Source organism: Plecotus auritus (assembly GCF_963455305.1).
Source record: "Plecotus auritus genome assembly, chromosome: 1".
Lineage (NCBI taxonomy): Eukaryota > Metazoa > Chordata > Mammalia > Chiroptera > Vespertilionidae > Plecotus > Plecotus auritus.
The window spans coordinates 109,861,569-109,933,657 of NC_137770.1; positions in this window are offsets into that span (position 1 = coordinate 109,861,569).

Sequence of the window (72,089 nt, forward strand, 5' to 3'; positions counted from 1 at the left end):
GAATAAAGAAATTGCCTAGGACCTATTTAAATATTATTTCAAAGAGCAATTACTTACATATTAAATGGAGATAAACCCTGCACCATTCTTATTTCCCAGCACACAAATCCTTACTAGTTTATATTGTACCTAGAAAAAATGCAATTTGTCATCAAACCTAAGTAAATCAGTAGTTATTTGCTTCACTGTAAAGGTAACCTTGGATTTGGCAGTGTACATATCTTTTTTTGGGGAAAAAAATCCTTTCAATTACTTTTTATTCAGTATAAATGCATTTCTATGATTTAAGTGAAGCCCTGAAGGCTGGTTTTCATGTCCTTTCATTAAGGATTCCATTGATGTGTGAGTCTGGGGTACTTTTGCTTGAAAGTAATGTCGGTTGAGATGTTAGTGAAATATCTAGCAAGGTGAACAAAATAGCCAACTCACAAACAGTATTCTGAAGGTCTCACAAAAATAAAATAATCAAAAAGAAACTTTGAAATGTAATGTGGAACAAAATGCAGGAGGCATTTTCAAAGGCTTTGCTGCCTTTGGATTCACAAAACACCAAAAGTTTAGCAAGATTCTGATGTACAGGAACATGAGGAAGTTTCTGGGGTTTTTCATCCCTAGGAGACTAAAAAGCCAACAAAAGTTCAAACCATCCAACCATTTTATAATATTAAAAAGAATCCAATCCATGCATGTTTGTAATTTCCATAAATAAGCTTTGTAGGCCAGTATGGTGTTTCATAATTTTGTTGAGCCATGCATCATACAAATGAGACAAGAGCTGTGACCAAGAACAATTTTAAGGAAATTGTCGATCCTCTGCCCTTTCTTGCACACTGAGCTCAGATCATCTCTGTCTGACTGGAATCACAAAGAGGAAACTGAATATTTGACCACAAATATCATTGTAAATTAGTGACAGAAAGGCCCTTTCTAAGAGACAGGACTTGTGGTGGGCAAACATGGGCAGGAGGGGAAAACCAGTTTGTCTTTCAGTCTTGTCTGAGTCAGAACAGGCAGTTGCCAGGACCCAGACTTTGATGCCTTGGGCTGGATTGGCAAATCACATCTCATATGAGCAGTGAGACACAATTAGGGAGATCAATGCATGAAAACAGCACCTGGGGCCACTGGAGTGGGAATGCAGACATGTGCTGAAGATTTAGGAACTGTTCTGACATGGCTGTTAGATCCGGTGAAATGTGACTTTTTTAAAAATGCTGCCACTGCTTTACTAGAACCCTCTTGTCAAAAAGCCACCTCCTTCCCTGCTGCCTCCTTCTCTTCCTTATACTCATCCCACCTACAGGCCTTTGCAGATGCTGCTTGTCCCCCTGGATTGCCTGTTTCTGGTGCCTTTGCAAGAGGCCTGACATTTCAGTGTGTGCTGCTGTCTGTGTGCAAGCACTCCACTGGGAATTTATGGAATTCAAAGATCTGTAAGAAGCAGGCACTTCCCTCAACGGGTTGAAAATCTCCCCAGAATGAAAAACAGAAAAAACAACAAAAACAAAATAAAACAAACAAACAAAAAAACAACAACCCACCAAAACAAAAACAAATGTATAACAGATAACTAAAAACATAAAGCAGTAGGGCTGCTTCCAAATCTTGGCTATTGTAAATAACACTGCAGTACATAGGGCTGCAAATATTCTTCTGAATCAGTGTTTCAGATTTCTTCAGATATATTCCCAGAAGTGGAATTGATGGGTCAAAAGGCAGTTCCATTTTTAATTTTTTGAGATAACTCTATACTGCTTTCCAAGGTGGCTGCCTTCCCACGAACAGTGCACAAGGATTTCCTTTTATCCACATCCACACCTGCACTTGTTTTGTTGATTTATTGATGACAACCATTCTGACAGGTGTGAAGTAAGTGTCCATCAGTAGATGAGTGGATAAAAAGGCTGTGGTATATTTTCACAATGGAAAACTACTCAGCCATACAAAAGAAGAAATCTTACCTTTTGCAGTAGCATGGAGGGACCTGGAAAGTTTCATGCTAAGTAAAATAAGCCAATCAGATATAGAACAATGGAATAGAATAGAGAACCCAGAAATCGACCCAAATCACTATGCTCAATTAATATATGACAAAGAAGGCAAGAACATACAATGGACTCAACACAGTCTCTTCAATAAATGATGCTGGGAAATATTGTAAGACACATGCAAAAAAATGAAACTGGACACAAACTTACATCATACACAAAAATAACCTCAAAATGGATAAAGGATTTAAACGTAAGACAGGAAACCATAAAAATACTAGAGGAATCCACAGGCAACAAAATCTCAGATATATGCCAAAGCAATATCTTCACTGATACAGCTCCTAGGGCAATGGAAACTAAAGAGAAAATAAACAAATGGGACTACATAAAAAAAAGCTTCTGCACAGCAAAAGAAACCATCAACAAAACCCACTGCATGGGAGAACATATTTGCCAATGATATCTCCAATAAGGGTTTAATCTCCAACATTTACAGGGAACTCATACAACTTAACAAAAGGAAGACAAACAACCCAATCAAAAAATGGGCAATGGACCTAAGTAGATACTTTTCAAAAGAAGACAGAAGGAAGGCCAAGAGACATATGAAAACATGCTCAAAGTCACTAATCATCCCAGAGATGCAAATCAATATGACAATGAGGTACCATCTCACACCTGTCAGAATGATTATCATCAGCAAATCAACAAATGACAAGTGCTGGCAAGGATGTGGAGAAAAAGAAACCCTCGTGCATTGCTGGTGGGAATACAGACTGGTGCAGCCACTGTGGAGAACAGTATGGGGTTTCCTCAAAAAACTAAAAATGGAACTCCCATTTGACCCAGTGATCCCACTTCTAGGAATATATCCCAAGAAACTAGAAACACCAATCAGAAAGATATATGCACCTCTATGTTCATAGCAGCACAATTTACAATAGCTAAAATTTGGAATCAGTCTAAGTGCCCATCAGCTGATGAGTGGATTAAAAAACTTTGGGATAGGAAAAAATGGCAGCAGAATAGAAAGAAGTGTCCTGAGCTTTGTCCCTGAGCAGATAGAAAGAACAGCTGAGGGTCGCACGGAGAGTGTTTGTTGGTGAGTTGAGGGACAGCTATACTCCAGGAGATGGTGGTGGACTGCTGCATGGGGCTTCCCTGACTGGGCAGCCTCCACTGCTGCTGGGTTACCTCTCGGATGCGGAGACTGCGCCATCTTGAAGGGGAAAGTGGATGTTATTGGAAGCCTGAAAATCTATAACTGCGGCACCCACCAAACAGCTGGGAACCCCAGAGCACCGGTCCCCAATTGGCGCAAACATGCAGATTCAGAGGAGCTCTACACTCCACCACGGAAAGGTCAGATTTTGCCCAGAATAAGGTGAGGTCTGTGCTCCTGGCAGTAGAGAGAAACGTGTGCACTGTGGGAGCTGGAGGACTGGGGGAAGTCTGAGCCTAGAAAAATCCATAGCGGTTGGGGCTGGCGTGATCTGTGAATATGGAAGGAGGTCCTCAGAGCTGCTAACATAAAGGAACTCTTAAAAGCAACCCATTTTGATCTGATGCAAAAGGACAACCTAAAAATTTTAAAAGTGTGTTGGCTGCTTAGACCCAAGGGGGAAAAAAAGACTGCACAGACTTGCATGCAGCCCCAGAGTTTACACATGTACGCTGGCTCTTTTGGTTTGTTTGTTTGTTTTTTGTTTTTTCTTTTTCCTTTAAATCCTTGCTTCTGATTACTAAGCCCAATACATAGGATCACCCAATTGGGGACACCCTAAGAGACTGCAGGGGAAAGTTGTTTTTCTGGAACCTGGGGATCAGAGCGGGGAATAACCATCAGAGAACCAGCTCTGGGGCAACCCACTCCCACAAACCGGTATTGAATGCCACAGGAAAAGCAGGATCTAAGCCAGGGGTGGGCAAACTTTTTGACTCTAGGGCCACAATGGGTTCTTAAACTGGACTGGAGGGCCAGAACAAAAGCATGGATGGAGTGTTTGTGTGAACTAATATAAATTCAAAGTAAAGGAGCCGAGGGGAGAGCAAGAGAACCCTCCGCTCTTTTGGCTCCGCGGGCCAGATAGAACAGCCGAACGGGCCGGATCCGGCCCGCGGGCTGTAGTTTGCCCACGGCTGATCTAAGCACTGGCTAGAGAGGACCTATAGACCTGGAGGTCAATCCAGAAACACTGCCACCCAGGAGTTGAATCACAAATTGACTCTTGTGTAAACACAAGTAAAGGAATACAAGTAATTAAGACACACTGCCTGCTTAAAAATCAGGACTGGCTTACAACACTGAGGAGCAGTGGAACACAGGGAACTGCAATACTGTCCTGACTAGGAAACAGGCATGCCAAACAGAAGAGTAGAGGAAGTGAATGACCTTCACTACTGCACATTTTATTTTTATTCATTTTTATTTTTTTTCCTTATTTTGCTTAAGAAACTAATTTTCTTTCTTTTTTCCTCACTTGATTTTACCTTTCTAATTATTACATTTTTATTTTCAATCAGTATTATTACTTCTACTATTTTACCTTTTTTAAAAAAAGGTATTTTATTTTCTCTTTATTTTACTTTGGGATTAGTGTTCTACATTCTATTTTCATCTTCCCCTTAGCATCATTTTACTCTATCTCAACTTTATCTTTATGCCATCACTCTCTTCCTAACTTTTCCCCTTTTGTTGTCCTGTTTCTCTTACCCTTTTCCTGCTTTAGATTTTCCCTATTTTTTCATTTTACCCTCTGTTAAAATTTCACCCTACTTATATATCTAATTTCCAACTCCCTGCTCCAAGTCCATACACACCTCTCTCGTCTCTGTCTTCACTATCCAAAAAAGTTTTTCTCTCTGTCCTTTTGTTGTTGTTTGCTTGATTGTTGATTATATCGATATTTTATGCTTGTTTTGTGAGATTGTTTTGCTTATTCCTTTTTTGTGTGTGTTTTGTTTTTGTTTGTTTTTTGCTTCTGTTTTCCCTCGCCTCGCTTGATATTAGTTGTTGTTTGTAGTTTGTATTCATCTCCATGTACTTGTTGCTGGCATTTGCTGGGAATAGTGGCTGTTCTATTGGAGTTTCCCCCCATATATATATAGTTTGTTCCCCTCTTCTTTTGTATTCTCTTTCTTTTCTCTCTTACTTTTTTTTTCCTTTTCCCAATTTCATTTTTGCACTCATTTCTTTCTTTTTTTTTCTCTTCTTCTTTCTCTCCTATCCTCTAATTTGCCATTTTCTGGTGGTCACCTTTATTTGGGGTTATTAATATTGTGAATCCATTTATGTTCAGTGTCTTGTGCATTGTACCTGGTTGTGTTGTATTTTGTGCCTTTAAATCAATGCAGGAGAGAGAGAACTACATAACCAGACACCCGGAGAAGCAGAGACCAGGGGGAGACAAAGAAACAGCCTGCATATGAAAGAAAAGCAGGCATCACCAGAAAAGGGAGTAAACGAAATGGAGGCAAGCAACATGTCAGAGAAATAATTCAGAGAAATGGTCATAACATGGCTGAAAATAATGGAAGACAAATTCGACAATATGTGTAAGAACCAAGAAGAAATGAAGAAGAACCAAGAAGAAATGAAAAATGACATCGCTGCTGTAAAGAACTCAATAGAAAGTATCAAGAGTAGACTAGAAGAAGCAGAGGACTGCATCAGTGAGCAGCTGGAAGACAAGGTAGGGAAAAATACCCAAGTAGAACAGCTTCTAGAAAAAAAATTAAAAAGCAGGAGAAGAGCCTAAGGGAACTTTGGGACAACACGAAACAAAACAACATCTGCATAATAGGGGTTCCAGAAGGAGAGGAAACTGAGCAAGGAAAAGAAAACCTGTTTGAAGAAATAATGACAGAAAACTTCCCTGATAGAGGGAAGAAAAAACCCACACAAATCCAAGAAGCTCACAGAGTCACAAGCAAAATGAACTGCAAAAGACCGTCACCAAGGGACATTATAATTAAATTGGCAAACACCAACGACAAAGTAAGAATCTTAAAAGTGGCCAGAGAGAGACAGAAAGTTACCTACAAAGGAACCCCCATCAGACTAGCAACTGATTTCTCAACAGAAACTCATCAGGCCAGAAGGGAATGGAATGAAATATACAAAGTCAGGCAAAGGAAGGGTCTGAATCCAAGAATACTGTACCCAGCAAGGCTATCAATCAAAACTGAAGGTGAAATCAGGAGCTTCACAGACAAAAAAGAACTAAGGGAATTTATTACCACCAAACCAGCAATGCAAGAAATGCTAAAGGGTCTGCTGTACAAAAAAAAAAAAAAAAAAAGAAGAAAAGAAATAGGAAGCAAAGAAGGAACACAGGGGTAAAGAATAAAAATGGTGACAAATAAGCACCTATCAATAATAACTTTAAATGTAAATGGATTAAATGCCCCAATCAAAAGACATAGGGTAACGGATTGGATAAGAAAACACGACCCATATATCTGCTGTCTACAAGAAATCCACCTCAGAAAAAAAGATGCACACAGACTGAGGGTGAAGGGATGGAAAAAGGTTTTTCAGGAGAATGGAAATGAAAAAAAAAAAGCTGGGGTTGCACTACATATATCTGACAAATTAGATCTCAAAGTGAAGGACATAACAAGAGATAAGGAAGGCCACTTCATAATACTAAAGGAAGCAATCCAACAAGAAGAAATAACTCTGGTAAACATATATGCACCCAATACAGGAGCACCCAAACACATAAAAAAACTCCTGGAGAATATCAAGGGAGAGATTGATAGCAATACAATCATAGTAGGAGACTTTGATACCTCACTATCACCATTGGACAAATCCTCTAAACAAGAAATCAGCAAGGAGCCCCTCCTGCAGCAGCCGCAGAGGGAGCGAGAGCAGAGCTGCTGGCCCGCGTGGGGTGCCCTCCCAGCCATGGGGCGACCATGAGCATGGAGAGCAGTGATGATTGCAGTATCTCTTCAGAAGAAAAAGGTTGCTCTAGCCCCAACCTAGATACTTCAAAAGACTCTAAATCAGGAGAGGACAGCAGTTCCCAGGGCAGTTCTGACAGTGACTCTGATAATGAGGAGCTCAAAACAGAAGAAACAAATGGGGAACTGGGAGAGGTTCCTGCCGAGGGCGCTTCTGCTCAGGCTGAAGAATGGGGAGCCAAAGAATCACCCACAGATCGTTTTAATTCAGAATGTATTAAAATTGAACCTCACTATCAACACTGTAATGCTAAAAATAAACACAATGAACAAGTGACCCCCAGACTCCTTTCCGGGGGACAATTTTTGCTGAAGGTGGACACGGAGGGAGTGTACAAGTGCACCGAAACTGGTCTGATCTTTCAGGTTAACAGAAAAGTTGACATCAAGTATTTCATTTTGTCCTGGAGTAAATACGCAGAACTGGTTGTCAAGCCCTGGGCTGTTGGGGGACCCATGTTTGATGTCAAATGTGACCCAGCCTGTCTTCAGTTTCCACATTCCCTCTGCTTGGGTCGCCATGATGCCAATATGACATTCAGAGTCTTACATGTTAAAAATTCTAAGGCCTCGTTAGAATGTACTGTGGATCATTCTGCGACCCACGTCAAATGGCACGTGAGTTCTCTTTCTCCTGTGGGACCTGTTATTCAAAGCGAAGAAACATTATACCACCATGGGGCTGTGATTCTGTACAAAGTCATCGACCAGAATCCATCCTTATCTTTTCGGGTGTACATAGCAACCAATAACGAGTCCTTCATCAAGGATATTGCCAAGGCTGTCAAGCACTCCTCTAAGAAATTCATGAAAATCAACAAGCCTCCTGTGTGCCTGAAGTTATTGCAGAATGGGAAGAAGTACAAACTGGTCAGTGAACCGGAAGCGGACATCACCCCTGAGGAAATTGAATTTGTGGATGGTTCCCTTTTAAAACTGAAAAGTTATATTGAAGTTTATTTGGAGCAATCAATGGAGTTTAAATTACTGTTGGTTGAAATGGATTCCGACGAGACTGTATGGAAAGCAAAACTGAGAGAATGTGACTGGGTTCAACATGATCAGAGTCAGAATGTTTCAAAAAGCAGCACAAGTGGTAAAAGGCAACATAAAATAAGTAGCACTCTACCTGAAGAGGAGGTCAATGCTAAAAGAATGAAGCAGGTTGACACTTCAGATGGAGCAAAGACCCTGTTAACAGACCATTAGTTGATTACCCTTGCTGGGAAGTTGGGGAAGGAGTGGATAAAAATTGCCATTGTCAACCTGGAGTTGGACATCAGCGATATTGATGCTATCTGAGACAAGAAAGAAAATGTGATGATTTGTAAGTTTCGGATGCTGAAGAAGTGGCAGGAGAAGGAGCAAAGCAAAGCCACAGTCCAGAATTTACATAACTGCTTGAAAAACGTCTCAGCTGAAGTCCAGGATGTGCTGGAAGGTTTCTTATAGGCAACACGAGATTTGGAAGATGAATCGAAAAAGGAAGCCTCAGGAACTTTTTATCTGCAAAGCACCATTTCACCTGGTCACTGGGTATCGACTTAATGAGACCATGAACCTAGTCTCTGGAACAACTTCTCCACAGCCTGCCACTCTGTAGCTCACACTATCCAGGGGCAAAGAGAATGTACAATTTTGGAAAACTTGAGGAAGAAAACACCTTTATAATATCAAGATTTTTTTTTTCTTTTTTGGCACCTCCTGCTCACACCATCCCACCAGCTCTCCAACCCAAACAGATATTATCACAAAGGGTGCTTAAAATAACTCAACTCAAGCAGGTGAGAAATGTGCTAATATTCTTTTTTTGGAGTAGTGTGAACTCTGAAATTCTTACCAAGTGTTTGGAACATTTTTAGCAATTAAATAGTGGTGCACTTAAACTTGCACCGGTTTAGTTTAGCTTTTATCAGGTTGACATTAATAACGAAGAGAGGTTCCTGTTCTCTCAGCCTCCACACAGACACGTGTGCCACTGGGTACAATGTATCTTTCCATGTGGGATTTAATTTCTGTATCTCACATTACTAACCTCTCTGGTTAGTGGCCTGTTAAACCTTCAAACCAATCATATTGCCTGGTCCTGGAGTGATTAGAAAGGAATGTCATCCTTTCCCCATCAGAGCATTGATAAGCTCGCTCACAGGTGATCTTCTCACCTAACCAGGCAATTTCAACTGGATCCATTGTCAGAGTTGCTGTAAGTTCCATGAGCCTTCTGAAATCGCCGGGCCAAGCACTACCTTTCTTGACTGTTACCCTGGGATCATTTACTTTGGGGGTTGGGGTGGGGAACGCCACTCAGAAACAGCCTCAGCAGGACCAAGGGAAAACTATCATCTCTTCTTGAAGAAGATGCACCCTCAGGGACAATGGGTCACATTAGCTCTTGATAATTGGTGAAGTGTTCCTTTGTGTTTTGTGTGTATAGATATTGTCACTCTTCCAGAATCATGCCTGTGGTGATTAGCATATTGGATATGTTTTATTAACTTATTTGAAGACACTATAAATTGCCCTTAGTCTTCTGTCATCATTAGTCATTAGCTGGAGAGTAAAATGAATCTCAGTGAATTAAGCAGAGAGACACACTTTAACTATTGTTTTGCCTGTGAAGAACAAATTTACTTTATAGGGAATAACATATTTTTAACTGTCTGGGATCCTGTGGAATTCAAATCAGTGTCACTTTAATGAGTTTTTTTTTAATTGTACTATATTTTAGGAAACAGGTAGAGTTTTAACATTCAGAAGTGTAAACAACTTAAAGGACTTGAATTTTTTAAGTGTTTATTATTTTTTTATAAGTTGTTTTTCCAAGAAAGGCATAATTGCAGAGGTGCTTTGTATATCAGCTGGTTTCCTAGCCATTTTCAAACTATGGATGAAGGAAAGAAAAATAAACCTGCATTTATTTATACAGTGCAAAAAAAAAATCAGCAAAGAAACATCAATCATAAATGACTCACTAGGCCAGATGGAATTAATTGACATCTTCAGAACATTTCACCCCAAAAAACACAGAATATACATTCTTCTCAAGTGCACATGGGTCATTTTCAAAGATAGACCATATGTTGGGTCATAGGCAAAGTCTCTTCAAATTCAAGAACATAGAAATCATATCAAGCATCTTCTCAGATCACAGTGGCATAAAACTGGAAATCAATTACAATAAACAAAATCCAAAAAAATCAAACACATGGAGACTAAAAATCATGCTATTAATCAGTGACTGGGTTACCAGAGAGATCAAAGAAGAAATAAAAAATATCATGGCAACAAATGACAATGAAAACAAAACAATCGAAAATCTATGGGACACAGTGAAAGCCGTCTTGAGAGGGAAGTTCATAGCTCTACAAGCCTATTGCAAAAAACAAGAAACAATGGAAATAAATTACCTACTCTTACAACTCAAAGAGTTAGAAAGAGAGCAACAAGAAAAGCCCAGTGTAAGCAGAAGGAAGAAAATAATAAAGATCAGGGCGGAGATAAACAACATTGAGACCAAAAAAAACAATACAAAAGATCAACAAAACCAAGAGCTGGTTCTTTGAAAGGATAAACAAGATTGATGAAACTAACCAGGTTCACCAAGAAGCAAAGAGAGAGGACCCAAATAAACAAAATCAGAAATGAAAGAGGAGAAATAACAACAGAACCCACAGAAATACAAAGGATTGTTAAAAAATACTATGAACAACACTATTCCAAAAAACTGGACAACCTGGAGGAAATGGACATATTCCTAGAAAAATATAACCTTCATAAACACAATCAGGAAGAATCTAAACATCTCAATAGGCCAATAACTATGGAAGAAATTGAAGCAGTCATCAAAAAGCTTCCAGCACACAAAAGCCTGGGGCCAGACGGCTTCACAGGGGAGTTTTACCAAACATTCAAGGGAGAACTAAAACCTATCCTCCTTAGACTATTCCAAAAAATTCAAGAGGAAGGAACACTTCCAAGCTCCTTCTATGAAGCCAGCATCAACCTAATACCAAAACCAGATAAAGACAATACAATGAAAGAGAATTACAGGCCAATATCCCTCATGAACATAGATGCCAAAATCCTCAACAAAATTCTAGCAAATCGGATCCAGCAGTAAGTCAGAAAGATCATACACCATGACCAAGTAGGATTTATCCCAGGAATGCAAGGATGGTACAATATCAGCAAATCAATAAATGTGATATATCTCATAAACAAACTGAGAGATAAAAATCACATAGTCATATCAATTGATGCAGAAAAAGCATTTGACAAAATCCAACACCCTTTCTTGATAAAAACTCTCAACAAGGTGGAAATAGAAGGATTATATATTAACATAATAAAAGCCATATATGATAAACCCACAGCTAACATCATATTCAATGGGCAAAAACTAATACCACTTTCCCTAAGAACAGGAAAAAGACAGGGATGCCCACTCTCACCACTCCTGTTCGAAATAGTACTGGAAGTATTAGCCATTGCAATTAGACAAGAAGAAGAAATAAAAGGCATCCAAATTGGAAAAGAAGAAGTAAAGCTGTCCTTATTTGCAGATGACATGATATTGTACATAAAAAACCCGAAAGACTACATCAAAAAACTAATAGACTTAATAAATGAATTTGGCAATTTATCAGGATACAAAAGTAATGCCAACAAATCTATGGCATTTCTATGCACCAATAGTTAACTTACAGAAAGAGAGACTAAAAAAGTAATACCATTTACCATGGCACCAAAAAAAATTAAGATACCTAGGAATAAACTTAACTAAGGAGGTAAAAGACCTATACACAGAAAACTACAGGACACTGAAAAAAAAAATAGAGGAAGACATAAACAGATGGAAGAACATACCATATTCATGGATTGGTAGAATCAGCATCATCAAAATGTCCATACTACCCAAAACAATCTATACATTCAATGCACTCCCCATTAAAGTACCAATGGCATATTTCACAGACCTAGAAAGAACTCTCCAAAAATTCATCTGGAATAAAAAAAGATCCTGAATAGCCACAGCAATCCTGAGAAAGAAGAACAAAGTAGGTGGGATCTCAATACCAGATTTCAAGCTGTACTACAAAGCCACTGTTTTCTGAAGAGCCTGGTACTGGCACAAGAACAGACATATAGACCAATGGAATAGAATAGAGAATCCAGATATCGACCCAAACCACTATGATCAATATTTGACAAAGGAGGCATGAACATACAATGGAGTCAAGACAGTCTCTTCAATAAATGGTGTTGGGAAAATTGGACAGATACATGCAAAAAAATGAAACTAGACCTCCAACTTACACCATACAGAAAAATTAACTCAAAATGGATACAGGACTTAAACATAAGATGGGAAACCATAAAAATAGTATAGGAATCCACAGGCAGTGAAATCTCAGACATATGCCGAAGCAATTTCTTCACCGATACCGCTCCTAGGGCAATGGAGAAAATAAACAAATGGGACTACATCAAAATAAAAAGCTTTTTCACAGCAAAAGAAACCATCAACAAAACAACAAGAAAGCCCACTGTATGGGAGAACATATTTGCAAATGTTATCACTGATAAAAGTTTAATCTCCAACATCTACAGGGAACTTATACAACTCAATAAAAGGAAGATATATGATCCAATAAAAAAATGGGCAAGGGACCTAAATAGAATCTTTTGAAAAAAGACAGAAGGAAGGCCAAGAGACATATGAAAACATGCTCAAAGTCACTAATTATCCAAGAGATGCAAATCAAAATGACAATGTGGCACCATCTTACACCTGTCAGAATGGCAATCATCAACAAATCAACAAATGACAAGTGCTGGCTAGGATGTGGAGAAAAAGGAACCTTTGTGCACTGTTGGTGGGAATGCAGATTGGTGCAGCCACTGTGGAGAACAGTATGGAATTTCCTCAAAAAACTAAAAATGGAGGTCCCATTTGAACCAGTAATCCCACTTCTAGGATTATATCCCAAGAAACTAGAAACACCAATCATAAAGCATATATGCACCCCTATGTTCATAGCAGCACAATTCACTATAGCTAAGATTTGGAAACAGCCTAAATGCCCATCAGCAGATGAGTGGATTAGAAAACTATGGTACATCTACACAATGGAATACTACACTGCTATAAAAAAGAAGGACTTCTTACCATTTCCAGCAGCATGGATGGACCTGGCTTATTGTGTTAAGTGAAATAAGCCAGGCAATGAAAGAAAAATACCACATGATCTCACTCATTTAAGGAAAATAAAAAAATTATAACCTGATGAATAAAAAGATAGATACAGAGGCAGTAAAGCATCGAACAGACTGTCAAATTACAGTGGGAAGGCTGGGGAGTGTTGGGGAGGGAGGGAAATAGATTAACCAAAGTACTTGTATGCATGCATATAAGCATACCAATAGACACAAGAAACTTGTGGGGGGGATGAGGGCATGCGACAGGGGGTAGGGGAGGCGGTGGGAAGGTCAATGGGGAAAAGTAAAGGAGATATATGTATTAATATATGTAATATTTTAAACAATAAAAAAATAAAATGTAAACAAAAACACACAACTTTAGTACATCTACGCAATGGAATACTATGCTTCTGTAAAAAGGAAGGAACTCCTACTATTTGCAACAGCATGGATGGAGCTGGAGAGCATTATGCTAAGTGAAATTAGTCAGTCAGAGAAAGATAAATATCACATGATCTCACCCATTTGTGGAACATAATGAACAACATAAACTGATGAACAAAAACAGATCCAAAGACAGAGAAGCATCGATCAGATGCTCAATCCTCAGAGGGAAGGTAGGGGAGGGTGGTGGTAAGGGGGAGAGATCAACCAAAGGACTTGTATGCATGAATATTATCATAAGCAATAGACACAGACAACAAGGGGTGAGGGTGAGGGCAGAATTGGGGGTGGGTGGGAGGACAATGGGCAGTTAAGGACACATTTGTAATATCTTAATCAATAAAGGAAAAAAAATAAGCCAGTGAGAAAAGACAAGCACCATATGATTTCACTTATATGTTCAATCTAATGAACAAAATTAAATTAATAATGTGGAGACAGACACATGAGTACATAGAACAGATTGACAGTTGTTTGGGGGATGGGTAAGAAGGATGAAGGCATTAAGAAAAAAATCCTATATAATAAAGAGGTAATATGCAAATTGACCATCACTCCAACACACAAGATGGCCGCCCCCATGTGGTCAAAGATGGCCACCCCTATGTGGGCACAAGATGGCTGCCACAAGTTGGCCAGCAGGGGAGGGCAGTTGTGGGTGATCAGGTCAGCAGGGGAGGGCAGTTGGGGGTGACCAGGCCAGCAGGGGAGGGAAGTTAGGGGTGACCAGACCAGCAGGGGAGGGCAGTTGGGGGCAATCAATTTGGCAGGGGAGCAGTTAGGTGTTGATCAGGCTGACAGGGAAGTGGTTAGGGGTGATCAGGCTTGTAGGCAGAAGTTGTTAGGGGCAATCAGGCAGGCAGGCAGTTGAGCGGTTGGGAGCCAGCAGTCCTGGATTGTGAGAGGGATGTCCGACTGCCTGTTTAGACCCGATCCCACCAGTCCCAGATTGGAGAGGGTGCAGGCTGGACTGAGGGACACAGCCCCCCCCTTGCACGAATTTCGTGCACCAGGCCTCTAGTAAATTAATAAAGAATCATGGACAAAGACAACAGCTTGGTGATTGCCAGGGTTGGAGAGAAGTAGAAGAGGCTAAAAGGGGGATAAATGGTGATGGAAGGAGACTTGATTTTGGGTGGTAAACACACAATGCAATATATAGATGCTGTATTGTAGAATTATATACCTTTTTAAAATTTATTTCTTTATTGATTAAGGTATCACATATTTGTCCTCATCCCCCCATTCCCATCCCAAAACCCTCCCCACGCATGCCCCCACCCCCCTGTTGTCCGTGACCACTGGTTAGGCTTATATGCATGCATACAAGTCCTTTGGTTGATTTCTCCCCCTTACCCCCACCCTCCACTACCTTCCCTGAGGTTTGACAGTCTGATCAATGCTTCCCTGTCTCCGGGTCTGTTTTTGTTCATCAGTTTATGTTGTTCATTATTTCCCCTAGATGAGTGAAATCATGTGATACTAGAAATACACTTATAAGAACCGAAAGTGAGACAAGCAATAATGGTTATGCTGAGAGGCAAATGAATCAGTCTGTAGCGAGTTTCTTTCTAGGCCAACAGTTCTTTTGAGTCCCAATTTCAATGTCAAACAGGTCCTTATGTGTACATGTCAGCAATGATATTTCAGTTCTGGATGGTGGACAAATGGTGGTAATGCAGGTCCGACCCTCTCTGGTTTGGTCCTGGGCGACGTGCAGAGATGCACAGCTGCTGACTGCTGGTATGGCAAGGCGTCGTCAGCGTCTTCCATCTCTGGACTGTTTCTCTTCTATCTTCATGGCTGGAGCAGTCCTGTCAATTACTCTCTGTTGCAGGAATCCACATGGCCTTGGAGTTGTTTTCTGAAAATATACAAACATATTCTCAACCAAAAGTTAATAAAGGAATCTTTTCTATAAATTTGACTTGGGATCCTTTTTCATTTTTTGCCCAAATGATTTTCCTTTGGCTTGTTTTGACACCATGTGTGTTTTTCATGGGTGTCTTGCTGTTAGCATTACAAATGAAAGTTAATTTTCTAAAGTAAAAATTTTCTAGATGCAATTTACTTACAGGATATTTTTCCTTACATGATATTCTTCTACTATCCCCCCTTTTTTTGATTTAAATATTAGGAGGCTTTTGGAAATTTTATAATGTAGTCTTGATAACTTTTAAATTTCAATTTTTTGCACTAAAATATGACTGCTTTAGGTTCATTACATGTTACGCAATTTTACCATGAGATGAACTACCAATAAAAATTGTAGTTAACACGTTAGGAACAGCTTTTTGTCCAGTACCATTAATTTTTCTAGAATATTCGCTTATTTCACTTAGCCAATTTAAATTAGTGTGAGAACTTGACTACTATTTTACTGTCAAATTTAATACTCCAACAACAATCTTATTTTAACTTGTAAATATTAGTGGAAAGGATTATTTGCCTTCTTGAGTAGGCCCTTAGCATTCCTGGTGCTAGGTTGGATTTAGATATCAAAAACCCACTTCCCCACACCATGGGTATAAGACAACTCAAACAAATCTTGTTGCAGTGAGAGGGCAGCTGCTGTCGGCCAAGTCTCTGTCTGTTACCTGGGTCCTGATTTGAGCTGGGCATGGGAAGCGAAGCAGCCATGGGGGCAGGAGACCTCCCTCAGAAGGGGTGAGGGTTCAGGACCCTGAAAAATCGGGAGGGTGAGGGTCTGTGCCCCACCTCTGTTGACCCCCAAGTTCTCTCCTGATGGCCCCTCTGCGGCTGTGCCTGTCTTAGGTTGTTCTTTCCCTGAGGAATCTTACCCATCTCTGGCTAACCAGCTATCCTCCGGGGCCAAGCCCAGTGATGTGAAGTTCAGTTCTGTCTCCTTGGTGGCCTATGCCCCTGTGGCCTCCATGCCCAGCACCTGACTTGGGATCCCCTCGCCTGCTGGCAGGGCCCCAGCACTAATCACATATCTTGGGGAACCCAAGTTTCTTCTCCGGGGAGGGCCCATCTCACTCCACTGGGTGAGAGACAGATCTATGGTACCATCCACCATGAGGCTTCAACCTCAGGATGAACAGAAAGCTTAGGCAGCAGCTGTGGGCAATTGGATTGTGAAAAGAGGGTCCCTCTTGGCCAAAGGGGCAAGAGGGGCCAATATAGAATGCTCAGGTGCCTTCCCAGGGGCCCTCTATACAGTGGAATGGATTAAATCCCTTAGTGTCCTTTTTAAATTGCTGCCAGACATTCAAAGAATTAGTTTGTAAGTTTGTTTGGGATAATTGTACATTATGCTGTTGTAATTCTAAAATATCAAGAGATGTGTTACCTTTGTCTCCAAGCACCAAAAAGATGATTTTTTATTGATTCCCAAGGGTGCGAGGGACTATTATAGGTAATTGGGGCAATACAAATCTGGGAAAAATTATAATGAGATCGTAGAATAATATCATGTAAGGATATTCTTTGCTCTAGGCCAGTGGTTGGCAAACTGCGGCTCACGAGTCACATGCGGCTCTTTGGCCCCTTGAGTGTGACTCGTCCACAAAATACCATGGCCTGGGCGAGTCTATTTTGAAGAAGTGGCATTAGAAGAAGTTTAATTTTAAAAAATTTGGCTCTCAAAAGAAATAACAATCGTTGTACTGTTGATATTTGGCTCTGTTGACTAATGAGTTTGCCGACCACTGCTCTAGGCCATGGCAATTCCATTTCAAACTGGCTGTCAATTTCTTTATGTATAGACAAGGTCTTAGTTACATTTTCTGCACTTCTTCCAGGAGCAAGTAGTGATAGCCCCTTCCTTTGGTGTGCACACAAGCCAGAAACCTCTCTTTAATTTTACATACAAAGGAACAGTGGTTTGATTTTGTGTCATACAAAAGGGAAGTTGGGTGGCGACCCCTGTGTAATTATACTTCATTTTATTATATTACATATGTGTCCTTATTCCCCCATTACCCCCCACCTCCCACTCATGCCCCACGCCCCTGTTGTCTGCATCCATTGATTAGGCTCATATGCATGCACACAAGTCCCTTGGTTGATCTCTCCCCCTTACTCCCACCGAGCCCCTCCTTCCCTGAGGTTTGAGGTTCTGATCGATGTTTCTCAGTCTCTGGATCTGTTCCTGTTCATCAGTCTATGCCGTTCATTATATTCAACAAATGAGTGAGATCATGTGATATTTATATTTCCCTGCCTGGCTTATTTCACTTAGCATAATGCTCTCTATCTCCATCCATGTTGTTGCAAATGGTAGGAACTCCTTCTTTTTTACCATGGCGTAGTATTCCATTGTGTAGATGTACCATAGTTTTTTAATCCACTCATCTGCTGATGGGCATTCAGGCTGTTTCCAAATCTTAGTTATAGTGAATTGTGCTGCTATGAACATAGGGGTGCATATATCCTTTCTGATTCGTGTTTCTAGTTTCTTGGGATATATTCCTAGAAGTGGGATCACTGGGTCAAATGGGAGTTCCATTTTTAGTTTTTTGAGGAAACTCCATACTGTTCTCCACAGTGGCTACACCAGTCTGCATTCCCACCAGCAGTGCAAGAGGGTTCCTTTTTCTCCGCATCCTCGCCAACACTTGTCATTTGTTGATTTGTTGATGATAGCCATTCTGACAGGTGTAAGATGGTACCGCATTGTCATTTTGATTTGCATCTCTCTGATGATTAGTGACTTTGAGCATGTTTTCATATGTCTTTTGGCCTTCCTTCTGTCTTCTTTCAAAAAGTGTCTATTTAGATCAGTTGCCCATTTTTTGATTGGGTTTTTTATCTTCTTTTTGTTAAGTTGTATGAGTTCCCTGTAAATGTTGGAGATTAATCCCTTATTGTTGATATCATTGGCAAATATGTTTTCCCTGCAGTGGGCTTTCTTGTTTTATTGATGGTTTCCTTTGCTGTGCGAAAGCTTTTTATTTTGATGTAGTCCCCTTTGTTTATTTTCTCTTTAGTTTCCATTGCCCTAGGGGCAGTATCAGTGAAGAAGTTCCTTCGACATATGTCTGAAATTTTTCTGCCTGTGGATTACTCTAGTATTTTTATGGTTTCCCATCTTATGTTTAAGTCCTTTATCCATTTTGAGTTACTTTTTGTGTATGGTGAAAGTTGGTGATCTAGTTTCATTTTTTTGTATGTATCTGTCCAATTTTCCCAACACCATTTGTTGAATAGACTGTCTTGACTTCATTGTATGTTCATGCCTCCTTTGTCAAATATTAATTGGGCATAGTGGTTTGGGTCAATTTCTGGGTTCTCTATTCTATTCCATTGATCTATATGTCTGTTCTTGTGCCAGTACCAGGCTGTTTTAAGAACCGTGGCTTTGTAATACAGCCTTTTCCTTGGGAAAAGGAAAAAAAAAGTAAGAGAGAAAAGGAAGAGAATAAGAAGTATAAAGGAACAAACTGTATATATGGGGGAAAAACTCCAATAGAACAGCCACTAATCCCAGCAAATGCCAGCAAGAAGTACCTGGAGATGAATACAAACTACAAACAACAATTAATATCACGCAAGGTGAGGAAAAACAGATGCAAAAAACAAACAAAAACAAAGCATACAAGAAAACAAAACAAAAAAGAATAAGCAAAAGAATCTCACAAACAAGCATAAAAAATCAATATAATCAACATTTGAGCAAACAACAACAAAAGGACAGAGAGAAAAACAATTTTTGGATAGTGAAGACAGAGAAGAGAGAGATGTGTAGGAACTCAAAGCAGGGGATTGGAAATTAGATATATAAGTAGGGTGAAATTTTAACAAGGGGTAAAAAGAAGGAATAGGGAAAATCTACGGCAGGAAAAGGTTAAGAGAAACAGGACAACAAAAGGCAAAAGTTAGGAAGAGAGTGATGGCATAAAGATAGAGTTGAGATAGAGTAGAATGATGCTAAAGGGGAAATGAAAATAGAATGTAGAACACTAATCTCAAAGTCAAATAAAGAGAAAATAAAATGACACTTTTTTTTAAAATGGTAAAATAGTAGTAGTAATAATACTGATTGAAAATAAAAATGTAATAATTAAAAAGGTAAAATCAAGTGAGGAAAAAAGAATAAAATTAGTTTCTTAAGTAAAAGATGAAAAAGAAAAAAAATAATAAAAAATAAAAATAAAATGTGCAGTAGTGAAGGTCATTCACTGCCTCTATTGTTCTGTTTGGCACACCTGTTTCCCAGTCAGGACAGTATTGCAGTTCCCTGCGTTCCACTGCTCCTCAGTGTTGTAATCCAGTCCTGATTTTTAAGCCGGTGGTGTGTCTTACTTTCTTGTATTCCTTAATTTGTGATTACACAGGAGTCAATTTGTGATTCAGCCCCTCGGTGGCAGTATTTCTGGGTTGACTTCCGGGTCTATGGGTCCTTTCTAGCCTGTGCTTAGATCCTGCTTTCCCTATGGCACTCAATACCCGTTTGTGGGAGTGGGCTTCCCCAGAGCTGGTTCTCTGACTGTCACTCCCCGCTCTGATCCCCAGGTTCCAGAAACACAACTTTCCCCTGCAGTCTCCTAGGGTGTCCCCAACTGGGTGATCCTATGTATTGGGCTCAGTAATCAGAAACAAGGATTCAAAGAGGAGAAAGTGCGAGTGTGCGAACTCCGGGTTTGTTCCTTAGCCTGTGCAATCCCCTTTTCCCCCTTGTGTCCAAACAGCTGGCACACTCCCAGAGTTTTTAGGCTGTCCTTCTGCGTCAGATCAAAATGGATTGCTTTTTAGAGATCCCCTCTGTTAGCAGCTCTGAGGACCCCCTTCCACATTCATGGAGCATGCCAGTCCCAACAGCCACGGATTTTTCTAGGCTCAGATTTCCCCCAGTCTTCCAGCTCCCGCAGTGCTCGTGTTTCTCTGTCCTGCTGGGACCAGAGATTTCACCTTATCCCAGGCGAAATCTGACCTTTCCGTGGTAGAGTGTAGAGCTCCTCTGAATCTGTGTGTTTGTGCCAATTGGGGACCGGTGTTCTGGGGTTCGCAGCTGTTCAGTGGGTGCCGCAGTTGTAGATTTTCAGGTTTCCAATAACATCCACTTTCCCCTTCAAGATGGCACGGTCTCTGCATCCGAGCTGGTGGCTCTGGGAGGAAACCCAGCAGCAGTGGGGGCTGCCTCGTCAGGGGAACACCGTCCAGCAGTCCCCCACCTTCTCCTGGAGTATAGCTGTCCCTTAACTCTCCAACAGACACTCCTCATGCGACCCTCAGCTGTTCTTTCTATCTGCTCCGGGACAAGGCTAGGGACATGTCTTTCTATTCCGCCGCCATTTTGGTTCTCCTCAGAATTATATACCTTAAACCTATATAATTTTATTAATGAATATCATCCTAGTGAATTCCCAGAAGTGGAATTGCTGGGTCAAAAGGCAGTTCCCATTGATTTGAAAGAATATTTGCATCCCTACATGTTTTCCCATGGTCTCCCTTGCTCTCTACCTGTTATAGGTTCTTTGTTTGCTGCTTTCTATTATGCTTCTCTGGGCATAGGATGCTCTCATGGATGCAATGCTCCATGGATGCCAGGGACCCTATCCCACAACTCCTCACCGAGGACCCATCCTCCAGCTGCTGTGTTCTCCCTTTCTACAGCTGCTGGAGCCAATGTGCTTCTCCGTGGCTGGCTGTGAGGAAACTCAGCCCAGTATCTTCATTCTCACTGCACACTGACCCAACCCGTGGCAGATGGGTGACCTTATGGCATTGCTCCTGGATGTACTAGGTTTCCGGATCCGGTTAGGTGAGAGGCTCTTCTCCACCAGGTTGCTCAGTGAATTCTCTGTGGCAATGCTAGCCTAGGTCAGAGAGGCTCGCAGCATGGACCCCCCTAAGGTCCTGCAGGGCACATATGCCCAACCCTAACCTTCCTTGAGCCTGGGCACAGTCCCTGCTGGGAGTGGAGGGCACAGCAATTGCTGGACGCAAGTCAGGGGAAGTAGACCAAGTAGGCCCCATGGAGCCAGGGAGCAGGGCTTGGGAACCCATGAGGAAGACAAAAAGCTGCAGGGAAATAGGGCCCAAGTCCCAGGATACACTGGTTTCACACTGTGAGGCAAGACCTGGAGGCAGAGGCCTAGGAGAGATCAGTGCCCTAGGGCAGGTAGCAGGGGTCTGACACAGGGATAACAATAGTGTGAGAAAGAAAGATACCATGAAAGGGAGTAGAAGGGACTGTTGACTAAAGAGAAAAATAAAAAAGAGACAACTATTGATTTTAGAGTTTAGGTGATATAGAAAATAATGACACCCTGATATAAAAAGGAAAGTGAGCAGTATTCAGTTAAATTTAAATGTTCATTTTGAGGTGGGCTTAGAGGAAGGGCAAAGGTAAGACATCTTATTTCATTTTGGACATGATAAGTTTAGGCTGACAACAGAGCTACAGTAGGATGTGTCCACAGGCAGATACCAGGAGAACTCGAGAAAAAGTGAGGGCTGAGATGAAGACTCTGAGGAATGGGCCCAGAGGGGAGCTCCCAAAAGAGAGTTTTCCTTGAGGTCTTTGAGAGAGAGGACTAGATGGGGCAAGCAGATGTCAGAGAATGTTCTTGTGGGAAACCCGTCTTTAAAGGAGAGAAAGAGTCTCCCAAGGACAGAGTAGAATCAGCAGAGGAAACCACAGCAGAGGGCTAAGAGAGGGTTAATTTTTAGAAGAAGTTCAATGGGGTCAATCCAGAAAATCTTGGAGAACAAGGTCAACAAAATAGTTCTTATTTTTAATTCCCAACTGCCTAGTTTCAGTGGTATATGAGCAAGTTAGAACTAGAAGTCACGTCCTTAAAAGGAAGAAATATGCTTTCTTTGTTTGTCCTTCATTTTTTCCCCTTCTTGATGTTGGGAATCCAGATGTAATGGCTGGAACTGATGCACCTATCTTAGGGCATATGTCACAAGTTGTGGGTTGAGGATAATGTAGTAAAAAATACAGAAATTGCCTGGATTTGTTACCTTGTATGGCTTTCAATTTTTCATGAACATATTTGGACTGTGAAATAAGAGAGAAATTTTGTTATTATTTTAAAAATTTTATTAAATTATTAGGCTGATATCTTATATAATAAAGAGATAATATGCAAATTGACCATCATGCCCTCACAAGATGGCTGCCTATGACCAGGCTGGCAGGGTGGTTAGTGAGGGACGACCAAACAACTGAACAAGCAGGCTGTGTGGGACAACCAGGCTGGCAGGGGAGGGCAGTTGTGGGCCACCAGGCTGGCAGGGGAGGGCAATTAGGGGTGACCAGACCAGCAGGGGAGGGCATTTATAGGCTGGGGAGCAGTTAGGTGTTGATCAGGCTGGCAAGGGAGCTGTTAGTGGGTGATCAGGCTGGCAGGCAGGCAAGCAGTTGGGAGCCAGCCGTCCTGGATTGTGAGAGGGATGTCCGACTGCCCGATTAGGCCTCATCTCAGGCAGTCAGACATCCCTCAAGGGGTCCCAGATTGGAGAGGGTGCAGGCTGGGCTGAGGGACACCCCTCCTCCCCCCCCCCCCCTGCCATGCACAAATTTCATGCAGCAGGCCTCTAGTAGTTTATAAAACTGTGAGAACTGAGCCCTCCCTAAAGTATAACAAAGCACCGAAGCCAGTAGCTAGCATATCATATATACTCAATCAATGTTTGCTGGATCCGTGAATATTATGATCAGAGTATACTACTTATAAAGACTTGTATAATGGGAGGACGGGTAGAGGAATTTACATTATAAGCTACCTGTAAGTAGATGTTAAAGGATTTAAAACTTAATCTTCAGGTAGTGGCTCCTTATACTTAGTAACATGTAGAAATCAAGAATATTCTTATGTATTTTGATACAAATGTAAATTTTAATATTTACTGAGTCCCTACTTGATGCTGAATATTGGAAAAACAAGAATAATAAATCAATGTATTTGTTCTCAAGTTGCTTGCTCAATGCAGTCATTATCTGTATAGCTTACTGCTTAAAAGCTTGAATTCTAGTTCTAGACTGCCTGAATTTGAATCCTGGTTCCACTACTTACTAGTTGGTGACTTTGGCAAATTATTTCACTCTTTTTAAACTGAGTTTCATTCCCTGTAAAACAGAGATAGTAATAGCATCTAATTTAGGGCTGTTGGAAGGAATAAATGAGCTATTATCTGCAAAGTGCATGAACAATGCCTAACATTGAGTAAGTGCTCAATTTACATTAGCTATTGTATCAGTTAACTATTGCTACTTAATAAACCACCCCAAACTTGGTAGTTTAACAGAGCAAACAATTACATTAGGCCCTCGATATCCATGAGTTACATATGCACAAATTCAACCAACCACAGATAGAAAATACATATTTTTGATGTGGAACTAATAATGGATATGAGGACCAATTAAGGGGCTTAAGCATCAGAGATTTTGGTGTTTATAGGGTGGGGGTAGTGGGGTCAGTCCCTGAACCAGTTACTTGTGGATACCAAGGGATGACTATATTTAGCTCACAGTTCTTCAGGCTGGAAATTTAGACTGGGCTTAGCTATGTGGTTCATCTGGTCTTGGGTATGCTCCCTTATATATCTGCAGTTAGCTGCAGATTGGCCAGGTTGGTTAATATCTACAGTCATTGAGCAATCGAGTAGGCTCATCAAGCTTATTCTCATGACAGAAGCAGGATTCTAAGACAAAATGGAAGTATGAAATATTTCAAGATCTAGACCCATAGTATTACTCTCACCATAATCTACTGGTCAAAGCATTAGCAAGTTCATACAGATCCAGGGGGAATGCCTAACAAATTTCTTGATGGAAGAAGCAGCAAACTTACCTTTCAAAGAGTGTAGATACATAGTTGTCATTTATTGGGGCCATCAGTGCAATCAATTTATATACTGCCCTTCTGTCCCAATTGTTTATATCCCTCCTACATGCAAAATATAGTCATGCCCTTCAAAGACCTACAAAATCTCACACCAGCATGCATCAAACTCAATATTAGTTCTGCATGGGGCTCTTTGGGTGTGATTCCTCTCATCTGGAGGCCTATAAAATATAGAGACAAGTTACTTGCCTCCAGAGACCAACATATAATGACACTAGGGAAGGACAACTGCAATAAATACATCTATTGAAAAGAGAAAGCATTAAAGACACTAGCAGCAGCTAGTCTATAGAAATTCCAAAATCTAACTAGGTATATGTTGCTAGGTCCCCCAGCTCTGGGAGTGGGGATTTCTCCTTGATTAGACCTTGGTTCTTGTCCTTATGAATGGTTCCTTGATCCAATTTTCTAAAATGTTTTTTCTCTATCTCTATGCTCCTATTTTTGTCCTCTGAGATGTTTTGCTTTTTTGGTTTCATCACCCTTCTTGGCTACATCTGAGGAAATAGTGCATGTGGCAGATGACTGGCTTTCTTAACCTCTTTCTGCCTATAGAAAGCAGGACACCCAGGGTCGTTTGTACAGTTTGAACAATCTCAGTTTCCTTTAGTCCAGGATGGCAACCTTTTGCCTATATAGCATCCTTAAAAATGCAGTGGCCATCATATTTTATTCACCTCATTGGACAAAGCTAATAACCACAATTGTTTTATAGATATGGGTAGATTTACTTATGCTACTTTGGGATTAGTTTTTGTGAGATTATTAATTTTCTAGAAGTCCTTTAGTCTAGACAAGATGGTCTAGCTTAATTACAACCATATCCTTCATTGCATCTGTGCCCTAAGGCAGTGTTTTACCTTGAGCATCATTTGCAGTCTAAAGAGACTGAAAATGAGTAACTGGTTTGTTTTTCATCCAGCAAGTCATTCTGCTTATAAATTGGCCAGTTCTTTCTCTACCTCATCTCTTTTTTGATGTACCTTGCCATATGCAGCTAGAGGCAACCAGCTAATGCTTTCAATATTCTGCTTTGGGACTCTACTTAGCCAAATCCGAGCATTTGTTAAGAATATATATGTATTTTTAATAAAAATATTAAATATTTGTATAGTGTATATTCTTAATATATAAATATATATTATTAATATATAAATATATATTCTTAATTCATATTTTGCTATAGGTAACAGTTTTTTTAGGGACAGAATTACTGAGAAATGATTCATATATTCTAAAATTAACTCTTTTAAATGGTACAATTTAGTGGTTGTGTCACCATTAGCATAAATCTATTTTTAGAACATTTTTGTCATTCCAAAAAGAAACCCTATACTCATAAATGGTCACTCCCCATTACTCTCTTCTCTCAGCCCCAGGCAAACATTAATCTAATTTTTTATTTCTACTGATTGGCTGGTTCTGGCCATTTCACATAAATGGAATTACAAAATAATATGTGACTTTTGTGACTGGCTTTTTTCACTTAACATAATGTGTAGGGGTAACAATTTTACAAGCAGTTTTGCTACTACATAACACAGATCATTGTTTTTAAGCTCTGAAAACAATTTTCTCACAATTTCTTCAGCTTTTGCTAACATCCCTTACTCATTCATTGGTTCTAAAATCAATGTTACATATTTCAGATTTTGCTTACATCAGCATTCCATTTCCACATCATTAGTTATTACCAAAATAATGGTGTATCTGAAATAATAAAAAATGTCAGTGGTATATAATAATAACAATTTAGTTTTATTCACATATCTATAGGTCACTCTGGTCTCTACTAGTGCATTTATGTATAAGGTGTTAACTGTAGGTAATATAGAAAGTCTTGCTGCCTGTTTGGGGGTTGACTCATTCTAGGCTTGTCTGGCATGGCCTGGCTATAGCAATGAGGCTTTTCTTTATGGTCTCTTGTTCTCCAGCAGGCCAGCCTGGCTCATTCACCTGGTGGCTGAGCAGGTTTTCAAAAGAGGAGAAGAATCACATGAGGTATCTCAAGGCCTAGACTCAGAAATGGAGCACTGACACTTCTGTTATGTTCTATTTGCAAAAGCAATTACAAAACCAATTCAGAATCAAGGGGTAGGAAAATAGGAGAGTAGGGAGAATTACTGAAGAATCTGTTATAGAAAGTATAACAGAAAAATTTCTCTGCTCTCTCCACACAAACTCACAGTGGTATCCTTTTGTACAGAATTTCTCCTCAACAGAGGATATAATCCCCAAGTTATATAAGACCTTGCAATTTAATATTTAAAACATAAATAATGCACAAATATTAATTGAAAAATTAATAACAATTTTATGGACAAATAAACATATTTTTAAATGCCATCAGAAAAACACACAGAACAATACATAAGTAGCTTACAATAAATATCATATCCAGAAATCAGCTTGTGTCAAAAAGAAATGGTTGAAGAGATCTAACATGCACTGAAATATAGATTAGCCTAGAGAGTGCTTGAAGAAGGGAATCAAAGCAATAAATAAATAATCATTTATATAGTTTTTCCTTTTTTGTAAATGATTTATTGATTAATGGGGAGACAAAATTAAGTAATTCAGAGACCTGACCTCAGCTTATGAAGTGCCAACTGGTTTAGAGAGCTCAAAGGACTGTTCCAGGTTGTTTTTTCTAGGTAAATCATTTCCATTTTTGAAAGTTCTATTTGAGCATTTGATCAATGGAGAAACTATCCTGGAAGAGACCCAGACATCTTAGAGCAGGTTGGTAGTATAACATGCCATGTGGATGGATGTGTGGCAAGCCCTGTTGGTGGCATAATGACAGATAACGAGATCGAGAGAGCTTGGGTAAAGGCATACATTTAATGCCAGAGAACTCAGGAGCATTTATCTTTGTATTCAGTGGTATTCACTGAGCTTCTTCCATAGCCTACCTCTGTGCTAAGTATCTGTAATACATGAAATAAAAATATCTGTTCTCAAAATGTTGAAAAACTCATGTGGGAGAGACAAATGATCATAAAGGATATAAATTAAGTATTATGATGCAGCAAGTACATAATATTCCTCACATACAGAGGAGCTCTGATTCATGCCTGTAGCAATGATGGGGTGGAACAGGTAAAGAAGAGGTCCTGAATGAGGTGAATACTGAGACGAGTCTTGAAGGTGAAATAAAAATTTGCTCAGCAGATATAGGGAACAGGAGAAGATTGTGCCAGGCAGGTGGAAGAATGGGAGAGTGCAAGTAGCATTTTGCCCAGTGCTAGTAGTTTGCTATGGCAGGAGTATAAGGCAGTGGTCAGCAAACTGCGGCTCGCAAGCCGCGGTTTGCCGCTCTGTTGACTAATGAGTTTGCCGACCACTGAGACAGGGGCTTAATCACAAGGAACAACAACAGCCTGTAATTATTGGAATCGAGAGTCTAGGTCAATGGTCGGCAAACTCATTAGTCAACAGAGCCGCAGTTTGCTGACCACTGGTATAGGGGATGTATGTAAGGGGGCAGGGGTGGGGTGAGGAGGGAGAGTGAGAGCTGCCAAGGTAGGCAAGAGCCAAGTAAAGACAGTTTATTGAAGGGTTTAGTGTAGGCCAATGAAAATGAGAAAGGCAGTACTAGGGAAAAGGTTTTGCTACATGCTGAAACCATTGGACTGGTGTAAAGCAAGTAAAATCAGGAAGGCTACTGCATTGTATTTCATATATGTATATACTAGAGGCCTGGTGCACGAAATTTGTGCATGGGGGGTTGGTGTATGTCCCTCAGCCCAGCCTGCACCCTCCCCAATCTGGGACCCCTTGAGGGATGTCCGACTGCCCGTTTAGGCCCAATCCTGGTGGGCCGTCGGACATCCCTCTCACAATCCAGGACTGCTGGCTACCAACTGCTCACCTGCCTGCCTACCTGATTGCCCCTAATCGCTTCTGCCTGCTAGCCTGATCACCCCCTAACCACTTCCCTGCCAGCCTGATAGACACCTAACTGCTCCCCTGAAGGCCTGGTCACTCCTAACTGTCCTCCCCTGCAGGCCTGGTCCCTCCAAACTGCCCTCCCCTGCAAGCCTGCGTTCCCCCCAACTGCCCTCCCCTGCAGGCCTGGTCACCCCTAACTGCCCTCCCCTGCTGGCCTGATCGCTCACAACTGCCCTCCCCTGCCGACCATCTTGTGGTTGCCATCTTGTGGTCACATGGGGGCATCCATCTTTGACCACATAGGGGCAGCCATCTTGTGTGTTGGAGTGATGGTCAATTTGCATATTACTCTTTTATTAGATAGGATACACATACATACAGGGGAGAACAAAAGTAGATTTAGAGTTATGAGTATGTGAAACACAGAGTTTATTATTTTATTATTTATTTATTATTGCATTCTTCTTCTTCTTATAGACCTACTTTTGCCCACCCCTGTATGACTCTTGACTCTCTGTGAGGGCTTTATGGAGATCTATATTAGGCATGAAATCACTGAATTGGTGTACACATTCCAATTTATAAAACACTTTGAAATTGCTCTTCAAAATGCTGCACCAGTTTGTGTTCCAACCAGCAAATGGGCCAAGATTCTTAATTCCCATTATCCTCTATTAACACTTGATATTATCCAGCTTTTAAATTATTACCAATCTAATGCTTATTGGACAGATTTCACTGTTGCTTGAATTTATATTTCTCAACTTTATGGCAAGATTGAGTATTTTATATCCCATTTGACTTTTCATTTCTATTTTGTTCCATTCTTTATGCTTTGCTCATGTTCTCTTTTCCATTGTAGCTTTTGAAAAGTCTGATGTCACTATTCTTGCTCATTTCTAGGTAATAATATTTTTATTTTGAAAACTTAGATGTCCTGTTTGAGTTGAGTATTCTTAAATTATTCTGCATGTGTTTTAGGTATATGATTTTTTTTTCTCATTTGTCTTACATAGTACTCTATATTATCTTATTGAGGTCTGATGTTTTTCTTTAAATTTGAGAATTTTTACCCATGATTACCTTTTTAATTGATAGGCTTTGTTAATTAATTTCATTCATCATCTTTATTTCAAGAAATTTGAACTTTGTAGCTGTTTTGTATACATTGTGTGGCCTTCTTTCTTACCTCGGGGCTGTCATATGCCTCTGTCTATGATAGCTGCCCATGCTAACCTGGTTTTGTAATCTGCAAGTTGAGTTTAAAGAGTGGTTGGAACATACCCTGCTTATTTTCATTATACAAAAGTATTTTATCACTTATTTCATTGTTTGTTTATTTTACCCATCGTTAGAATATAAACTTCATAAGAGTACTCCATTCTCACTCATGTACATGGGCTGATGAAGCCCTCAGCACCAAGACTATGGTTGCACAGAGTAGAGAAAAGGGATACAGCATTAGTTTAGAAAGAAAGACAGAGGCTAGATCAAGTGACCATGATAAGCCAAGGTATAGATTTTGGATTTTATTTCCAGTGTGAGGAAATCCTATGGAGAATTTTTAAAAGAAGAGTGAGATGGTTACTCTGTCTGCTGTGTAGAAAATATATTGAAGGGGAATAGGGTAGACTCAGGGAGACCACTAAAGGAGCTCCAACAGCATTTTGGGTGAGAGATAATAACTTAGAGACAAATGTGGTAGAGGGAGATAAACAGGATTAGGTGGTTTTGGCATATGTTCTAGAAGTAGTGTTATGATGGATTGAGAATAGGGAGTGGGGGATAAAGGAAGTCTAGGATGACACCTAGATTCTTGGCTTGAGCAACTGATAGATGATAAAATGATTTGCTGGAGACGGGCAGACAGAAAATAAATTTGTGGGAAGAAATTAAGAATTTTGTTTTGGCCCAGCCAGCATGGCACAGTGATTGGGCATCAACCTATGAACCAGGAGGTCATAGTTCAATTCCTGGTCAGGGCCCATGCCTGGGTTGCATGCTCAATTCCCAGTGGGGGACATGCAGGAGGTAGCTAATCAATTATTTTCTTTCATCATTGATGTTTCTATCTCTCTCTCTATCTCCCTTTCTCTTCAAATCAATAAAAATATTTTAAAAAAAGAATTTTGTTTTGAACACCAAGTTAAGAGCATATGAGTCATTTAAATATAGAAGTCAAATAACAGAGAATTCAAGACAGAGGTAATAGATTTGGATATTCATTAGCATATAGATGATAATTATAACAATAAGATTACCCAGGGGAGAAGCAAATATATAGAAGAGAAGGAGGCTGGGATTATGATTGAGATAATGAACAGAGGAAGAGGAGATAGTGAAGGAAACTAAGAGAAATAGCATCTGTCGAAATCGGTGAAAGAGCATGGTGTTTAGGAAACCAAGAGTAGAAGCTGTTTTATGAAGTAGGGAATGTTTGAGTGTTTTTAAAAATAATAAAAAGTCAGCTAAGAAAAAGAAATGATCATTGGCAACTGGAAAGAGCAATTTCAAAGGATGGTGGGAATAGGAGCCTGACTGAAGAGGGTTGAGTGTTGAAATGAGGAGAGAAGTAGAGATCCACTATAGAAAATCCTTTCAAAAATAATGCTGTGAAGAGGAGTTGAAGAATTAGAAATGTGGAATGCACTCTGTTTTCTCTTTTTGTCACCGAAGAAATCAAGAGGTTGGCTCAAGTGAAAGAAAGGGGAAAAGAAAAAAAAATCAACAAAGTGAAATTTTACAAAATCAAATGGAAGTAAAAAAAAAAGTAATAAAATAGTTGGTTTTCTTAGAATTTTTAGATATAAAGTGCTGGTTTCTTGGGGAAAGAGTTTTTATCTTTTTTTCAAAAGTGCTGAAAAACTATGTAACCAGTCATATTTGAGAATTTGGTCATTAATTTATATTGATACTAAAATGCTTAGATAATTTTTAGTTATCTATACTAATAAAAGGATAATATGCTAATTAGACTGGGTCAACTGGCCATCTTCCAGATGTCTGATTTCCTTCTGGACAAAGCCATGGTGGTGGGGGCCGAGGCAGAGGCAGTTAGGGGCAATCAGGCTGGCAGGGGAGGGCAGTTGGGGGCAAGAACAGGCTGGCAGGGGAAGGCAGTTAGGGGCGATCAGTCAGGCAGGCAGGTGAGCGGTTAGGAGCCAGCGATCCCAGATTGCAAGAGGGATCGGGCCTAAACTGGCAGTCAGACATCCCCCCAGGGGTTCCCAATTGGAGAGGGTGCAGGCTGGGCTGAGGGAATCACCACCCCCCCACTATGCACCAGGCCACTAGTATATGTATAAAGAACTAGTGAGATGACTATATCCTTGAAATTTAAAAATTATCATGTGCCACCCTGACTGTCATGTCTCAGTGGTTAGAGCATGGGCCCACAGACTGAAGGGTCATGGGTTCAATTCCCTGTCAAGGGCACAGAACTGGATTGCAGGTTTGATCCCCAGCCCCAGTCAGGGCACATGCAGGAGGCAACCAATTTCTCTCTCTCTCTCTCTTTCTCTCTCTCTCTCTCTTTCCTAATCAATGAAAAAATATCCTCGGATGAGGACTAATAAAAAAATTATCATGCCAAAACCGGTTTGGCTCAGTGGATAGAGCGTCAGCCTGCGGACTGAAAGGTCCCAGGTTCGATTCCGGTCAAGGGCACGTAACTTGGTTGTGGGCACATCCCCAGTGGGAGGTGTGCAGGAGGCAGCTGATCGATGTTTCTCTCTCATCGATGTTTCTAACTCTCTATCCCTCTTCCTTCCTCTCTGTAAAAAATCAATAAAATATATTAAAAAAAAAATTATCATATGCAAATAAAACTATTACATTATAATTTTAGGCCTTGAAAATGAATAATTTAAAAGCTATGAGGAAAGTTTTCACTTTAATAAGTACATAAGGTGTAAAACTTTGCAATTTATTATAGATTCTTGAGCTAATTTACTATAATTAATGTGAATAAAACATATTTCCTTGTCTAAATATTCTGTTTATATATTCCTCTCTGATGATGAAACAAAAGGACTAATTTGTTAACAATGTTCTTTAATTGATTCCAGAGGGAATACTTAGAATATAATATGCTAACTGGTTTTGCACAATTCCTGATTTTTACCATTCAATGACATCCATAATTTTATAATGGCAAAATATTATAATCATATAGTAAAGTGACTCCCCAACACCAGAGTTCCCAGCTAATTTTCATTATCAATTGTGTGATTTAACATAAAGAACACTGGAATTAAGACATATGTTCTCCAGGTCTTCTTCAGCTATTAATTATTTGTACAATTTTGTTTTTTTTTAGTTTGGTTAAAAACAAAACTTTTATTTTGTAAGGTGGACATAAGAACAGTTTTTTTCTGGAAAAGTAGGACCTTTCCACCAAGAATATAGACCGAGAAATAGGTAGGCAGATAGATAGATGATAGCTCGGTAGATAGATTGATTGGTTATGGTAAGGTGTATTGCCATTTACTGCCAAATGCTTGCCCAGTTGGGAAAAAGGAAGGTCCCCTACTTCAAGGGAAAGTAGGCTTACACATCTTTTTACTCAATACTTAGAATGGTACATACTATTAGGCATTAAGGCGGGGGGTGAGGAAGGTCTGGCCTGAGTGCTGTATAAGGCCCCGAAATAATTTGGTCTGGCCCTGCCAAGGCAAGCACAGGGGGGACTTGAAATTCTATAAACCCAGGAGGTTTTTTTTCATATATACATTTATATTAAGTAAATTATATTAAGTGAATGATGTTATAAATAGCCAAATGGCCCTTGGCAAGAAAAAGGTCCCCCACCCCTGCATTAAAGGAATAGAACTCCAGCATCTATGAGGGAGGTGGTGGCTTTGTCTGGTCAGGGAAAAGACAGTAATTTTTCCAGGTGCTTTCTTTTATGGTACTACCCGAGTATTGCCGAGGCCCTTTTGGCAGTGGCTGTACTACACATGCACAAAACAACTCACCCACCCTCTCAGTCACAGCCTAATATCCAATGTAGGCACTTGGGCCTAAAGTTCAGCTACTATATTAGAACTAAATTTCATTTTATTAATGATTTAGGTCTTATATGCTCCAGAAGGATCTGACGGCAGAACATTTATTTGAAGAGGCAGGTTGCATATGGGTTTGTATAGTTTAGCTTAGATTTTAAGGAGTCCACCATTTACAATTTACTTCTGTAAAGAAATTACCATAGCTAAAGATTAGTTTGCTCAATGGCAAAACAATGATAAAATTATGAACTTCCCAAAATCTCAGGCAGAATGCTTGTAAGACCCTCTAAGATAATGCCTATGAAGTTTCTTAGGTAAGTTCATAAAACTTTACCAATAGAAGACAGCTCTAAAACTGCCTCATTTTCAGTGTTCAAACATTACAATTCTAATCACATTGGATATTTGTTACAATATATATTTGTTACCCTTTGAAGGGTACTAACTCCTAAATTCCATGACCTTGAAGAAAAGTTTAGTTATCTGTTCATAGAGCCAAACTTCTCTTAGCTTTGAAAGTCAAGATGGGTCGAACAAATGTGCGCCCGTGACATGTTTCTGACATTAGGAAGTAAACATCATGTGATGTCATGTGCATGGAATATGAAATGTGTTACTCTTTAACCTACCTATCATGTCTCAGGCCCTTTATTACCGTGCTCTGTCAAGATGGGGTCTATGCTACTAAATACACATAGAAAATTTGAACTAAATTCAGAGGAGAATACGATAATTATTAATGACTTAGTAGAAGGACCTATGAAGAAAGGTCAAAGAAACTCAGAACTTTTCATAGAAGACTTAAGTATCTTCACAATTTAAGAGTGGGTAATTAACCATTAGAAAACACAAAAATCAAGAAGAGTAGTCTGGCTGTTAAAGTTGCTAGGCAATAGAAGACAGTTTCCAAGGGACAATGTGGAATCTTATCTACAGGTTATTAAGGATTTGAGGTTCTTTTTCTTGGATGGTTTCAATCTAATGTTATCTCAAGTCATGCATTTAAACTCCTGGACCTCTTGAGGTCATTTATGAAAATGGTAGTCAAACTTATTTGAAAGGACATGTGTATCCCCCGTGTCAGACTTAGAGCTGGAACAACAGGATAGAAATTGAGACTCAACATTTTCCTTCATGTTGTCATTCCATTGATATAATTTGTTGAAATAAAAATTTACCCAGTACATACAAAAATCATTTGAATGTTCCATTTCTGTTTTCCTTCTTGGAGATTTGATGTCCCACACATAATTGCTGAACACACTTTGAATTTACTCCGTACTAACTATAGTATAAACCTTTACTTATGTTCTCTTCTCCCATAGGAATGCCTTTGTTCACCCTTTCCATCTGTTAAAATACTACTATTTTACTCCCTATTCCTTAAGGCCAATTCAATTGGCATTTCCTCCAAGTAAACTTCCTTAGTTCTCTCCTTCCACTCTGTTGGAACTAATTTCTCCCATATGTACATATGGAAGTATAGCTTCTCTAGCAATTTGTACCTTTATTTTAACTCTGCTTTTGGAAATAGATGCTCAATTATATATTTGCCTTCTCTTCTAGAGATAAAGTTCTTTGAGAATATGAGAAATTATTCATTCTCCTACTCCTCATAGTGCTGTGCATGGAACAAATAATATTTTTGGGGGAATATTTTCTGCAATAATTGATTTTATAGGCTCCTGTACATTCTTTTCTTTGTAATTTGGATAAGCTCCCTTATCCTAAGAAAAGTAATCTGTTTTTCTCCTTTAAAACTATGCATTGAACTTATATCCTCAGTGGCAATTTTAAAAACTAATTTCTCTAAGACATTATTCCAGGCTCTAGACACAAATCTGTATGAGTTACCCATTGCTGCATAATAAATTACTCCCAAAACTTAGTGGCTTATCATTTACTTTTTAAAAAAGCCTCACAGTTTCTGTGGGTCAGAAATTGGGGTGTGGCCTCTCTAGTCTTCTGCTTCATGATCTCATAGGTTGCAATCAAGGTGTCAGTGCAGAGTCTGCAGATTGATCTGGAGCATCCACTGGGGAAGGATCCCCCATGTGGTTGTTGCTGTTGGCTTGAGGTTCCTTGATGGCTATGGAGAGAAGCTGTGCCCAGTGTCTTGCTAGAGGGGACTTTTCAATATGGCAGTTTGCTTCATCAAAGCTGATGAGAGAGAGAATCTCTGGAATCTAGAGCTTTTGCCAGCCTATTCCCATTCTATTTACTGATTCTCAAGCTGCCTTAGATTACATAAGCTATTCAAGACGGAAAAAGAATCAATATTTTTCATCTGTAATTCCTGATAGTGTGCCACAGGGCACAAAGAATGTCTCCTTGACAAAAGTCAAGTAAGTTTGAGAAATGAGACAAAATAAAATAACACTTGAGAAGATTCACCAAATAAGAATATTAAAAGTTCTGTAATATATATATTTGACTTTTGAGCAAGGTTGGGTTTAAAACTGCATGGGTCTAGTTATACAAAATTTAAAAAAAATAAATACAGTATCCATGGATTTTGCACCTAAGGGTTCAACCAACCACAGATCGAAAACTGTATTTTCTCACTCCTAACTGCTTTCCTAACTGTGGCAGGAAAAATACTGTTTTCATCCATGGTTGATTAAATCTGTGGATACAAAGGGCAGATTGTAGAGTCAAATGTTATACACAGATTTTCAACTGTGGGGGAGGGTGTTTTCAACCCCCACATTGTTTAAGGATCAACTGCATCAAATTTCCATGTAAATAAAACTGTTTAACTCTTATTTTTTCAGGGTTTCACAAATTTGTTTAGAAGAGATTTCTTTAACAACTTATAAAATTAGTTCTCTGCAGAATGTACTTGTGTAAATAAGGTATTATTAACATAATGAGAAATAATCACTTCTGCGAGTGTACTCAAAACACAGAGAAACTGAAAGCATTTGAGAAGCATTTTATTTCATGTAAGCTACCTCGGCTTTGGGGGCAGAAGACTGAGTGGTACAGTGTGCAGCAGGCACCTTTATGCAAATTTCATGAAGAAGTATGATAAGCAATGACTTGGATGAGCACAGCACACAGGTGTGTAAGAGGCAGGTACAAATCTAGCCAAGAAGCCAAATTATGGGGCTTTTTTGTGAAACTTACTTGAAATAGGCAAATTATTTAACTCTTACAAACATGGGACATATCCTCACCACTCGCTTTTCCTCTTCTCCCATGTTTTTATTCTTAAGAAGGTCCATGGGTATTGTGGAAGGGGACAGAAAAGAAGTAGAAGTCAGCTCACAGTTACATTACTATTGCCTGGGCCATCAATTATAGAGAATTGAACATCAGGACTGTGTTTATCTCACGAAAACAACGCCAAGATAAAGTGGGGGTGCAGTGGGGAGAAACAACGTGGAAAGGCACTTCTAGCAGAGGACTGAAATTGTTTCAGACAACTATGAAATCTGCAGAGCCATGACCAACTGACCAATGGGCTCTGATTTTATCCGCTAGTGAGACTTCATCCCCTCTTCCTCCAAAGCACAGTATATATAAATTGTTCTGGAAAACATCAAAGTTATTTGCAAAGGTCCATTATGGCATATTATATCTTTATGCAAAATGGCTGTTTAACAAGATTACCTCCTTGAACTTTTCACATGATTAGGAAAGCCAATCTCATTTGCTAATGGAAGCTTTACAGCAGATCCTTTCGCTGCCCTTGTCTCTTTTTACCATTATTTTATAGATAATAATTTACAATTTGTGTAAGCTATGGGCAGATACCCTAGAGCATAGGGTGATATTCTCAGTGCTGCCATATGGTGTGAACATCCCAAAGGTACATTTTAAGGAACACAGTCCTTGCCTTATTGGCAGCTTGAAGGGAAATGCAGAAGGGCAGGTGATACTTGCCACTGAGATGAGACCAGGGCTAACTTCATAAGCTACCAGCCTTTGCTCAGAAGTTTTATTCATAAGACACTGTTTGCATCAGTTATCATTAAGAAGGTCATGCATTCATGAGGAAAGAATTGCAACCCTCTTACCTGTGATTGGAACATGGAGATGATGATGATAGTAATTAGGCTTCCACTGCTGCTAGTGATTATTCGAGTAAATAAGGGAATAGACAAGAGTGAACAGACCAGTAGAAATATCTTAGCAAGAAGAAAATGTACTGGACAGGAAGCTTACACAGCACTCAGATCTCTTAGTAACCACCTGCATGAGTTTGGGCTCTAGTCAAGAACTGGCTACTACTTCTTGTCATCTGTAGGAATCACTCCCTTGACATCATAAGAAGTGTTTTTATGTTCTTTATTTGGGAAATTTTTGGGCAATTTTATGTTAAGTGAATGAATCTCCTCTGAGAAGCAAGCAAAGATGGTTTCAATTATTTTTCAGAAGGAGAAAGAAAGGTGGTTACAGGGGGAAACCAAGGTTCCTTGGATAGGAGGAGGGAGAAAAAAGAGAGAACTGAATTAACTACAAAGGGTATAATAAGATGAAAAAAAAATAAAAAAAGGAAACCAAAGAGCTTTGGAATTTAATTTTTTCATAGGTGACATTATAAACATTTAAACGATATTTAGGATACCATTTTGGGGAAAGTGTATAATACAAAATTTAAGTAATTTAGGTTTTACTTTGGTTTTGGTTCTTTTAGTCACAAGTCAGAGTAACTGTAAACTTTAGGAAAGAGGGAGGGGTTGCAAAACTACTAATACATCAAGATTTTCATTAGGATAAGAAAGAATGTTTACTTCTATTGTAAAACTTACTTTTATTCATGGATGAGTAGTAACTGCCTGAAAAACAATTTTAAGCCTATTAACTCTCACTTTGCCCATATTGGGACAATTGCTATTCAACCTCTCTGGTTGCCAGTTTCTTTGACTATACATGAAATATAGAGTCCTTGTCAACAAAAGTCATCTTAATAATGTTAGGAATCGCAGGACTTCTGAGACTTGAACCTTGAGAAAAAGCCAAAGAGAAGGGAGATGTTTCCTTGCTGCAATTTATTTTGGAAAACTTGATATTTTTTTTCAAATTAGCATGATGCAAGAATACCAAATCAAAAAATCTGAAAGTAAAATATGCCTTTTCTCCTTCAATGAACCTTCATCATGTGTTGAAGCACTTGAATTAAGAGTTAAAATTGAAAATGGGCAGACTTGAGAAACTTTTGGTGTGTGTGTGTGTTTGTGTGTCTGTTAGCGTGTGTTAGCGTGTGTTAGCTGAAAAGCCCTTTCTTGCAGACAGGAAAAATGGGGTTAGGAAATATACCCTTTGAGGACTAGAGATAAAGAAGGCCCAGTACCTAATAATGGTGATGCCAAAACCCATCACAGTGCCTATAGATAGCAGGTACCAACAAGTGGATAATCAGGATGAGTGTATATCTGCAAAAACCCTACCCATGATGTGATTAATCAGGTAGATAACTACTTACTGTGATTTACCCAGGAAAACAATAAAATTACCAGGCCATCATATGACTTTTTGCCTGTATTTATCTGCTATTATAATAAAATAGTACCAATCACCCATCACATCAGTAAATATGATAGTCCAAGTTAATTCAGATATTCATTGAATACCTTCTATGTGCAAGGCTTTGTACTAACCACTGTGGAAAATACAAAAAAAGGAAATTAGATATAAATCCCACTTCTATTTACTTAAAATATCTGGATGCTTCTATCAGATGAGAACATCAAAGTATTATCCCCATGGTAGGAGTACCCTGAGTTAAGTTATACCGTAACCCTAAATGTTTGGATGTCGATGGTCACAAAAGGATTACATTTTTAAAATATATATATATATATATATATATATATATATATATATATCTTTATTGGTTTCAGAGAGGAAAGGAGAGGGAGAGAGAGATAGAAACATCAATGATAAGAGAGAATCATTGATTGGCTGCCTCCTGCATACCCCTTACTGAAGATTGAGTCCACAACCCAGGCATGTGCCCTTGATCAGAATCAAACCCCCAAACCTTCAGTCTGCAGGCTGCCTCTCTATCCACTGAGCAAAACCGGCTAGGGCTAGGATTACATTTTAAATACTTAAGGAAAGTTTACTCATTTAAGAAAATTATAAGTTGTCTAAAATAAGGCAAATAAAAGGGATCCAGGGGGAAAAAAGAAAGCAAAAAGAAAGACTTTTGTGAATTCTGATAGTCTATAATACTTATAATGTCTTAATCTTTTGTTGTTGTTGTTGTTTTTTGTTTTTTTTTTTAAATAAATCTTTATTGTTCAGATTATTACAGGTGTTCCTCTTTTTTCCCCCCATAGCTCCCTTTCACCTGATTCCCCACCCCACCCCATGCCCTTACCCCCCACCACTGTCTTCATCCATAGGTGTAAGATTTTTGTCCAATCTCTTCTCGCACCCCTCACACCCCCTTCCCCCTGAGAATTGTCAGTCCACTCCCTTTCTATGTTCCTGATTCTATTATATTCACCAGTCCATTCTGTTCTTCAGATTTTTTATTCACTTGATTTTTAGATTCACTTGTTGGTAGGTATGTATTTGATGTCATTTTGTTGTTCATAATTTTTATCTTTATCTTTTTCTTCTTCTTTCTCTTCTTAAATAATACCCTTCAGCATTTCATGTAATCCTGGTTTGGTGGTGATGAACTCCTTTAGCTTTTTCTTGTCTGTGAAGCTCTTTATCTGACCTTCAACTCTGAATGATAGCTTTGCTGGGTAGAGTAATCTTGGTTGTAGGTTCTTGCTGTTCATCACTTTGAATATTTCTTGCCACTCCCTTCTGGCCTGCATAGTTTCTGCCAAGAAATCAGCTGACAGTCGTATGGGTGCTCCCTTGTAGGTAACTAACAGTTTTTCTCTTGCTGCTTTCAAGATTCTCTCTTTGTCTTTTGCCCTTGGCATTTTAATTATGATATGTCTTGGTGTGGTCCTCTTTGGATTCCTCTTGTATGGGGTTCTGTGTGCTTCCTGAACTTGTAAGTCTATTTCTTTCACCAGGTAGGGAAAGTTTTCTGTCATTATTTCTTCTAATAGGTTTTCAATATTTTGCTCTCTGTCTTCTTCTGGCACCCCAAAAATTCAGATGTTGGTACGCTTAAAGTTGTCCCAGAGGCTCCTTACACTATCTTCATATTTTTGGATTCTTTTTTCTTTTTGTTTTTCTGGTTGGGTGTTTTTTGTTTTCTCACATTTCAGATCTTTGGTTTGATTCTTGGGGTACGTTGATCTACAGTTGAGTTTCTGTATATTCTTTATTTCAGACAGTGTATGCTTAATTTCTGACTGGTCCTTTTTCATTTTTTTGGCATTCTCATTAAGATCCTTAAAGGTCTCACTAAGTTCCTCAACGGTTTTTAGAAGATTCTTGAGTAACATTATAAATGTGGTTCTGAACTCTATGTTGTCCAGTAGTTTGCTTTCCTCCATTTCTTTCATTCGTGACATGTTTCTTTGTCTCCGCATTTTGTTGCTTCCCTGTGTTGATGGAATGGCTTTGTGTGGTAGGTGACCTATAGGGGCTAGTAGCTTAGCCTCCCCAATCACCTGAGGTGGATGCTCTTGGTACACCCCTTTGTGGGCTGAGTGCAAAGTCTTGGTGTAGTTAAGCCTTGATTGCTGTTGGTACACTGGGAGGAATTGACCTCCAGGCCAATTGGCTGTGAGGACCCGCTGTGTCTATAATTGAAGAACTGCTGCGCTGGAGACACGCTTATGGTGCAGGACTTGTTTCAGTGGGGCTTAGGTGCTCACTGAGTCTGCCTCTTGAATGTGTCACTTATGGATGTGAGGAGTTGAAATCTGGTGTCTCACACTGACCACTAGGTACACTGGCTCCTGGATCCCCAATGGGGTGCAGGTCAGCTACTGTCTGAGGCCACCCAGCAGGAGCTACAGCGAGAACTACAGTTTTCTCCTCTTTGCTTGGGGTTTGGAGGTTTTGGAGCTGTCTGACCTGGGCTGCAAGTTTGCTAGGTTAAGCTGCGATAAGGCAGGCCATTCATATGCTAAAGCCGCTGCTTGGAGCTTGGGTGGGTTTGTAGATTGTGCAAGGTGGGGGCTCAGGACATAACTAGGCTAGGGCGTGGCAAACAGCGATGGCTGCTAGTTAGCCGGCTCTGCGTCTCCGATCGCGCCCCAGTGCAGTAAACAATTATTCCTGCACGCAGCCCTACAAGCAAGCCTCCCTCACTTTCCGACCTGATGGCAGACAGTCCAGCTTCTCCCCTTAGGAGTTTGGGTCCCCCGCATCTCCCCAGAAACTGGAGTTTGGAGTAATTGGGAGCTTGTCTCCCTTCGGGTTGAAAAAGCAAGCAGCTCTCCCAGTTGCCTGTCGCCAGCCCGATTCGCGCACCTCCGTACCTCAGCTTTTCCACGCTTGTGCACCTCTCAATGCTGTTTTCTCTTTCCTTCTAGTTGTAGAACTTCCACTCAGCCAGCTTTCCCGTGGTTCTGGGTGATAGACATTTTGTCTTTTAGTTGTAGTTTTGAAATTGTTGTGCGAGGCAGCAGTTTAGGTGTTTACCTATGCCGCCATCTTGGATCCTAAATGTCTTAATCTTATATTTATTTAAAAGAGGGCACATACCAGGTGTGTTATCTTGTAATTAAATTCCATTTTTTAAACAAACAGTATAATATACCCAACCTTTTTAAAAAATGTGTAACATAAACATTGTCTTTTCACAAGTAGCAAAAAATAATGCATCCATACAATGTTTACTACAGACACCTCATAAAGAGCAAAAATGGTTTATTTCACATGAAAGATAACATGTAGTGCATAGTGTTGTAAAGAAAATTTCCACTATTTTGCCCATTTAAAGAAAATGTCTTTTGTTTGTTTCATGGGACAGTACTTTTATCCTGTATAGTTAAAAAAGAAATAAAAGCATCAGAATACATTCACATTCCTATCTTATGAAAAGAGGCATGTTTAAAATATTGTATTTTTTCTTTCTTAACTGGATGTGGAAACATTAAAAATGTAATTTAAATGACCTTTCTTTTCAGTAATCAAATCATTTTCTGGCATAATGCTAATTTATACAACTACTATTTAAAAACACACACACACAAAGAAAACATTTGCTTGTTTTAGTTGATATATATATGTATATGTATATATATATATATGTAATATGCAGACATGAAGGCTCATGTAAAAGATTTAATGTGAAAAATATTAGAATGTTTTCTTTTCATTCATTCTGATGTGCTGTGAAAGTCAAAAAGAGATCAATATACACAGGCCAGTAAAGTTAGGAGTAATTTAATTAGGATTGTCTAGATCTGAAATATCATCTAATTCACTTATTGCTAGTGGGGAAATATGTGTATCTGCTTGTCAAAAGGGATTATGTACTTTTAAAACCTGCAAAGACTTATACCATAAACCCCATGAAGAAGATAGCCCTATAAAAAGAAAAATTAAACTGGAAATGTTTAATGTGATGCTATTTTTAAAAATAAGAGGCATCTTTCCCTTACTATATGAAAATTATGCATATAACAATCACAAAGGATCAGATAAGAAGTGTTCACATGGGAGAAACCAAGATGGCGGCATAAGTAAGCACCTAAACTGCTGCCCCGCACAACAATTTCAAAACTACAACTAAAAGGCAGAACGGACACCATCCAGAACCACAGGAAAGCTGGCTGAGTGGATATTCTACAACTAGAAGGAAAGAGGAAAGCTCATGAAGAAGGAGCAGCAAAGAGCTGAAGTACGGAGACACGTGCACACAGAGAGGAAGGGCGGCGGAGTGCCTGGCTGGCTTTCTCTGGCGGGAGAGGGAAGGAAGCCCCCAACTGCACTGAACCCCAGTTCTGACTGCACTGAACCTCAGTTCTGGGCAAAACCCTGTGGACCCAGGCTCATACAGGGGGAGTTTGGACTGTCAGGTAGAGAGAAAGGCACACAGAGACTCGGAGACTCGGGGGAGCCGTGGTGGCAGGGACTGGAGGTACGAGTGTGCACAAAGACTGACTGCGGAGGTTACCACAGGTTATCCCTAGTGGAAGGGAGTCAGAAGCTCCTGACTGCACTGAACCCCAGTTCCGACTGCACTGAACCACAGTTCCGGGCGAGCCCCTGGGGTCCCACACTCTTACAGGGGAAATCTGGACTGTAAGGTGGAAACTCGGGAACCACGGAAGGCAGAGGTTTGGAGGCACACGTGCAAGAGCAGGGCTGACGGGAAGCCAAGAGTGTCTGCTCCACCCTGAGACTCCACCCCTTCCAAGCTGAGCACAGAGGCTTTTGCAATCTGGCAAGGCTAATCCTATAAGGCTGTCTTCAGCACCAAAAATCTCCCAGTGTAGACATAGCTGATCCTCACAGCCAACTGGCCTGCAGGTCAGTTCCTCCCAGTGATACCAACAACAATCAAGACTTAACTACAACAAGGCTGTACACACAGTCCACAAAGGGGTGCACCAAGAGTGTCCACCTCAGGTTAACTGGGGAGGCCGAACCACTGGGCCATATAGGAAACCTAGCACACAAAGCTACCCTACCAACTCAGGGAAGCAGTGAAAAATGGGGAGACAAAGAAACAGATCACAAATGAAAGAAATGGAGGAAAACAAATAACTGGATATAGAATTCAAAACCATGGTTATAAGGCTTTTCAAGACTATCCTAGAAAAGGCCGATAAATATAACGCGACCCTCGAAGATATGAAAAAGGACCAACTAGAAATTAAACATACACTGACTGAAATAAAAAATATTATACAGAGACCCAACAGCAGACTAGAGGAATGCAAGAATCAAGTCAAAGATTTGAAATACAAAGAAGCAAAAAACACTAAACTGGAAAAGCAAAAAAAAAGAAAAAAGAATCCAAAAAGTTGAAGATAGTGTAAGAAGCCTCTGGGACAACTTCAAGTGTACCAACATCAGAATTATGGGGGTGCCAGAAGAAGAGAGAGAGCAAGATACTGAAAACCTATTGGAAGAAATAATGACAGAAAACTTCCCCCACCTGGTGAAAGAAATAGACTTACAAGTCCAGGAAGCGCACAGAACCCCAAACAAAAGAAATCCAAAGAAGACCACACCAATACACATCATAATTAAAATGCCAAGAGCAAAAGACAAAGAGAGAATATTAAAAGCAGCAAGAGAAAAACAGTTAATTACCTACAAGGGAGCACCCATACGATTTTCAGCTGATTTCTCAACAGAAACTATGCAGGCCAGACGGGAGTGGCAAGAAATATTCAAAGTGATGAACAGCAAGAACCTACAACCAAGACTACTCTACCCAGCAAAGCTATTATTCAGAATGGAAGGTCAGATAAAGAGCTTCACAGATAAGAAAAAGCTAAAGAAGTTCATCACCACCAAACCAGTGTTATATGAAATGCTGAAAGGTATTCTTTAAGAGGAAGAAGAAAAAAGTAAAGATAAAAATTATGAACAACAAATACATATCTATCAACAAATGAACCTAAAAATCAAGTGAATTAAAAATCTGAGGAACAGAATAAACTGGTGAATATAATAGAATCAGGGGCATAGAAATGGAGTGGACTGACAATTCTCGGGGGGAAAGGGGTATGGGAGGTGCAGGAAGAGACTGGACAAAAATCGTACACCTATGGATGAGGACAGTGTGGGTGGAAGTAAGGGCAAAGGGGCAAAGGGTGGGGTGGGAACCGGGTGGAGGGGAGCTATGGGGGGAAAAAGGAGAAACAATTGTAATAATCTGAACAATAAAGATTTATTAAATTTTAAAAAAAGAAGTGTTCAAGCACAGTAACTTGGCACCTAAAGGAAGCTGACTTGTCTCACTCACTAGAATGACATGGCATAGTTTTGAGGTCTCTCCCAGTAGGTTATATTTCAATGTCATGTTACTTGTTCATGTCAAAGAAACCCCATGTTGGAGAGAGGCCAACATTATCCATCATCATCAATCACCCTGCCCAAGGCAGTTCCAGAGACAGGACTTTCAGATGAAACGTAACATTCAGGCTGCAAGGTGGAACACAGTACTTGGGGCTTAAGAGAAACTTTCTGGGGTGCTGAGCTCTTATTTGTTGTTTCCATGAACCAAACATGAAGGGCAGCTCCAAAGGACTGTCACTTTTCCTGTTGTCCTTCCCGGGAAGTGCTGTTCAAATATGGTGAACATAATGTATCTGCTTTGTTACTTTGTCTAAGATTCCTGAATGCTAGTGCTATAAACTGGTGGGATGATTGTTTTATAGACACTTATAATTTTTCCCTCAGTCTTTCTTTGTAGACACCAAATCCACAGAGAAAATGATAAGAGAAATTATAATTAACAATTAATAAATAAGACTCTGCAGCAAGGAACATTTCTTATTCCCAAAGGCGTCTAGATGCATTTAGTGACTGATTGCATAAGCAATTCTGTCACCTGTGACCCTGCAGTGAGGCCTCTCATTATAAAGAAGGTTTCACAAAGTTATTCAACCTTTTACAGGAAAATGGAGTTGATGTATAATTTTAATCCTGCTTCTAAGAGTTTTCCAAGTGCAGATATATGTTGCCTAGAGTCCAGCTTCAAAGAGGTTTGAGGTTTTTATTAAATTTTCCCCATTGAGCATTTTCCTAAGTCTTGCAAACTTCTAAGTAAATATAATTTTAGCCTTGCCTTATTCACAGACCAATGTGGGGCAGCAAGGGAAGAGGGGGTGGGAAGGTGGTTATTGGTTTACTGGGTCACAGCCTTCTGAATGGACCTCACTGTGGAGACATTGGTCCCTGACAGAATGCTACAACAGTATTCAGACTGCATTTCTTCTGCTGTCCTGAGTTCTAAACAACTAAAGTTGGTAAAAGTTTAGAACTTTTTTTATGAACCAAGAAGACAACATTTAAATGGCAACAAAGAAGGGAAGCTGTTAAGCCATTTCCACGATTGACTTCCAATGGAGGAACCAGAGCGGAACAGAACTTGGGGTTTCATGTTGAGTTCCAGATTGCCATATGGATTCAGATGAAAGTTAAAGTCACTGAGTTGGCTACTTTTCAAATCAGATATTTGAAAATGTGGTGGGAACACAGGGGTGGGTTTAAAAATACAGTTTAATTAAAGATCACAACATGTTTCTCACAGCTTTCCTGTGTTTAGGACTGGCAAGCCCAAGATGGGTCCACACCAATGACCATGGACAGAAAGAAAAATACTTGAGTCTCATGTTTTTATAGCAGTGTTTACAGACTCTTCTTACAGCGCTTATAATTTCACAGTAAAAGATCTTGAGATGTGGCACCAAACAAACCCAGTTTTGCATCCCAGGCCTGTTCCTTACTGTGTAATGTTGGTCAAATTGTTGTAACCTTGGTGTTTCTCTAGTGTTCTGGATTCTACGAAGGCATAGTAAACCACCCCCAAACTTAGGGATAAGACAACATTATTTTACTATGCTAATGGATTCTATAGATGGTATGGAAATGAATTGTCTCTGCTCCACAATATCTGAGCCTCAGCTAGAAAGATAGAACTACAGGTTGTTAGAATCACTTGGAAGTTTTACTGCTCACATATCTGGCACCCGGGTTGGAATGAATCAAAAGCTGGCTCAGCTATCATTGTCACCTGGAGTACAAGCCCTGGGCTTCCTCATAGTGCGGCAGCCTCAGGTGTCCAACTTCTCACATGGCAGTTCTGCTGTAGAAGAGCAAATGTCCCAGTGACCAAGACAAAAGATACATAGCCTTTTTAAGACACCTTTGAAGTCACAAGGGAAACTGATTACTATACTTATCAAAGCAGTCCCAAGACTACCCAGATTCAAAGGGAGAAGGTATAGATCCTCTTCTCAAAAACAGTATCAAAGGATGTGTGGCCATGTTTCAAAACCACCAATATGACAACCTTATAGGAATGCTGTGAAGATTAAATGAGAAAATATACATAAAACACTATCATACAACCAGGAAATTAACAGTTGCTTAATAATTAGAGTATGATTTAGAATGCTATGGTAATTATTAAGGTACACATCTGAACTTTTCAGCTGTGAGCTCTCACAAGACACGGTTAGGTGGAATTTATACAGGATCAGCTTGCACTCATGCTGAGCCCTGGGCTGCGTGTACTTAGCTATGCATTTACTGGTCTGTTGTTTGTTACAGGCCTAAGATTATGATTTAATTAGTGGACTTTTTTTGGAATCCTGTAGGAGGCAATGATACCTAAGATAGTTTATTAAGGAATATTGTTCACTAGAGGCCTGGTGCATGAATTCATGCACCAATGGGGTCCCTCAGCCTGGCTTGCAGGATTGGTCTGGAACCAGCTCTCTGACATCCCCCAAGGAGTTCCGGATTGCAAGAGGGTGCAGGCCAAGCTGAGTGACCCCACCAGTGCACAATCAGGGCCGAGGAGGAACATGGGAGGTTGGCCAGCTGGGGAGAAACCATGGGCAGGCTCCAGGGTGTGTCCTGCCCTGTCTCGCTCAGTCACAATCTGCAGGACCCCAGCAGCAAGCTAACTTCCAGTCTTCCCCCTGGTGGTCAGTGCACATCATAGCAACTGGTCAACCAGTCAACTGTCTGCCCCCTGGTGTTCAGTGCATGTCATAGGGAGTGGTTGAGCAGCCTAGCATATCATTAGCATATTATCATTTAATTGGTTAAACAGATGACTGGTGGATAACCGGACACTTAACATATTAGGCTTTTATTATATTTAAAAAAGGTGCTTTAGAATTAATGACAAATTATATGTTGGACATTGATATTGGTCAAATATCAATGTCCAACATTGATATTGATAAAATATCAATGTCCAACATTGTGAGAAGATGTCCCTATGAGAGGAATGTCTGACTGCCAGTTTAGGCCCAATCCCTGCAGCAGTCAGACATCCCCTGAGGGGTCCCAGATTGGAGAGGGTGCAGGCTGGGCTGAGGGACACCCCCCCTCCAGTGCACGAACTTTGTGCACTGGGCCTCTAGTATGAAATATTCTACTTTGGTGAGACATAAGATTTAATTTCATGAATATGTAACTGTATAAGTCTTTTTGAAAGTGCTAGAATCCTTATTGTCACTTATCAATGACATTTACTTAGTCTTAAGAGCACAACTTTTCCTTTAGCTTTTATTTTTTTAATCCACACTGCCTGAGATTTCTCAAATCAACGAAAGAAGAGGTTAGACAGGAGAATTTTGTGGGCCCAAATGAGTTTGCACAGCTGTAAGCAATAAAATACAGCAGACATGGCAACCCTCTCCAGTGTCCCAATAACATATCTGAAATGAGGTTATTAGAATTATTAATTCACATTAGTGGCTATTAAAATTACTACCTGCAGATTTGCTGCCTGAACATCCTTTTTGTGTATGTCAGAAGGCCTTGCTTTAAAAAGAATCTAGATACATAAATAGATGCAATTTATTATGTGAGGCCTTAGAGGAGCACCAGCAAATAACAAACCTAGCAGCAAGATTGGGATAAACACCTTGTGGAAAAGGAAAGCAGATCTAACACTTTGTTCTTCTGATGATGGCAAAAAGCCAACCAGCCTCTGATTGTGGGAGTGATAACTAGATGCTCCTGAATTCCCTGGAAGGTACAACTTAAAATCCAACCCAGTGTGCATTGTTTCATGAAATTCTGAGAGGCATCTATACTAATAAAAGCCTAGGTGGCCCACGCGCCCTCATGAGATGCCCTCACGTCATCACAAGATGGCCGCCCCATGTTGTCACAAGATGGCCGCCCCACATCGTCACCAGATAGCCGCCACAAGATGGCCGCCAGAAGATGGCCATCACAAGATGGCCACCACAAGATGACTGGCTGGGGAGGGCACTTGTGGGCGATCTGGCCAGCAGGGGAGGGCAGTTGGGGGCGATCGAGCTGGCAGGCAGAAATGGTTAGGGGCAATCAGGCAGGCAGGCAGGCAGGCAGGCAGAAGAGTGGTTAGGAGCCATCAGTCTCAGATTGTGAGAGGGATGTCCGATTGCCAGTTTATGCCCAATCCCTGAAGCAGTCAGACATCCCCTGAGGGGTCCCAGATTGGAGAGGGTGCAGGCTGGGCTGAGGGACACCCCCCTCCAGTGCACGAACTTCGTGCACCAGGCCTCTAGTATGAAATATTCTACTTTGGTGAGACATAAACAAAGTCAAAAGAAATCAGCTAAAAATGTCAGCTGTTTGTAAGAGGGTTATGGAGTTCTTGGAGAGCCCATAAAGACTTGGCTAGTTCCCTTCCATCCCCCATTAACAACTCAGAAAACAGATGCCTGCTGTTTTAAGCAAAAGAAAAAACACCATTACAGGGAGGCCAATGGTAGGAATTCATTAGGGGATGCAGCTACACAGCTCAGAAAGAACATTTTATTTAGGGAAATGAGCAGGAAAAAATACACATGCGCGCACGCGCATAAACACACACACACACAAGAAAAAGAAACATAAATATATAAGAGCATCTACCTGGGGGCAGCAGTGCATGCAATCCCTTAAGCAGGAAGGAACTGGTCAGTCACACAAAAGGTTAAAGATATGTGAGGAGCTCAGTTTTCAAATTGGGTTCACATGAGTAAAAAGAGGATCCTGTCTTTTTGAGCCAAGCCTCTGAGTTCTTCACCCTCTCAAGGCTGTCTGCTGTTGGCCCAGGCAAACAGGTCACCAGCCAGGAGTGCTTCTCCACACTGTCTGCCCAAGGAAGGAGTGTTATGACCTCTGTACAAAGCACCAGGACAAACTATAAGCATTCTATCTAACAATGTTTTGAGTCTGGAGAAAGCAGGTGAAGGAGTCAGAAGACAAAGGTAGACTAATACTCATGCTTAACTTCACCTGGCATATTCTCCAACCACATCTTCAAATACACCATCCACAGAAGTCTTGGGTGTTACTTCCCAAGTCTCCGAGAAGCTAAGTCATATATAGTTCAGAAATCAGAAATGCTGGAATTACTGGGACATTCCATGGTTTGCAGGATGATTTGATAATATGTTTGAAAATGAGTCTGGCCTGAAAAACCAGGAGCTATGTTTGTTCAAAGAGGTCACACACAGAGATAGCCCTTCCTGCATGGGAATTTGTCACGGAGACTGGCATCAAGGAACCGTTAACTCTGAACAAAAGATAAGAGCTTGCATGAGATTTTCTAGTAATAGAGACCAGATCCACTTCTCTGTAGAGTATATACCTGCAGCATGTAACTCTTCACAATTACTCTATGTAATAAGTATCTGTTGAGTTTTTTAAAAATAGATGGTAATTGTTCTTAGTATTGTGAAATCACATAGCCATAAAGTTCTGACCTATTGGCAAAAATGCCACACCTCTCATGGAATTACATGAAAAAGATTTTTTAAAGGATTAACTATTTTCATATTTGAGCACTGGGATGGCTTAATCTTCCATTTGACTTGATTTTTAAAGTTAGGTGGCTTCCTTAGTGACAATAATAAATGAATTTTTTTCTGATTACAAAGTAACTCAAATTTCAGTCCCTTTAATAAGTGGCACTGAGAAAATTAAACTGGTACATGCAAAAAATGAAACTAGACCATCAACTTACACCATATGCAAGAATAAACTCAAAATGGATTAAAGACTTAAATGTAAATTAAGACCAAAACAAACAAATAAACAAACAAAACAAAACAAAAAAACAGGTCACAAATAAAATAAATGGGAGCAAGCAAACTACTGGATACAGAGTTCAAAACAATGATTATAAGGTTGCTCAAGGATCTTAATGAGAGCTTCAAGGGACTTAGTGAGATTTACAAGAACCTTAGTGAGAATTTCAAGGACCAGTCAGAAATTAAGCATATACTAACTGAAATAAAGAATAATTTACAGGGATTCAACAGTAGAACAAAGGATTCCAAGAATCAAAATAAAGTTTTAAAATATGAGGAAGCAGAAAACACTTAATCAGAAGAGCAAAAAGAAAAGAGAATCCAAAAAAATGAAGATAGTGTAAGAAGCCTCTGAGACAACTTTAAGTGCACCAACATTCACATTATGTGGGTGCAAGAAAAAGAGAGAGAACAAGATAGTGAAAACCTATTTGAAGAAATAATGACAGAAAACTTCCCCTACCTGGTGAAAGAAATAGACTTACAAGTCCAGAAAGTGCAGAGAGTTCCAAACAAGAGGAGCCCAAAGAAGCCCACACCAAGACACATCATAATTAAAATGCCAAGGGTTAAAGACAAAGAGAGAATCTTAAAAGCAGCAAGAGCAGTTAGTTACCTACAAGGGAGCGCCCATACAACTCTCAGCTGATTTGTCAAGAGAAACTTTGCAGGCCAGAAGGGAGTGGCAAGAAATACTCTAAGTGATGAATAGCAAGGACCTACAACTAAAATTGCTCTATCCAGCAAAGCTATCATCCAGAATTGAAGGTCAGATAAAGAGCTTCACAGACAAGGAAAAGCTAAAGGAGTTCACCGCCGAACCAGTATTACACGAAATGATGAAGGGTATTTTTTTAAGAAGAGGAAGAAGTAGAAGGAAAAAAAAAGATAAAAATATGAACAAGAAAATGGCAATAAATACATGACTGATGAATCTCAGAGGGAAGGGGGGTGAGGGGGGTGGAGGCTTGGTGGTGATGGCCAGAGGGAGAGGGAAAGGAGGCTTGGTGGAGGTTGGCAAAGAGAAGGAAATGAGGACATCTGTAATAATGTCAACAATAAAAATAAAGTTAAAAAATAAATTAAATCAGTTATACATTTCAATGAACAGTATTACCAAAAAAATTAAAAAGGCTCAGAGAAGACTTGTCATTTATAAAAACAATAAATAAATAAAATGAATAAGATTAAAATAAACAAAAAGCAGTTAATGTGTCAATAAGATTTCAAAAAGCATAATACTGAGTGCAAAAAGCAAATAGTAAAAATATATTTCTGTATGCATTATGCAAATTACATGCAGCATTTTATAGAATTTTAAAGCACAAAAAGACAAAGTGATTCAAATTTAACATAATACAAAAGCCCCAAAATAGAAAGTGAATAATACTAAAAAAAAAATCACCACCAACAGGTAACTACCTTCTAGCCTTTTTTCTTGTGTGTGTGTGTTTCTATTGTATGTGTCTATATGCAGCCGTGGGCAAACTACGGCCCGCGGGCCAGATCCGGCCCGTTCGGCTGTTCTATCCGGCCCGTGGAGCCGAAAGAGCGGAGGGTTCTCTTGCTCTCCCCTCCGCTCCTTTACTTTGAATTTATATTAGTTCACACAAACACTCCATCCATGCTTTTGTTCCGGCCCTCTGGTCCAGTTTAAGAACCCATTGTGGCCCTCGAGTCAAAAAGTTTGCTCATCCCTGTGTGTGTGTGTGTTTTGGTGTTCTTGATAACTTGCTTCTGTCTCTTTTTTTAAAAACTAAAAACATTTTTAAAAATGGTTTTATTGATTTTAGAGAGAGAAGGGAGAGGGAGAGAAAAATAGAAAATCCATGAGAGAAAAACTTCAACACTGATTGGCTGCCTCCTGCATGCCCCTGCTGGGAATCGAGCTCAAAACCCAGGCATGTGCCCTGACTGGGAATGGAACTGATGACCTCTTGGTGCATGGGTCAATGCTCAATCACTGAGCCACACCAGCTAAGCAAAACTTGCTTCTCTGTCTCTTGATCAGTATTCATACCATTTACTTAGATTTCAGACCCAAACCATGAGTCCCATATGATTCTTTTCTTCAATCTGAAAAATTTTGGATGCAGCCTCAGCAACAACTTTCTGCATCAATTCTAGGTTATTGATCACTTTATTCATTAATACTCTGCTCATCTTAGCCTCTAACTCTTAGAAACTTCTCTTCTTGTGCAATCTTCACATGCTGATTCTTCCTTTAACTGTTGAGAAGAATGGGGTGGAGATTAACTTTGTTTGAGAGGTGGCCCTGGTCAGCTGGGTCATTTGTCTAAAACATTTGCCTCTGATTCCCTAGACATTTCCCCCCAATTTCTTCACAAACACTGTCCTTTTCTTCTGTCCCTTACCACCACTCTCCTTCCATTTCTTCACATTCTGTCCTCTGTCACACTGTTTTTGCCATTTCCTTTGTACTTTCAAAATCAGTGTGTTGTTTGTCTTGTCAAAATCTTAACTGCTTCCTATTCTGTCTTCCTCCTAGTTATTTATAAAGTTTCATTCACTTTAACACACAAAAATTCTTACTTAGCCAAAACCTTTCCCCATATATTCCCATCCTCACTGTACCAAAATCATCAGATTCATTCTTTCAATCTACAAAAAGCAGATTCTGCAAGTTTTGTGACTCAGACAAATGCACTGAAAGATACACAGATGTAGATGCACAGAAAACAAGAAAATCTAATAAACAACAGCACCAAAGCCATCTCACAAACTCTCAGGCAATCATATTCATGTCCTTCATGTTTTCACCTCTTGGTAAATTCAGCCCATAATATGTTTCTTCTTCATTTGTGGAGTAAGTGGAGTCATCCCTTGGGTGTAGCCATCGCCTCTGCCCTCTATTTCCTAAACACATCCTCCCTCAAGTCTTGACTTTTAAATGTTTTTCCTCATACATTAAATGACCAACCTAAAAATGAACCCTGTTTGTTTCCTTTTTAAGACACCTTCTTTCCCTTCTTGACTGTCAATAACACCCCCCCTGCTTCCCAAACTCAGGGGCTTGTATTCATCTATTATTTCTCCATTTCCTCCTTGAGCTACATTCATTCCCATGGGACCTTTGCTCCACTTCCTGAACAGAAATCTTACAAACAGAGTGCTTTCTTTCTCACTTCCACTCTGACTTTAGTTTAGGCTGAAATAATTTCCTGCTCAACCTGCATACAACCCTGATTTCCTACCCTCCTAAGGCTCCTGCTTATCTCTTCTCATTCCCTAGGAATCTAACATTTTACTACCAAATATTTTATTTTCTCAGCTTCTCCCCCATAGACCCTAACCCTTCAGATGCACTTCATTCATCTGTGTTTTTCCTCTTAGATTTCCAGGCTGATTTTTCATTTTCAATATAAAAGTATTTCATGCTGTTTGCTTGAGCCTATTTTTTCTTTCACCTTCTGCCACTCACTAACTTTCATTCCTGCCCTGCCATTAGCTACTGGCTTTTATAGACACCTAATTACAGCCTCCTTTTCCTTCCAGGCTTATTTTATTTAGCATAGTGGACTTAGAGCTTGAGCACTGTGTTATACATAGCCCATGTACTGTATTCCCTTCCAGAACAGTTTGGTTACACAAGGATGTATTATATTTTGTTATCAGATCACAAATGATTTCTAAACACTTCTTGGTTTGAAACCCAACAGGCATGCACATGGCATCACTGTTACTATTTCTTTAAGAACACTTAATGACCTTGCACAGGAAATGAGAAGTAGGACAATCCTGGAACAGCCTTAAGGAAATGTTGTGTTGTAGAAACTGCTGTGAGGATAACATGAGACATTTCCTAAGACCCAGGTAAAAGCAGAAGCAAGAGAAAGACTGTTTTAGCTGCTTCCACGGGAGTTTTCATGCACTGAAAACTGCAAGAGTATCCCCATGGCTCACTTTGGAGAAGTTATTTGAGACCTAGGGACCTATTTGTTTAACTTTGGTGGAGTTAGATTGGTGCCTAACATAAGCACAAGGACAGTGGACCCAGCATTCTGTTCTCTGAAATCTTTCTCTTGGTCCTGGATGCCTCCTCTGTGGTGTTTGCAATAATTCTTCAGCTATGAAGACCCTTATCTCCTCCAGTCTAATTTAAACCCATTCATCCATAATATTCAATATAGTGCATTAACATTCTTCCTTTGTTTTCAGCTCTTAGATATCACCATTGGAGTTTTTCAGTACAAAAAAAAAGGCTTAAAATGGCAGATGCTGTACAACTGTCATGACTTAATCTGTGCTCAACTTAAATGTTACTTGCTGGAAGAGTAATTTATCATTCTAATGTTGCCCCAAGTTGGCCCCTCAGATCACTCCTGGGGACTCTGTCACAATTGCTCACACTGTTTCACTTCTTAGATTTTAGTATGTATTAGCAAAATATAAATGAGATTTTCCATTGAGGTAATTTTAATTTCTTCCAAAAGATAAGAGGGAAGAGGCATGACACTTTGCTAGCTACAGCTTTAGCACTTTGATGGAAGAAGGCAAGCTCACTCTTTATCACTTTACGAATCAAAAAGATCTGAACTAATTAGTAGTTATTAGGAAGCCAATTAGAAATACATTTTATTTCTCCATGTGGTATAAGTGAAATATACCAAGGTTGATTGTGGACTGAGTTGTTCTCTACAGCACTAACACAGAAGTGCAGTGCAGGGCCTGGAGAGCACTATCTGGGGGTGTTTTCACCAAATAGGTCTGGGAGTATGGGTTTCTCTTTTTTGGATGCCATCTAGACCCAATGCTATGCAAATGCCAAGTCTACTTCAGTTGTCTACATGCTTTGGACAATGAATATCCTTTCCCAATTTTGAACTAACATCCCTAGTATTCCAACAGGACCCTCTTCTACAGTATTGTCTCTTTATTTTCATTTTCTTCATTTTCAACCTTGTACATCATGGATTTTTTAAATTGACTTTAGACACCAATAGTTATACATCTATGTCATCTATTTTTGAGAACCTCTGCCTTTTTTGACAATTCTCTTATTCAGTTAGAAAGAGGTGCACAGAGTTGATATATTTCCCCACTCCTTTAACGACTCTATCTTGTACTGACCTTAAGTGTGCTCCTGGTTTCTTTCCCTAAGGGATCCTTTGCCAATTAGCTGATGAATGCAAAATATTAAGATCCATATTCAGATCCATATTGCTCTACAGATTTCCCATTTAATCAATTATTAGAATGTTAATGACTTTAAACATTTATTACATATCATGTGCATGTAGATATCTATCTGTTCATTCATTCATCCATCCATCCATATCTATTTTTCACTATCTGCTTATCTATCTATCTGTCTACCTACCCATCCGTCTTGTTCAAACTGCATATATATATATATATATATATATATATATATATATATATACACACACACACACATACAAACTGCAATAGCAGCCTGTATACTTATAGGCTTAAGAGGTTGGGAAGGAGATGGCTTTTCCTATCACATGCCTTCTTTTGATCAATACCTAAGTAAGCCATTTCTGGCTCTGCACTCAGAACCTGGATCTCTATGCACTTATGTTAGACTAAATGCTTCTTGCTGTCCATTTTGAAATGGCTATCATAAGCTCAGGAACCTCCATGTGGACAAAAGATATTTGCAAATTATCAAAAATACTTACACAGGAACTCATTTCTGTCCTACAGTTACTGCTGAGCTGACAAAGCCATCTGCTAGCCTTTCTTTTATTGTACAGTTTGGAATCTCCCGTGTGTCATTCTGGAAGCTGCCACTGCTACTCCCTAAATTGCTTTCTGCTGCTCATATTCTTTATTGCCTTTGTTTTATTTTAGACTCTTACATTGTTCTCATTCTTCATCTGCCTTTGAGCTTAAAGAAAATTGGCCCAGTTGTATGGGTCACCCTTTATGGTTATTCAAAATTAAATAAAAGCTTTAGCACAGAAAGGTATATAAAGACATTTCTTATTTTATCCTGTAATAGCAATGCTTTTTTTTTTGGAGGGGAGGGTTAGGAACAGATTTTCAAGGTTTGTGACTTTAAACAACAATGCTAAAGAAGTTCTATTACCAATAAAGTACAAAATAAACAGACATGCACAGAAAGGGCACATTTCTTTTGCCCCCAATATTGCCTTCAATGTGCACGCTATCTGGTTGACATTTACGCTGGTATTTTCTTCTTTTTTCCCCATAAGATTGGCTTCCTCCTCTCTTATGCCTATCTCTTGGTATCAATTTGTTGTACGTAGAAATCCATCACGTATTTCTTCTTATATCAGGTGCCAAGTAATATCCAGGCCACATCTGTCCCTAAAATCAACACTTCCTTTTCATTCCAGGACATTGAGATATGCTTTTATCTCCCTTTTCGTAGATCGTCATTGCAGATAATCAAGGTTTTGTATCCATCTTATGTTGATTAATGAGCCTTTGATTTTTGAAATAAAATGTTGGGACTAGATTTTTTAGTCATTCCGGATCCAGGGATATTTCCAGTATTTCCATATTCTCAAAACCCTTTTTAATGTGAACACTGAAATGCTCAATGAGAAAGTCCCCAATTTTACATCATTCTTCCATATCCCATATTATGCATCCTTTTTTATTTTATTTCCAGCCAAGTTCTTGCTGTTATATGGTTCACTGATGCTCCATTCTCCATTCATATCTCCAGGCCCATCCTCAGCTCTGCCTAACTCCTGGAGGCCTGTTCTATTCTCTCCAATGCAAAAATGATTGACTGCTCAAGGCTTCAAGAAATATATGTAAGTGTGATGCCAGTTCTCTCCCCACTTTCATGGGTATGGTGATTAGAAGGCTGTTCCAGGTGTTGTTCACCAGCTGCTCTTGGATGCTGTTGGATCACTCAGACCCAAGTTGCTTTTGCTATGGGGATTAGCATTAGCTCCTGGCACTTGCATTTACAGTTTTTTTTCTGAAAGCACAGGTGGATTGTCAAAGGCTATGTGATCCCCTAGAAACTAGGACCACTGGTGTACTATCATTTTCTAAGTAACTAAAATACATTTTTGACAAAATGTATAGGACCTGATTTAAACTTCCCCAGTTATAGTTTTGATATATATAAATCATTTGCCACAACCTTCACAGTGGGTTCAGGATGACTTGCAGGAGGGCCGACGACAATGAATACACTATACAAGAAATATGAATTTTGAAGGTATTGGGGGGCCAGGTGGAAACCTCTTTCTTGAAGAGGAACACTGAGACTGGTTCTGTCTGCTTTTATTTACTTTAAATACACATTTGCCCTTTAGCAATGCATACATGCAGATCAAAGGTAAAGTTTGGTATACAATGTAAAGATTATCAAGTCAGGAAATCGCCTGGAGCCATCACATTCACAGCAGGAGCAAACTTGTGCTGATATTCCTGGGTGCTGAATATCAAAGTCCATTGACCTTCCAATGTCTCTTTTGAACTTCCATGCAAATGTTTGTTATGCTTTGGCCTCCAGCAATCATTCATATATGTTAATACATTTTTACAATATTTTATGGATGATGCACACTTTTTAGAATTTGTCAATCCTGAGAAAGCGAGATTATGTCTCAGAGAGATCCGTTTTAGTAGTTCCTCCTCTCTCTAGTTCCTCTCTCAAATGCTGTTCTTTTCTGACTCTGGTCAACAGAAGTAAACACAGATTTCCTTGCCACATGAGGTCATAAAACACCAGTTCCCTATGGGTGCCATTGGGCCTAGGGCTCACACTTGGAATATGTTGATCTAAGCAAATTATTAATAATAAAATATTGTCTGAATACACACAGTTTTGGTATGCAGCTATGCAATCTACTTGTAGATATTTTCCCCTGCCTTCCCAGAAAATGATTTTAGAACAAAGATTTAGTCTAGCTTCTCTTTGTCATACATACCCACAATTTTACCCCCATATCAGTAATCTGCAACAAAACCTTGCTTCTGTCCAACCAACAGTGTCACCTCTCATAAATACAATCACTCAATAACTTGCTAACAGCTTTCAGTGTTGGCCTACTTATCAGCATTGCTGGAAGTCAAAACTCATCTTACCCTCCAGAGTAACTAAAAAACTGTTCCATTGCTAAAGTTTACTCTAAACACTCTCAATTCTACAATCTGAATCACAACTAAAGTGTTTGTGATTCATGGCCAGAGTTTTAATAATGAAAGTTCCTGAGACTGATGCACCAGTCTGGGCAATCAATGACTTCTTGGAATCTCAATCCGAGGATGAATCTGCTTTCAACTGTTTTGTGGTTTGCCCTCTTCCTTCTCATTGACTCCTCACAGGTCTGCTTTTTCTTCAGTTATCCAGTTTCTCCATATGAAACTTTAGAGTAATTAACTGATAAATTCTACCCATGCCAGAAGCTTCTAAATGTTTTCCCATCCTTGATAGTTCTCCTTCTTTATCCTTCAAGTAGCAATTGCTCTCATGAGGTCATGCGTGTACATCTCTTGCCTGGCTTAACTAGCTAATTCACCCATTCTATTGGTCAGCTGTCTTTCCTGATATTCCTTACAAACCCTGATTTTATAAGTGGTTCTCAAAACCTCCTTACCTTCCATCCCTATCACTCTATTTAGAGGTGTCTCTCTCCCTCCCTCTTCCTTATAGGGAGTGGCTATCCAGGCTTACCTCATACATCTTTCAGATTGCTAGCAACTTGCACAGAATCTTAATTTCATTACAAATTTTTGGAGGGGGAGATATTTCTCATTGATAAAAAAAACTATCTCTTCTAGAGTAGACAAACTAAAAAATAGAAAATTTGGGTGAAAAATATTCAGAACAAAACAGCAAAAACCCTGTAATCATGACTTCAAATTACAATGGACAATGCATCTGTGAACTGAAAGCTACTAATCATCTTAATTTTAAGTGGATAGGCCAACAAGCACTCTAGCCATGTTCCCACCTCACAGATGCTAGAATCTTCTGGGTAGAAAGCACTGGGCTATTGGAATTTCTTCTTTAACTCCACTTCTCTCCTTACCAATCTTTACATTCTTTAAGTGAGAGTGGGAAATAATTTATGTCTCTTTAAAACATTAGGGGCACCTTATAGATAAGAGGAGAAAGCAGCAATCAGGAGAAAGTATCAATCAGACCACCTCTCTAAGTCTCCAATGTTTCCAATGTCAAATGAATGACAATTTCATGGAGATTACTCAAAACTCAATAAATTAAACTCTATATAAACTCTCCCCAAAAGCTGCCTTACTTTCTCATTATCCTACTTCTTCCCCCATATGGTACTGCCATTCTTGTTTGCTAAGAACTTTGCATTAGTCATCCCTGATATCCAGTCTGTCACTGCTTTTTAGGGTCTCTCCTCTTAAAAAAAACAACAACACCGCACACACACACAAAACCTATTTCATCCTTTGCCATCTTACTCTGAATTCACCACACTCACCTGATAAAGGGGAACATTGCACTTAGTGTTTCGTTCCTCCTGCATGTATTGCTTGGATCATCAGATTAAACACCCATTCCTGCTCTCATAACACCCTCTCTTGCTCAAGGATGCATTGTAGCTTCATTTTACCTATTATACCAAAATCAAACACTCTTTCTGAATTCAAAGGTGTACACTAGTTGGTCCCACCTGGCCTGATTTCCATCAGACTTTGTTTTCTGTTTTTCAAGGTTATTTTGTTACTACATATATCAAGGTGTGTGATTATTCTGCCTCCCATTAATATTTCTATCTTCAATTCTAATTTGTCTGATTAATATTACCAAACTAAATATTTTTTGGTATTTGTATGTCATATCTTTTCACTTCTCTTCATTTTTAATCTTGTAAGCAACATATACTGGATATATATGTATATATATGTGTGTGTGTATATATATGTATATATACACACACACATATATATATGTATATACTGGATATATATGTATATATGTGTGTGTGTGTGTATATATATATATTAGAGGCCTGGTGCATAAATTTGTGCATGGGTGGGGTCTGGCCAGCCAGGCCAGGGGAAGGGGAAATGGGTGGTTGGCCAGCCTTCCTGCTGGTCGAACTCCTGGTCGAGGGGACAATTTGCATATTAGTCTTTTATTATATAGGATATACACTGATTGGCCAGATTACGATGCGTTCAGAGATCATAATAATCTGGCCACTCAGTGTATGTTTACCAGGGTTACTTCTTGTTGTTGGATCAATCCCTTTAATATTATATAGTGACCTTTGTTGTCTCTTGTGATGGCCTTCACTTTGAAGTCTATTTTGTCAGTTATGAGTATTGCTACTCCAGGTTTGTTTTTTCCTTTCCATTTGCAGGGAAATTTTTTTCCATCTCTTCACTCTCGTCCCATGTGTATCTTTTGTTCTGAGATGGGTCTCTTGCAGACAGCATATAGTTGGGTCATGTTTTTGTATACATTCAGCTACCCTATGTCTTTGATTGGAGCATTTAATCCATTTACATTTAAGGTTATTTTTCATAGGTACTTATTTATTGCCATTTTAATTCTGTATGCCTAGGTTTCATTCTCTATTTCTCCTTCTGATTACAGCAGTCCCTTTAGCATTTCTTGTAATGCTGTCTTGGTGGTGACTACTCCTTTAGCCTTTCTTTCTTTTTTTCTTTTTTGACTAGGATGCTCTTTATTTCACCATCTATTTTGAATGATAGCCTTGTTGGATATAGTATTCTTGGCTTCAGTTCCTTGCTTTCCATTACTTTGAGTACTTCATGCCATTCCCTTCTTGCCTGTAGAGTTTCTGATGAGAAATCAGGTGTCAGCCTATGGGAGCTCCTTTGTAGGTAATAGTTTTCTTTTCTCTTGATGCCTTAAAGATTCTCTGGTTGTCTTTTAATTTTTGGCATCTAAATTATGTGTCTGGGAATAGGCCTGTTTGGGTTCTTCTTGCTTGGGACTCTCTATGCCTCCTGAACTTGACTGACTTTTTCCTTTACCAGGTTAGAGAAGTTTTCTGCCACTATTTCTTCAAACATGTTCTTTATTCTTTTCTCCCTTTCTGCCTCTTCTGGCACACCTGCTATTTGAATATTGTTATGTTTCATGTTTTCCCACAGCTCCCTTAAGCTGTCCTCCTGTGTTTTAATTGTTTTTTTGTTTGTTTGTTTTTGTTCTCTTATTGAGTGATGTTTTCAACCTTGTCTTATAATTCACTGACTCAATCTTCAGGTTCCCCTAATCTGCTGTGTATTCCTTCCAATGTGTTCTTTATTTGTGCTATGTCATTCTTTATTTCTGTTTTCATAGTTACTATATCTTTTCTAAAGCTGTTGAACATCTTTATCATCATTATTCTGAACTCTATATCAGATAAATTTATTATCTACATTTCATTTATCTCTTCTGGAGAATTCTCTAGTTATTTCATTTGGGGGTTGTTTCTTTGTCTCGTCATTTCAGCTGTCTGTTTGGGTTTGTGACTATGTATTAGGTAGATCTGCTATGCCTCTCAATCTCTAGTGTAGGACAGTGTTAAATGCTATTTCTGACTAATTAGATCAGGCAAAGACTCAAAGCCTCCAGAGACTGCCTCTGCCTACAGACTGATAGGATTCTGTCTTGAACTGCCCTGAGGCAATCAGCCAAAGATGTGGCAAGAGTTTTTTTCAACAGTGTGGGGCAATTATTTATGTCTGGAGGCTAATGTTTTTTGTTGTAGTTTTTTTTTTAATTGTTTTAAGTGTTACAAATAGTAGTACATATGTCTCCTTTTTTCCCCATTGACCTTCCTCCGGCCTCCCCTACCCTCTAGCACTTGGTCTCACCCCACCGCCCCTCCAGTGTCTTGTGTCCATTGGTTATGCTTATATGCAAGCATACAAGACCTTTGGTTGATCTCTTACCCCCTCCTCCAACACTTCACAGGCTTCCCACTGTAATTTGACAGTCTGTTCAATGCTTCTCTGCCTCTGTATTTATCTTTTTGTTCATCAGGTTATACTGTTCTTTATTATCCATAAATGAGTGAGATCATGTGGTATTTTTCTTTCACTGCCTGGCTTAATTCACTTAGCATAATGCTCTCCAGTTCCATCCATGCTGCTGCAAATGGTAAGAATTCCTTCTTTTTTATAGCAGCGTAGTATTCCATTGTGTAGATATACCATAGTTCTAATCCACTCACCTGCTGATGGGCATTTAGGCTGTTTCCAAATCTTAGCTATTGTAAATTGTGCTGCTATGAACATAGGGATGCATACATCCTTTCTTATTGGTGTTTCTGTTTTCTTGGGATATATTCCTAGAAGTGATATTACTGGGTCAAATGGCAGTTCCATTTTTAATTTTTTGAGGAAATGCCATACTGTTTTCCATAAAGGCTGCACCAGTCTGCATTCCCACCAGCAGTGCACAAGGGTTCCTTTTTCTCTGCATCCTCTCCAGCACTTATCATTTGTTGATTTGTTGATGATAGCCATTCTGACAGGTGTGAGGAGGTACCTCATTGTTGTTTTGATTTGCATCTTTCGAATGATTAGTGTCTTTGAGCATGTTTTCATGTGTCTCTTGGCTTTCTGAATGTCCTCTTTTGAAAAGTGTCTATTTAGGTACTTTGCCCATTTTTTTGATTGGGTTGTTTATCTTTCTTTTGTTAAGTTGTATGAGTTCCCTGTAAATTTTGGAGATTAAACCCTTATCGGAGATAACATAGGCAAATATGTTCTCCCATGCAGTGGGCTTTCTTGTTGTTTTGTTGATGATTTCTCTTGCTGTGCAGAAGCTTTTTATTTTGATAAATAATCCCATTTGTTTATTTTCTCCTTAGCCTCTCTTTCTCTAGGATCTGTGTCTGTAAAGATATTGCTTCTGCATATGTCTGCAATTTTGCTGCCTATGGAGTCTTGTAGGATTTTTATGATTTCCCATCTTACGATCAAGTCCTTTAGCCATTTTGAATTTATTTTTGTGTATGGTGTAAGTTGGTGATCTAGTTTCATTTTTTTGCATGTATCTGACCATATTTCCCAGCACCATTTATTAAAGAGGCTGTTTTGACTCCATTGTATGCTCTTGCCTCCTTTGTCAAAAACTAATTGAATATAATGGTTTGGGTCCATTTCTGAGTCCTATATTCCGTTCCATTGGTCTATATGTCTGTTCTTGTGCCAGTACCAGGCAGTTTGATGTCTGGTATTGTGATCCCTCCAACTTTGTTCTTCTTTTTCATGATTGCTGCAGCTATTTGGGGTCTTTTTTTATTCCAGATGAATTTTTGGAGAGTTTGTTCTTGACCTTTGAAATATGCCATTGGTATTTTAATAGGTATTACATTGAATCTATAGATTGTTTTGGGTAGTATGGACATTTTGATGATGTTGATTCTACCAATCCATGAACATGGTATGTTCTTCCATTTGTTTATGTCTTCTTCTATCTCTTTTTTCAATGTCCTGTAGTTTTCTGAGTATAAGTCTTTTACATCCTTGGTTACTTTTATTCCTATGTATCTTAATTTTTTGGTGCAATGGTAAATTGGATTTTTTTTTCATTTCTCTTTCTGTGATTTCATTATTGGTGTATAAAAAGACCATAGATTTCTGGGCATTAATTTTGTATCCTGCTACATTGCCAAATTGATTTATTAGGTTTAGTATTTTTTTGATGGAGTCTTTGGGGTTTTCTATGTATAGTATCATGTCATCTGCGAATAAGGACAGTTTTACTTCTTCTATTCCAAATTGGATGCCTTTTATTTCTTCTTGTCTGATCACTATGGCTAGTACTTCCAATACTATGTCTAACAGGAAGGAGTGGTGAAAGTGGGCATCCTTCTCTTGTTCCTTTTCTTAGGGGAAATGAGTTTAGTTTTTGCCCATTGAGTATGATGTTGGCTGTAGGTTTGCCATATAGGGCTTTTATTATGTTGAAGTATGATCCTTCTATTCCCAGTTTGCTGAGAGTTTTTATCAAGAAAGTGTGTTGGATTTTGTCAAATGCTTTTTCTGCATCAATTGCTATGATTATGTGATTTTTATCTCTCAGTTTGTTTATGTGATGTATCACACTTACTGATTTGCGGATATTGTACCATCCTTACATCCCCAGTATAAATCCCACTTGGTCATGGTGTATGATCTATCTAAAGTATTGCTGAATCTGATTTGCTAGAATTTTGTTGAGGATTTTAGCATCTATGTTCATCAAAGATATTGACATGTAGTTCTCCTTTTTCCTGGTGTCTTTATCTGGTTTTGGGATTAGGGTAATGCTGGCTTCATAGAAAGAGGTTGGAAGTATGCCTTCCTCTTGAATTTTTTGGAATAGTCTGAGAAGGATAGGTTTTAGTTCTTCTTTGAATGCTAGGTAGAACTCCCTTGTAAAGCCATCCAGACTATGGCTTTTGTTTGCTGCAAGATTTTTGATTACTGTCTCAATTTCTTCAGTATTTATCAGCCTATTCAGGTTTTTTTATTCTTCTTGATTGAGTTTTGGGAGCTTGTATTTTTCTAGGACTATGTCCATTTCATCTAGGTTGTCCAGTTTGTTGGAATAGAGTTGGTCATAGTATTTTTTTCATACTCCTTTGTATTTCTGTGGGGTTGGTTATTGCTTTACCCCTTTCATTTCTGATTTTTTTATTTGGGTCATCTCTCTTTGTTTCTTGGTGAGCCTGGCTAGAGGTTCATCAATCTTGTTTATCCTTTCAAAGAACCAGCTCTTGGTTTTGTTGATCTTATGTATTGTTGTTTTCTTGGTCTCTATTTCATTTATCTCCGCTCTGATCTTTATTATTTCCTTCCTTTTGCTCATGCTGGGCTTTTCTTGTTGCTCTCTTTCTAACTCTTTGAGTTTTAGGGTTAGGTAATTTATTACCATTGTTTCTTGTTTTTTGCTGTAGGCTTGTAGAGCTATGAACTTCCCTCTCAAGACTGCTTTTATTGTGTCCCATAAATTTTGGATTGTTGTGTTTTCATTGTTCTTTGTTGCCAGGATGCTTTTTATTTCTTCTTTGATATCTCTGGTAACCCAGTCATTGTTTAGTAGCATGTTATTTAGTCTTCAGGTGTTTGATTTTTTTAAATTGTTTTTATTATAATTGATTTCTAGTTCTATGCCATTGAGATCTGAGAAGATGCTTAATATGATTTCTATCTTCTTGAGTGTGAAGAGATTTTGCCTGTGACCCAATATATGGTCTATCTTTGAAAATAATTCATGTGCACTTGAGAAGAATGTATATTCTGTAGCTTTGGGGTGAAATGTTCTGAAGATGTCAATTAATTGCAACTGGTCTAGTGAGTCCTTTAGGATTGCTGTTTCTTTGCTGATTTTTTGTTTAGAGGATTTGTCCAGTGGTGTTAGTGGGGTATTAAAGTCCCCTACTATGACTGTATTGCTGTCAATCCTTCCCTTGATATCCTCCAGAAGTTTTATTTTTTTATGTATTTGGGTGCTCCTATATTGGGTGTGTATATGTTTACCAGTGTTATTTCTTCTTGTTGGATTTCTCCCTTTAGTATTATGAAGTGGCCTTCCTTATCTCTTGTTATGTCCTTCACTTTGAGAACTAATTTGTCAGATATAAGTATTGCTACCCAGCATTTTTTTTTTCATTTCCATTTGCTTAAAAAATCTTTTTCCATCCCTTCACCCTCAGTCTGTGTGAGTACTTTTTTCTGAGGTGGGTTTCCTGTACACAGAAGATATATGGTTCATATTTTCTTATCCACTCAGCTACCCTATGTCTTTTAATTGGGGCATTTAATCCATTTACATTTTAAATTATATTGATAGGTTCTTGTTTGTCACCATTTTTATTCTTTATGTCTGTGTTCCTTCTTCACTTCCTATTTCTTCTTTTTACAGCAGACCCTTTAACATTTCTTGCATTGCTGGTTTGGTGGTAATAAATTCCCTTAGTCCTTTTTTGTCTGTGAAGCTCCTGATTTCACCTTCAATTTTGTTTGATAGCCTTACTGGGTACAGTATTCTTAGATTCAGACCCTTCCTTTGCATGACTTTGTATATTTCATTCCATTCCCTTCTGGCCTGATGTGTTTCTGTTGAGAAATCAGTTGTTAGTCTGATGGGGGATCCATTGTAGATAACTTTCTTTCTCTCTCTGGCTGCTTTTAAGATTCTTACTTTGTCGTTGGTGTTTGCCAATTTAATTATAATGTGCCTTGGTGTTGGTCTTTTGGGGTTCATTTTGTTTGGGACTCCGTGAGCTTCTTGGATTTGGTGAGTTTTTTCTTCCCTATATCAGGGAAGTTTTCTGTCATTATTTCTTCAAACAGGTTTTCTATTCCTTGCTCAGTTTCTTCTCCTTCTGGCATCCCTATTATGCAGATATTGTTTCATTTTGCGTTGTCCCAAAATTTCCTTAGGCTCTCCTCCTGTTTTTAAGTTTTTTTACTAGATGCTGCTCTGCTTGGCTATTTTTTTCTACTTTGTCTTCTAGTTCACTGATGTGGTCCTCTGCTTCTTCTAGTCTACTGTTGATGCTTTCTATTGAGTTCTTTATAGCAGAGATGTCATTTTTCATTTCTTCTTGGTTCTTCTTCATTTCCTTTTGGTTCTTACACACATTGTTGAATTTGTCTTCCAATCTTTTCAGCGTCCTTATGACCATTTCTGTTTTTTTTTTTTTTTCCTCTCTGACATATTGTTTGCTTCCATTTCGTTTACTCCCTTTTCTGGTGATGCCTCCTTTTCTTTCATATGTGGGCTATTTCTTTGTCTCCCCATGATCTCTCTTCTCTGGTTTTCTGGTTATGTAGTTCTCTCTCTCCTTTTCCTAGGGGAAATCTGACCTTTCCATGAGAAGGTGCAGAGCTCCTCCAATTCTGTGTATTCACGCTGCTTGAAGTCCAGTGTTCCTGGGTTCACAGCTGTTCCCTCTGTGTTGTTGTTGTAGATTCCCCAGATGTGTAGGCTTCTGATAACAGCCACTCTCGCCTTCAAGATGGCACGGTCTCCATGTTAGAGCCAGTTGCTCCAGGAGAGATTTCAGCAGCCGTGGAGGCTTCCCGGTCAGGGGAACCCAGTCCGGCAATCCCCAACATTCTCTTGGAGTATAGCTGTCCCACACCGACGAATATACACTCCCTGTGAGACCACACACTCTCCTTTTATTCTCTCACTCACACACTATCTTGCAGTCTGCCTTCCCATCGGCAGCCATCTTCCACTCCTAAATCTCTAATTGTTATTCTCAGTCTCTTAATAGGCCTCAGAAACTACACACTGAGGGGCAAGGTTTTTTCTAATAGGGTGGGTCAACTGTCTTCCCCCCAGGCAAAGCGCCTGTATAGAAAATGTTTGCCTGAGAAACATGATCTCCACAGCATGCAGGCAATACTCAACAAAGGAAACCAGGAGGTCTGCCTTCTGAGCTTTAATCCCAGAGCCCTCGATCCTGGCTTCTGCTTACACAGCTCCATTCCACTCTGCCCTGTCTCTGCCAGAGCACAAGCTAAGTGGCTCTACACAGAATTTTTTTCATTGGCCCTTTAAGAGGGTGCCTGAATTTCCAGCTGTCTCCCTGACCAACAGCAACCCTGTTACTTTTTACAGTCAGATGGTATGTGGGTACCCTTCTCAGTTCTGGTGTTCTCTGATAGGGGGCCCTGCCTAGGGATTAGATCCCAGAGTTTTTAGTGGCAATTCCCCACAATTGAGATATCTCTCCAGATATTCAGCTGCTATCTGTGGGAGTTAGGCCAGCCATTTCATGCCTCTGCCCCTCCTTCTAGTCTCTGTGTGGTCTTCTTTTTCTGTCCTTGGTTACCAGGGTTCTCCCCAGTGAGCCTTTTTTGAATTATTCAGGAATTTTTTCTGTATTTTAGTTGTAATTCCAGTTTGGTCCTGGGAGCATCTGTGCAGCACCCACTTACTCCACTGCCATTTTTAATCTCCCATCAACTCCAAACTTTTAGAATTGGTTCTTTTCCATTCCCATATATTTACTTTAATTTCTACTTTTGTAAATTCTATTTTATATCATATGCCTTCATTTATTTCCTTAAGTACCCTAAATAGAGGGATTTGTCTATGCTCATTTTTTTCTGATTGTTTTTCTATCTACTTTCTTTCTTAGCATTAATTTTCTCCATGTGATTTCAAATTTTGTTTTGCTAGTTCATTTTGTTTCATTGATTTCCCCCCCTTTTGTTCTCTCTTGTTTTTCCTCACATCCTCACTCTTTCTGGTTCAACAATTTTGCAGCTGCAAAAATAGTCTCAGGGTTCTAATATATAAGTACAGAATCAGACATTGTAATAGTCATTTGGAACCTTGGGACCTTGGGGAAGAAAGTCTCACAGATGGAGTGACACAACTGGTGAGTAGATGATCCACTTTCTACTCTTGAGACTGTGCCTCTATTCTTTACCTCCCTGGGTTTCCAACTGCTAAAATCTGTAGCCCCCAGGAAGCAATTTATAATAATTACTTATAACACTCTTTTGAGAACATAGAAAGTCCCACCTCAGATCCTGGCTCAGTTCTCCTTCTCATGTAATTGTTTTGTCTTTTACCTGTAGGAACTTAACTCCCAGCTACAATTGCCTGCTGGTCAGCCTGGACTCCATCCAACCCATAGCTTTTATCCTGCTTACCACTTTTTATTTTTGTTTTATTTATGTCTACGGATGTGTTTAATAGTACTTAGCTTAGCTATTGTAATTTTCTCTTTTAATATTAAAAATTATTTGTGTTTGAAACAGATGAGAAAAGTGTTAAAGCTCTACCTACCTATACTAGCTTGACAACAGCCCAACTTTACTTCCACCTACCTGCAAAAACAAGGCTTGTGGTTCAATTAGGAAACTAAGTGCCATTGCCCATACTGTATCCTATATTGGAAAGTCCTCTTTTTGCCTTTAGTCCTTTAAGCCTTAGCCCAACTCCGTCCTCCCTGGCAAAGGCTTCACCAAATGATCAAACCCTCAATTATTTTGTTCTCCTTTGAATTGTCCAAGTACTGTGGACCCCAGCAAATGGAACTTTAACATTCATTGCTTAGTCATTCTATCAACTATTTAGGATACCTAGTTTACAGGAACTTGTGACTTGGTTGAAGCATTACTAAACTAGCTAGTAAAACTAAATGAGCCCTAATAATGATTTTATTGTGCTTTATTTATCACATGGTTACCACCAAAATGTGACCAAAAATTTTCCTTCTTTTGCATATAGGTAAGTTCATAAGTATTGCTATTACATTTCTATACACATAATACAGTATTCTATTTTAGTTGTAAGATTAATTTTAATAATGTCATATAGTTTTTAGTTCTGTACTTTTATAGCTTTTTTTAATGCTCATCTGAGGATATGTTTCTATTGATTTATAGAGAGAGAGGAAAGGAAAGAGAGTGGGAAAGAGAGAGAGATAAGAGATAAACACCAATTGGTTGCCTCCTGTATGCACCTCGATGTGGATCAAAACCTAGGTATGTGCCTTGACTGGGAATGGAACACTCAACATTATGGTGTACAGAACGACACTCCAACTACCGAGCCAACCAGCCAGGGCTGTACTTATATAGTTTTAAGTTTCAAATAAGAATGCTTTATTTTTCAATTATAATTTCAATTGTACAATGGAAAGAGAAAGTTGAACTATAGAATCTGGAGAAAATACATTTGATAAATCTTCATGTTCAAAGCATCAATGTTGAGTCTACTCATAAAATGATCATTCAGTACCCATAGCTTAGGTTCTAATTTTACTTAATAGTTTCACTCACATTTCAGTCTTTTTAGATGGGATGATAAACTCCTTGATGGCAGAGAATGTTTTGCAGGGCATTGAAGACAAGGACCCAGCTCCATGTATCCATGCAGACCAAGCGCAGGGTTTGGCCCACAGAAAAGCTAAATAAATGTTTTGTTTGTTTGTTTTGCTCCAGTGCTCAATCAATTCATTTTTATTTTCTTCAATCTTATCTATAGTAAAGGTTGTACAGCATCCTTATGCCTGTTATTTGTGGATGGCTATAAACTAAAGGCAGCAGTTAAATCTTAGTACACAGAGACCAAGATGATATTATGAACCACTAGTCCTTCAAAGCCAGGGTTTTGTCTTCTACTTATTTTTATATCTCCCTTAGTGTCTAATATGGTAATGCATACTGACTTACCAATAGGTGCTTAACAAATTCTGGTTTCATCAGTGCCATTTTCAGAGACAATTATATAGTGAATTTGAGAACTGAAATAGCTCCCTGAAGAAGACAGTCTCAAATGGGCTTGGGAAAACCCTGGCATCAGGGTGATAGTTTATTACTAGGTGTTGGACTTTAAGATGTACTACTTCTTGCCAGTTGAAATAGCTGTGTGACAAGCCCATTTCTAGTGTTAAAATTAAATTCCCCATCTCTAAGTGTCCCCTTCCTCCAGTCCCCCAGGCCTGATGATGTGGCAGCCTAATGCAAAACAATGGTAAGGCTTAGTTTTTGTCTTATTTGTGATTAGGCGTTTGTTTGTTTGTTTTTGTTATTTTTTAACATTAACATTTTATTTGCCTTTCTGAACTTTGATGTTGGACACATATTTTTATTTATCTGAATTTTAAAATACTATAATCTTTTGTGAGAAAAGAGTGTTGTGTGTGTGTGTGTGTGTGTGTGTGTGTTTGTTCTCCTTGGAGAACTATTTCTTGTTTTATTAGTAATTAATGTGCCAGAGAAAAATTTGAATGAGATCTGTTCTGATTGTCTGAAGGACACATGCAGATTGGAATTCATCCTTCAGTGAATTTTCCTAAATTTGAGAAGATTTTACCATCCTCGCTGTATCAAGGCTTTTGTCTTTGCATGCTGTGGTAGGCTATTGAATAACAGCTCCCAAAGATGTTCAGATCCTCATTCCCAGCATCTGTGAATATTACCTTACTAGAGGCCCGGTGCACAAAATTCGTGCACGGGGGAGGGGGTGTCCCTCAGCCCAGCCTGCACCTTCTCCAATCTGGGACCCCTTAAGGGATGTCCCACAGCTCGTTTAAGCCCGATCCAAGGGGATCGGGCCTAAATGGGCAGTCGGACATCCCTCTCACAATCCAGGACTGCTGGCTCGCAACTCCGCCCCTGCCTGCCTTCCTGATTGCCCCTAACCGCTTCTGCCTACCAGCCTGATCACCCCCTAACCACTCCCCTGCCAGCCTGATTGATGCCTAATTGCTCCCCTGCCAGCCTGTTTGCCCCTAACTGCCC